General features: G+C 35.5%; 1 protein-coding gene across 1 annotated transcript; it reads left to right on the top strand.

The window, feature by feature from the left end:
- Positions 1–3,282: 3,282 nt before the first annotated feature.
- LOC123549854 (uridine-cytidine kinase 2-like) lies at positions 3,283–33,103 on the top strand. The gene is made up of 7 exons (XM_045338295.2): positions 3,283–3,479; positions 7,734–7,893; positions 9,060–9,156; positions 12,338–12,480; positions 21,730–21,827; positions 24,649–24,697; positions 25,738–33,103. The coding sequence occupies exons 1-7, from the start codon at positions 3,381–3,383 to the stop codon at positions 25,848–25,850; spliced, it is 759 nt and encodes a 252-aa protein (XP_045194230.1). The 5' UTR covers positions 3,283–3,380; the 3' UTR covers positions 25,851–33,103.
- Positions 33,104–56,096: the final 22,993 nt, after the last annotated feature.

The following is a 56,096-nucleotide window of genomic DNA, read 5'->3' as shown; positions in this document are numbered from 1 at the left end:
TGAAATGCGGCAATATGAGGGTACCTGACTTCAGTTGACTTGCATTTCAATGTGCATACTATTCAACACCCCTTTTTCTTTTCGTTTTCTTGAAGCAAATGTATGGATATCTTGTGGAAAATAGGTCTACGACGGAGTGAAAATCTAGAAACTGTAACAAAATTGGTCTGAAGTAGCTGAATTTTATATGAAACAAAGAACAATTTCTTTTAATGGTATATAGCCTCATCAGCTACATGTATTACGGACGCATGAAATCCGATCAATATCACTTTGACGCACTAAAACAGCGATAAAACCTGTTTTGCCGTTATTATTCCGGACCGCGTAATCAGAAAAAAAAATTTTTTTTCGGATATTTTTATGTACGTGCGGGCGGGTGATTTTTATTTTTTTTCTCGGGAATGAAATTATTGATGCGGTAGTTCCGACGAACGACATATCAATTTGGTATGGCCTAAGTTGTTGTTGTTATTCACAGTAAATTTAATTTTTAAATAAAAAAAAAAAAAATGAAGTAGAGCAAGTATATATCTTCTTAATATTTTTAAAGTAGTTCAAAATCTGTTATGATACTTGATCTATAATTTACATTGATATTTTCATCATGTTCATTGCTTTTCGATTACGTTAATATTGCCTGCTGCACAGTAAATGGGCCAATTTTTTAAAAAAAGCATGTAATGCCGGTGCCCTGTTTTTTTTTTAATAAAATGTTTCTAGAACCATTTGTTGATTTTTATTTTTTTGACTTCATTACAAAGTAAATGTATCTGAAAGTGGATCACCAGAAAAAAAATACAGCCAAATTAGTATATGAAAAACACTCAGTTTTAGCTTAATGCGTTAGCATTTGCTTTTTACTCCTTTTTGAAATTGAAAGTTCTATTTTCCAAGTGAACAAAAACATTTAATTTTTTACTGTTAAAAAGAAAATTTTATAACCTACGTTTACATTGATATATATGATAAATTAAGACATATAGTGCAGTATTTTGTATTACTATAACTTTTTAAATAAAAAATGCTCTGCGTAATGCTTGCAAATTTTTAAAAAGCATTAAGTACTAAATTTTTATCACATGAAAGAAATCTAAACATGAACTGAAAACTTTTCTGTCTCAGTAAGTCATACTATATGTAAACACCAAGTAATAACTACTTTTTAAACATTTCGAATAAAATTTTGGTGAAAAATCTATTTCCCTAAATATTTCTGTTTGTGCCCCCCCCCCCCCATTAATTATTTAAATAGAAGAAGCAAAACTTAATTAAACACTGATTCTGATTCAGTTTCACATACTGATTATGAAAAAAGTGAAAAGTTAGTAATATGCTTTGTTTTAAAGAAAATAATTAATAATGTGTAAAAGTTGTCTGTAACATCCGTCCCTGTAACATCCATCTCCCTAAGCATGGCAGCTAATAAATTGTATATCAAATTTTTTATTTCAAAGGCTAAATGAACTTTGTTTAACTTATATTTATAAAACCAGGAGAAAATACATCAAAATGATAACTTTTTTTTTGTGGTCATAATGTCTCATTAAAAAAAATAATTAGCAATTCAAAAACAAATTTAAAAAATACATTTTTAGGGGGTGGGGGAGTTTTTTTTACTAATAATCAAGAAACAAAAAAGAAATTTAAACTACAATCAAATGTCTTCATTATATGCCTATAAAATAAGTGGACGGATGTTACAAAAAAGGGACAGATGTTATTTTTTTATGCCAAAGTATTTTTCAATTAAATTTTTTATACTTAAATAGGTTAAAGCCATGCAAGTATTTCCTATGAATTTGAATATTTTAGTCAATAAATAAGGCAAAAAATTTCAAATTTCTCGAGCAGAAAAAGTTTCATATTAATAGGTGTTAAAAACACCTTATCAATTAGTTATAAAAACACTGAACTTCAGGTGCATGAACTAATAAACAAGTTAATCCCCTCTCATAAAAACTGAGTTCAAAGGACCTTTTTTATTACCTAATTGGATTATCGTTAACAATAAATGGACCCTGACCTTGCTCCTGTAAAAACAATATTAAAATCTTAACGAGTTTTGATTAGACAAATGGGTCATATCTCACCAAAGGAGGGGGAAGAGCTACCTGTCGGTATATATGCAAATTAGAAAAGTGACCAGTGCTTAATTAAATTAAATGCTAAGAGCCTATAAATTCATATGTTTTAAAAAACAGTATTGCTAAAGTTCATTGACCAACAAGCTAAAAGAGAAAAAGAGACGCCAGAGAGAAAAACTGAAATGAAATAAGATATATTGAAATTTGAAAATTAACTTAATTTAGTAATATTTGTAACTGAATATAATATCAGACATATTTCTGTTTTATTTGTTAAGGAGAACCCATATAACAACAAAAATAAGGAATTGACATCTAAACAGCAGAAAACCTCTTCAGAATATAACATTTAATATGTGTATGTAACATCTGTCCCCTTGCTTGACTGCCGTTGTCTTTTCTTTACTTGAATGGCAATATAGACATACTACGGCCTTAAAATATATCATACCGCCGCTTTTCTATGCAGTCTTATAACTCTATTTCTTTCTTTTTTTACGGCAATATGCCTTCTTCAAGGAAACCAATGTAACTAAAACAAATTTTGTGCAAAATCATTTTTTCTCTCTGAATATTGCATACTGCTGAAAATTGTAGGAAACAGAGTTAAAAAATATATATCAAGTGATTTAATTTCCTCCGCGTAGTAGTCAAAAATATTTTTAAAGGCAGTCAATTCTGAAATTTTCGAAATATCTACTTATTTAATTCATGAAAATAATTGAATACAATGAATCTAAATTAAAAAGCACAGTATTGAAATAAATGCGAATTGATTAAGTTATAGTGATGGATAGATTTTTTTTTAATATTGAAAATTTATACTTTTACAACTTCAAATGCATAAAAAAAATGTATTAAAATTATTTAAATCAAAATAATTGGGAATATTATTTCTAATTCAAAAGGTTTTAATTAAGTGTCCTTTATAAAAGAATGACAGTGTCAGTTTTTCACACCTTAACACATTCTATGTTGTCTGCGTTTTCCAATACCCTTCTTTACCTATCTGGTCTGCATAAGAGAAAACCCTTCTTTGTGTATGTGGTCTGCAGTCACTCTATCTGTATGTGGTCTCCAAGCTCAGTGTAGCGATTAAAAATTAGTGGCTTGTGACCTTAATAGCACGTGCGCTGAAAGTGTCGTAAAAAAAAAAAGGTTCCCTAGTTTTTAGGGAGAATTAATTTCTTCTTGTAGATTTTTTTTAATTCCAAAAAACGCCTATTTTTTTTTTAGGGCCACAGCCATTTGACCTTGACTTTTCGCTTTGCGGCTCACAAAAAGTAAACAAACATGGCAGCTGTTCAAGACTTTGGAAATCGAGGGAATGGCATAGATCGCGTCCCAAGACCATTTGTTATCGGTGTTGCTGGTGGCACTGCATCAGGAAAGGTATAATGTAGCCAATCTACCAGTAGTACATGATTGATCAAGGTCAAACCTGAATTATTTTTGCTATGAACACCTACGTTTCGGATACAAATAGTTCGGATAAGAACTGCGGAAACTTGTTAAAATTATCACGGGTCCTGACAGAAATGAGGCAGAACTGATGCAGTCTTGCTGTATGGTCATCATACATAGTTTTAAATATGTATTTATTTATTTCGTTTTATTTGGGAGGAATTAAGATGCAAAATTTGAGCTACTTTAAGGTGATGTCACTTTTTGAATTTCCGGTGAATAACAAAAAACCAAAGAATATTTAGTTCTTTCCAAAAACCGTTATATTATGATTCAACCAAATAGTTTCCTTTGTCTACCAGAAAGGAACAATTCTTATATCTTAATATTGAGATTTGGTACCTTTATAACACAATAAACTAAAACAATAGACATTCATATGTGACGTTGGTGAGCTCAACAAAGCAATTTCAAGCACAAATATTAATGTGGAATGTAAAGTAAGTTACACACTACAATATCCATCCAAGATACTTTCAAAAACAATGCATTTGCAGAATAGAGAGATAAAAATTATTTTGACAGCTCGTGAAAACTAATGACAAATTTTGACCAGGTATATGATGACTCGTGACCTAATTAATTTTTTTCTGTTATTTCTAACTTCCAGTTTGATTTTCATAAAATGGGTATTCTTTATTGTAGCTTACAACTCGTACATTAAAACAATAAAAGAATATATTGTTACCTCACTGTCGTTTTGTCTATCCGTCTCTCGTACAAATTCCTATTGTTTCAGTCATTTGTCAGTAATTGGAGCAACTCACAGTGTTGCAATCATACAAAACACATCCCTTATTTTCACATAGATATTGAGGATTTATCTAATGAGCACATGTATTGGAAACACAATTTCAATACTGACTGTGTATTGTAATAATGCTAAACTGTCTCAGCCGTGACGTGTCCTTAATACAGTGAACTCACCTATTCCGAACCAGTCTGTAAATCGACTCATTTCCAAGTTTTTAAGCAGCCGTCGCGCATACATCAAGAAAAATGTTTTGGTTTTATATCTAATGCATAAAACTAATAATTCATTGCTGGTTAATGTTCAAGTTATTCTTACATAATCCATATTTGCAACATTGTCCAAATGCTATATTTTTTCCTATGTGGAAATCTGACGAATGTAAACAAAAATTTCAGATTCAAGAAGCGCTTGCGTTCTAGTTTTTTAACGAAATGAAATGAAAGGGAGATTAAAAAGAAGGAAATTTTATGCTCTTTCCAGTCATATATCCAACATTAAAAACAACTTGACCATTGAGATGCTTAAGAAGAAATATAGATGGCATACATTGTGCCTATTCCGAATCACACATTTTCAGTACTGTTCTGCCGCATGTTGTTTCAAGATTGCAGAAAAAAATGCCGATTCAATGTGTCCAAAATATTAATTTACGTTATTATTTTTACCCATGGCCAGATGTTAAAGAAAAAGGCGGAGGTATTACTATACCATGTGACTATTTTATTCACACGAAGGACAAGACCGCCTACATGACTGTTTTAAAACAGCATATTTCAATAATGCCAGAGAAGGATGTCATGCCTATCGTTTTAGTCATTTAATCGGCCTTAAATGCGATTGTTTCTATTCCTTACATAAAATAATTTCAGTTTTCGATTCAAGATGATAGTTTTATGTTGTTGTGGATAGTAATAAGAAAACCATTTCAGTTCATTTGTGGTGATTCGGAATAGGCGAGTATGACCCGGATTACGCACAGTACCAGTCTGATCAATTACAGAAATCTGTTACAAACAATGTTTTGTTTCGAATTTCTTGTCGCGTTATTTTGATCGTGACATATTTGTCCAGCATTTAAGATGAAAATTTTATTTAAAATATAAACTTGACGAAGTAAAACAATAAAAAATTAAAAACTGGTTCGGAAAGGGCAAGTTCCCTGTACCTTCTTTAAAGAGCACAGATCAGTATCTAAAAGGTAAAGGTAACTTGTAATTTGTATTGGTCTTGTAGAATCTTCTTGAGTTCTGATATTCGTCTTCTATGTCTATTATTGTATTCTACCCATTTACTAGTACACTTCCGGTGTAAAATGGTTGTAAAAGGTAAACTTTATTTACCGTAGCTTTGTGAAATAATTAACGTACGCTCTGTAGAGCTTTTGAGCGACCCTATTTTAAGAACAGTAAAAACCATTTATACCTTACTCCCAGCAATTAGCTGGTACCCATTTACAGCTGGGTCTACTGAGGCAATCGTGGTTAAGTACCTTGCCCAAGGACACACCGCAATGGGAGTTATAGCCAGGATTCAAACCAGGGGCCTTCACCTCCGTAGGAAAGCATCTTAGCCCTCTCAACCAGTGCTTCCACTATATCTTGTTTTAGCACCACTAGTGACAGTAGCTATTGCAACATTCGGCTATGTGCTTTACAGCTCTACTCTGATTAGTCGGTCATTGATAGAAACATGAACAAAACTTTTGATAAACAATATCATATTTCCAGTTATAATATATTAAATGTTACATTTGTTTTCATAGACATGCCCCACAAAATTTGTTGGGAACAAATATTTGCCAAGTTAGATTGAAGGCAGAGGCTAGGGGTCCTGTAGTGTAGTTCCAATCAGTGACTCTAGTTGCCTCCCCTGAAAGGTCAGTCCACAGAGTCACAAGCAACGGCTCTTTAAAATAGGTGTAATTGAGGTAGGCCTACATCAGTTTTTCAGACATGATTTCTAGCATAATCATGATTTTTTGGCGAAAAGAAAATTGTTTTTGAATAACAAATTTATTCTTGTGCTTGTTTTTGTGTAATACGCTATAATCATGTCATGAACATTTTGCAGTACCTGACGAAAGTCACCCACTGACCTGTATTATCGATTTGTTTTTCTCCAATGGTGACGTAACATCTTTATTATGTCACTGTTGGCGCACTCCATTCGCCGTCATATACTACTGTTGGGTACTAGTTAATCTGGGAACATCCGTCTCAAGCTAATTCTAAGTTTATCAGTGCATTATTATTTGTATTTTTACAAGGATCCAACATCATATTACAAAATTTAAAAGCAAAAACTTGTTTTGAGAAAGATCTTTTTACATCTATTTTCCTGTGCTTGCTCTTTCATGAACACCCAGGATAAAGTTTGGTAGACAAATCAAGTATGACCTTACACTGTGGTAAATGCCATATACTCATGCATATATTTAACAGTTGTTTTTTTATAGCTTAAGTCTTATGCAGAACATGCTAAAGAACGTTTCTGTTCACGAGATAAATGTATTGCCTATGGCAAATTAAAATATTCCTATCGTTTCTACACTCTTGAACTTATAATTTATGTTCGGATGTCAATAACTAATGATAATGCCTGTTTCCGGATGTAGCTGAGTTGGACATAATTATAAGACTGAAATGAAATGAAAGTGATAATTATGTCATGAGTTGGAATAGGGGTCCTTTAACCATGCAGACCTCTAGACGACAACTCGTATAGGGCTGTCTAGAGGTCCGGTAATCAATGTGAATTTACAAAGAGGAGACTATATTTTATATGATCTTTAAAAATGGGAGATAATTTCACTATTATGTTTGCTCTCAATGAGTCTCATATTTTTTTCGTCGTTTTAAATACATTCATGATTGTAAGCAGGTTTTTTTTTCTTCTATAATAGGGGTCGTAGCATTAATATGCCACTTCCCCTCAGAAAATTTCTTTTAAATCATGCAGTTTTCCCCAAAAATTTACTTTAAGTCAGGTTTTTTTATTCCTCTTTGCCCAAATACCGAGCTATTTTTTTTCCCTAGATCACAGACGTGGTAAGTAACAGGAAATTTTAAACAGAAGTATTTATAATTCTTTAATCTCGGGTGAAAAATACAATTGCGAATTGGATAAATAATAAATAGTAATTAAATTTGTATGCCACCGTAATCTACTTTCTACAGTAAGTGGTCATGTAGTGTGTACTGGGTGTCCTGTCCAAACCTGCTGTTGGTGCAGATGCTCAGTACTTGGCATTTCTTGGGATCAGACTTCATCCACCACTTGTGCTTCAAGCACACATTGCACCGGTAAATGTTGAATATCCATAAGCCTTTGCTGAATTTTTTAACAGTTACCGATGGTAATGTTAGTCTTTGGTGAAGCCATCGACTTGCGACTGAATCAGCCTTAATTGAATATTTTATATTTTAAAGTCAACAGTATGTGAGAAGATAATGCAGCAGCTAGGACAGACAGATGTAGATCGCCGGCAGCGACAAGTGGCAATCATTGGACAAGATTCTTTTTATAGGGTACTCAATGATGCAGAGAAAGAGCAGGCAGCTAAAGGACAGTTTAACTTTGATCATCCAGGTTGGTTCTTAGAATATTTGAAAAAAAATAAAGAAGGCTGAGCTAAACCACTTTTTTGGGAGAACATCTTTCACCTTTTTCCAGTACCTTTTCCTTTCATGAGAGAAGTATTTACATTCACCCTATTCTTTTCCATTGAAAACCTTGACATACATTTTATATGAATATTTTATAAGGAAAGGTGCCAAAGTTATGACAATGCTGCCTAGAGATAATGGTCTGTCATTTTGATGACATATGCATAATTAGTCAAGGAGGACGTTCCTTAGATGACATCGCAGTTGTTCCGTCTGGTGAACATAATTGCCGGGAAGATGATTTTAAAGTTAAATGCAACAAAATGTGTGAAATTTATAATATAACCTTGTTTACAAATGGAAAGGAAATATAAAGTAAATATAAGAAAGGAATTAATTGTTTTTGGAGTTTATGCGAAATGAATGACAGAATAGGATAGGGAAATTAAACATTAATCACTAGTGCATTCATGGATTTGCCAATCCCATTCAGTCGTTCAATTTGCATGAACTCAAAAAATATTTCATTTCTTAAATTGTATCCTAAGGTTATTAGAAGGAAATAGGGTGCTGAATACTTAGTGGTGAAACACCAGTTTATAATGGACAGCTACCCTACTAAGGACATCCTGGCTTCTGTCTGCACACCAGCAGTTTCAATCTATGAAAAGATTATACATTGTGAACATGAAACTGTAACATTTTATGCAGAATGCTTACAAATTACAATGAAAAAAATCTTATTAAAGAATCCATTCTGCTCAAAAATGTCCAAAAGAAAATTTAGGATATATTTATTCTTTCCTGTACACCACTGTAGCATTTTCTTTGCCTGAAGTATTGACAATGTTCCTTAAATGAATGCAAAGTAGTAAACAATCACTTGATTACAGTAATTTTTGTATTAGTTGAAATAATTGAGAAAACCAACATAGTGCATTTGCGACCAGCATGGATCCAGACCAGCCTGCGCATCTGTGCAGTCTGGTCAGGATCCATACTGTTCACTTTCAAACGCTATTGCAATTAGAGAAACCGTTAACGAACAGCATGGATCTGCGCAGGCTGGTCTGGATCCATGCTGGTCGCAAATGCACTATGTTGGTTTTCTCATGGTGCGGGTCATATATTGTTCTCATTTTGTTTCAGAGGCTTATGATTTTGACTTCATGTATGAAACTATGCAGAAAGTGGTGCAAGGAAAAACAGTGGAAGTGCCATCCTACGATTATGTTACAAACTCCAGGTAATTTTGTAAATATTTAGTGGTATTTTTTGTAAGTAGGCATTGCTAGGTAAAGATGACCCTTGTTAACTTGTCTAGCCACCGGATCTAATTAAAACATAAAAAAGAGGTAAAGTGTCCATGGAATAATATCACGAGGGCATAGCCCGAGAGAATTATTCTGGTGATGTTTAACTGATTTTGAGTGTATTAAATAAAACACAATTTTGCCATGATACATTATTTTGATTCTAATATGCACTTAATCTAAAAGACTACAACAGAAGATAATATATAGTAGTGCTTTTTCTTGGTTGCAACAAAAACATTGACATTATCACCCGTTAAGATAACATCATTTAAGAAATAATTTATAGCAAAACAGTGCTTTATCACTATTTATACACGATGGGTGGTTATACGTCGGGCATAATAATTTCACGAGGGCGCAGCCCAAGTGAAATTATTTCGGATGACGTATAACTGCCCGAGTGTATAAATAGTGATAAAGCACTGTTTTGCTATAAATTATTTCGATTCTAATATGTTTTTATTGTAAAATTTATATCATATATGTTCCTTTGCGCAAGTATGGCGCCAATAGTAGGTCTTTGTTTATACACGCCTGGGCCGGAAATAGTATTACGTCTTGCGGCAGAATTCAATTCGGGCGAAAATTATTGGGAATTATTCAGCAAAGCTTACATGGCGCTAAATATCACGTTGACGTGACATCAACATAACATCGTTGTGATGATTAAAGCTTTGTTAGTCATATTAGAATTAAGTGTAAGCGTTTTTTAACAGAAACAAGCATATTCGAATTAGACTTAAAATATACCTAAGGTAAAAAAAATTATAGATAATTTACATGATGTTCATGTGTATCAGAAAAAAATCATGGTATTGTGTATACAAAAGATAAACCAACAATTTTAAACTACTAAAAACATGTTTCAATAAATAATATACATTTACAAAAATTGAAAATTCCAGTTTTAGTATAAGCCTAAATACTGGTAGTTTTATAAAAGTTACCATGATGTTTCTTATTCAAGTTTCATTTTACTCAGGTTAGAAATAATTTAGCTTGTACATGCAAAACTACAATGTAGAATTGTGAATTCATGATGTAAACATTTGGACTAAAATCTGTGTTTTATTTATTGCATTAGTTTGGGCTAAGTACAGTTTTGAAGCGAATAAATATAGATTATGAACAAGAAAGTGTGTTGTAATGATTTGGGAAGAAAGTGTAAGGTTGATTGCAATTCATTCTAGTACTGCTATGCTAACTTCAATACTATATGAAAGAACCCAGCCTCAAAATCTAATTCAGTTAATAAAACCACTTTAACATTAGAATTGGTGCTAATGTGAAATAAATGGCATGGGAATAGATTTTGATGTTAAAAGGTACAATACCCCTATATTTAAAAACAAGAGGACCATGATGGTCCTGAATCGCTCACCTCTTCCCACATGACCCAGTTTTGAGTATGACTCCCTTTTTTCTATTATTTGACATAGTGACCTAGTTTTTGAGCTCATGTGACCCAGTTTTGAACTTGACCTAGATATTATCAAGATAAAAATTCTGACCAATTTTCATGAAGATCCATTGAAAAATATGGTCTCTAGAGAGGTCACAAGGTTTTTCTATTATTTGACCTATTGACCTAGTTTTTTAAGGCTCGTGACCCAGTTTCAAACCTGACCTAGATATCATCAAGGTGAACATTCTGACCAATTTTCATGCAGATCCATTCAAGGGTATGGCCTCTAGAGAGGTCACAAGGTTTTTCTATTTCAAGACCTACTGACCTAGTTTTTGATCGCAGTTGACCCAGTTTCAAACTTGACCTAGATATCATCAAGATAAACATTCAGACCAATTTTCATACAGATCCCATGAAAAATATGGCCTCTAGAGAGGTCACAACATTTTTTCATTATTTGACCTACTGACCTACTTTTTGATGGCACGTGACCCACTTTCGAACTTGACCTAGATATCATCAAGATTAACATTCAGACCAATTTTCATACAGTTCCCATGAAAAATATGGCCTCTAGAGAGGTCACAAGGTTTTTCTATTATTTGACCTACTGACCTAGTTTTTGATGGCACGTGACCCACTTTCAAACTTGACCTAGATATCATCAAGATGAACATTCTGACCAATTTTCATGAAGGTCTCATGAAATATATGGCCTCTAGAGAGGTCACAAGGTTTTTTCTATTTTTAGACCTACTGACCTAGTTTTTGATCGCACGTGACCCAGTTTCGAATCTGAACTAGATATCATCAAGATGAACATTCAGACCAACTTTCATACAGATCCCATGAAAATACGGCCTTTAGAGAGGTCACAAGGTTTTTCTATTATTTGACCTACTGACCTAGTTTTTGAAGGCACATGACCCAGTTTCGAACTTGACCTAGATATCATCAAGGTGAACGTTCTGACCAATTTTCATGAAGATCTTGTGAAATATATGGCCTCTAGAGAGGTCACAAGATTTTTCTATTTTTAGACCTACTGACCTAGTTTTTGACCGCACGTGACCCAGTTTCAAACTTGACCTAGATATCATCAAGGTGAACATTCTGACCAATTTTCATGAAGATCTTGTGAAATATATGGCCTCTAGAGAGGTCACAAGGTTTTTCTATTTTTAGACCTACTGACCTAGTTTTTGATGGCACATGACCCAGTTTCGAACTTGACCTAGATATCATCAAGATGAACATTCTGACCAACTTTCATAAAGATCCCATGAAAAATGTGACCTCTAGAGTGGTCACAAGCAAAAGTTTACGGACGGACGGACGCACGGACGGACGGACGGACGGACGGACGGACGACGGACACCGCACGATCACAAAAGCTCACCTTGTCACTTTGTGACAGGTGAGCTAAAAATGACTACTGTGTTTCTATTTCCACCTGTAGTGTTCCTAATTCCACCCGTAGTGTTTCTATTTCCACCCGTAGTGTTTCTATTTCTCTCCGTAGTGTTTCTATTTCCACCCGTAGTGTTTCTATTTCTCTCTGTAGTGTTCCTATTTCCACCCATAGAATTCTTTAGTATGACAATAATTTCAATATCATCAAGTGTTTAAAAAGTAATTGATGCGTAGCCCTGTTAGGTAAGAGGTGAACAGTATGTCTTTTTATGTTTTTTGCTGTTTTACAGGAGAAGTAATAATCTTGCAATTTATCCAGCTGATGTTGTGCTGTTAGAAGGAATTCTTGTATTCTACTGGCCGGAGTTAAGGAACATGTTTCATATGAAGCTGTTTGTAGATACAGACCCTGATACTAGGCTTAGCAGGAGAGGTAATTATAGGTTATTAGCTTTGTATTGGTAAATATGCATGAGTTCTGCAGTGGAAATATTGCGCGACTTTAGGGGCGCAATATTCTTCTGCTAAAGAACGTGTGCATATTTCCCGATTTAAAGATAAATACCTTCTTATTATATACGTACCTACACGTATAAATGTAATGTAAATATTATGAATTTGTTCAATAGCCTGAATAAGATTGACAATACTGAACTAAAAAAAAGCATTAATGCAACAACACAAATTAAATTACGTCACACACCCAATATGAAATTCAGGCGTTAGTGTATGGAAAAATATGATGTTTCCGGTACCATTGTAACTTAATAGGGGATAGAAACAAGTATGTAATAAGTTTACCTATTAAATGTTGTGACCATCACATGTCATAGCAACTAGTTTGATTTTCCTTTCATGATGATTTTAAGAAAAATCTTACGTTCACATTCATTCTCGACTTCCTATTTCTTACGTAAAAACTGTTCACTTCTTGAGAAGTCTAATAGTTCTTGGTAATATATATCTGAATTAAGATTGTTTTAGATACAATTAATAGCACTTATAACAAGCAAAGTTATAAAGAATTTCCAGATATAAGGAACATTTCCAGTGTACCTATTTTCCCCTTGTATGCAGGGATCATCCTAGGTCAAATTTTAGGGAGAAGTGACTTCTCCTTCCACAGAATTTAGGGAGAAATCGAGGAATTTAAGGAGAAGATTCGGCATAGTATTCAGTTTCCCGCCTATATATCCACTTTCAATGGGTCTTGCTATAACTTATAACTATAAACAGTAATTATTTAAGGAAATTGAATATTGCATTATTATTTTCATGAATTTCAAAATAAAGTACAAACTGAGCTATGAAAAAGTCGTCTTTGAATTGTTATCCGAAATTTACACGTCCGAAACTCAGGTAAATTTATCAGGTGCACGTTAGAAACGCTGTGAAAATTTTCATTCATGTTTCGATTCTCGTGCTTTAAAGGTCCAATACTAAGGAAAGTGAACATTTTAATTTCTTTTAAAAAGCACAGAAACTATTTTATTTTATTGGAAAATGAAAGTTGGTATGTAGAAATTCGAAATAAATCCCAGTATATGTACAATTATTTTTAGCTCACCTGTCACAAAGTGACAAGGTGAGCTTTTGTGATCGCGCAGTGTTCGTCGTGCGTGCGTGCGTGCGTCCGTCCGTCCGTAAACTTTTGCTTGTGAGGTCACATTTTTCATGGGATCTTTATGAAAGTTGGTCAGAATGTTTATCTTGATGATATCTAGGTCAAGTTCGAAACTGGGTCACGTGCCATCAAAAACTAGGTCAGTATGTCTAAAAATAGAAAAACCTTGTGACCTCTCTAGAGGCCAAATATTTCACAAGATCTTCATGAAAATTGGTCAGAATGTTCACCTTGATGATATCTAGGTCAAGTTCGAAACTGGGTCACGTGCCGTCAAAAACTAGGTCAGTAGGTCTAAAAATAGAAAAACCTTGTGACCTCTCTAGAGGCCATATATTTCACAAGATCTTCATGAAAATTGGTCAGGATGTTCACCTTGATGATATCTAGGTCAAGTTCGAAACTGGGTCACGTGCCGTCAAAAACTAGGTCTCAGTAGGTCAAATAATAGAAAAACCTTGTGACCTCTCTAAAGGCCATATTTTTCATGGGATCTGTATGAAAGTTGGTCTGAATGTTCATCTTGATGATATCTAGGTCGATTTCAAAACTGGGTCACGTGCGATCAAAAACTAGGTCAGTAGGCCAAAAAATAGAAAAACCTTGTGACCTGTCTAGAGGCCATATATTTCATGAGATCTTCATGAAAATTTGTCAGAATGTTCACCTTGATGATATCTAGGTCAAGTTCGAAAGTGGGTCACATGCCATCAAAAACTAGGTCAGTAGCTCTAAAAATAGAAAAACCTTGTGACCTGTCTAGAGGCCATATATTTTACAAGATCTTCATGAAAATTGGTCAGAACGTTCACCTTGATGATATCTAGGTCAAGTTCGAAACAGGTCACATGCCATCATAATCTAGGTCAGTAGGTCAAATAATAGAAAAACCTTGTGACCTCTCTAAAGGCCATATTTTTCATGGGATCTGTATGAAAGTTGGTCTGAATGTTCATCTTGATGATATCTAGGTCAAGTTCGAAACTGGGTCACTTGCGGTCAAAAACTAGGTCAGTAGTTCTAAAAATAGGTAAACCTTGTGACCTCTCTAGAAGCCATATATTTCACAAGATCTTCATGAAAATTGGTCAGAATGTTCACCTTGATGATATCTAGGTCAAGTTCGAAACTTGGTTACGTGCCGTCAAAAACAAGGTCAGTAGGTCAAATAATAGAAAGACCTTGTGACCTCTCTAAAGGCCATATTTTTCATGGGATCTGTATGAAAGTTGGTCTGAATGTTCATCTTGATGATATCTAGGTTGAGTTCATAACTGGGTCACGTGCGGTAAAAAACTAGGTCAGTAGGTCTAAAAATAGAAAAACCTTGTGACCTCTCTAGAGGCCATATATTTCATGAGATCCTCATGAAAATTGGTCAGAATGTTCACCTTGATGATATCTAGGTCAAGTTCGAAAGTGGGTCAGGTGCCATCAAAAACTAGGTCAGTAGGTCTAAAAATAGAAAAACCTTGTGACCTCTCTAGAGGCCATATATTTTACAAGATCTTCATGAAAATTGGTCAGAATGTTCACCTTGATGATATCTAGGTCAAGTTCGAAACTAGGTCACATGCCATCATAATCTAGGTCAGTAGGTCAAATAATAGAAAAACCTTGTGACCTCTCTAAAGGCCATATTTTTCATGGGATCTGTATGAAAGTTGGTCTGAATGTTCATCTTGATGATATATAGGTCAAGTTCGAAACTGGGTCACGTGCGGTCAAAAACTAGGTCAGTAGGTCTAAAAATAGAAAAACCTTGCGACCTCTCTAGAGGCCATACTTGTGAATTGATCTCCATAAAAATTGGTCTGAATGTTCACCTTGATGATATCTAGGTCAAGTTTGAAACTGGGTCACATGCCTTAAAAAGCTAGGTCAGTAGGTCAAATAATATAAAAACTGTGACCTCTCTAGAGGCCATACTTTTCATGGGATCTGTATGAAAGTTGGTCTGAATGTTCATCTTGATGATATCTAGGTCAAGTTTGAAACTGGGTCAGCTGCGGTTAAAAACTAGGTCAGTAGGTCTAAAATTATTAAAATCTTTTGACCTCTCTAGAGGCCATATTTTTCAATGGATCTTCATGAAAATTGACCTGAATGTTCACCTTGATAATATCTAGGTCAGTTTCAAAACTGGGTCACTTGCGGTCAAAAACTAGGCCAGTAGGTATAAAAATAGAAAAACCTTGTGACCTCTCTAAAGGCCATATTTTTCATGAGATCTTCATGAAAATTAGTGAGAATGTTCACCTTGATGATATCTAGATAAAATTCAAAACAGGGTCACATACCTTCGAAAACTAGGTCAATAGGTCAAATAATAGAAAAACCTTGTGACCTCTCTAGAGACCATATTTTTCAATGGATCTTCATGAAAATTGGTCAGAATTTTTATCTTGATAATATCTAGGTGAAGTTCAAAACTGGGTCACATGAGCTCAGAAACTAGGTCACTATGTCAAATAATAGAAAAAACGAGGTCATACTCAAAACTGGGTCATGTTGGAAGAGGTGAGCGATTTAGGACCATCATGGTCCTCTTGTTCTATGAAGTATGAAGAAAGTTAAAAAGACCTGGGGGGTCATTCTGTCGATTCATTGAAATTTCAACATAATACACATACATTTATTTGAGTTTCAAAGACCTTCTGTAAATTTTGACCTGCCAATCTTCATTATTTAGTGTCTTGCAGAAGTCTATGCACTGGCTATGAAAAAAATTGCCAACTCACTTTCCCTTAGTAATGGACCTTTAATAATGCCCGATTCTTGCATCAACTTGTTCAGATTTATACATTTAATTGATTACATACTTTGTGAAATAAAATGGTTATGGCGAAAAATGGTTATAGTTAATTATTGGATAAATGGAACACATTTTCATGTCCCAATTTCGAAAAATGCTGTCACCAGATATAAGGAACGCTAAAAGTTTATAGTTTATTTATTATGTTAAATGTTGTGTAGCGCTAACAGCGTATGGTTACAGTATAAATTTTAACACTACCATGTGAATAAAGCAGAGATGCATGCGTTAAGGTGATCACACCTGTAAACTGTCCCATTTTAAGACCTTATTCTCAGGGAACTAACATTTTTAAAATCCATCAGCATATAAATGGCGGACCAGGCATATGATTTTAATATTTCACTTCAAAGTTCAATATTGTTACAGAACAGAACAGAATAACTGCTAATTATACAAATGTTGTTCTATGACATGCATTTCCAGCCTTTTCATAATGAGTTATGGAAACTTATTGTCTACATTTTTCAAAGGGAAGAAAAGGCGGTCTTGATCAAATAGCATAATGGAGTTAGCTGATGACGTCAGAGTTACGTTGGCACTTTCATGCGCTTTCATGCACATGAATTAGTATTTGGTAAATGTTAATGATGATAATATATATTTTCTTTTTATCGTATCTGTGAATTAACAAACATGAAATAATTTGTACGGTAGTAGATATATATTTACTCAAGATTATCTTCGAAAGCTACATGTATGTTAATGATAGTCACGATCGTGGTCGCCAAATCTTGGGATTTTATTATTGGTCTAGTTTCGTAACGATGGAAATATCCTAAATAAATGTGCTAATTACGCGTGATTAACAATGGCAAACAGTCCAGTTTACCAAATTTCCTATTGTAAAAATTATAGCAGGTGCTAAAATGGACCATAGCAAAACTATAGGTATATTAATGCCTATTCAGAAAACATGTAGACGAGCAAGGTAAGGGGAGTAACTGCATCATATACATAAAGAAGCACTCTCTAGAAAAGTAGATAGAAATAACCGACAAAAAATAAACACAAATAATAATAATTTACGGCCATTCTTACCGATGTACATTTTGGCTTAGTTTAGGTTTAACGTCGTGTTTCAACACTATTTCAGTCATATACATATAGGCAGTTTACCTTAACATCTCTCCAAGAAAGGACCAGTACAAGAATCGCAACTTTCTCACATAAAGATTCATGTTGGCCCGGAGTGTGAACACATAGCCCTCAAATACTGTTCGCTATTGTGTTCATTATACAAACCTCTGTTACAAGGAACTAGTTTGCTATATGGACATAACGAACCTGGGTTATAAGAAACAATTTTTAGAGGTCCCAAGCTGTTCCTTTTAAGCGAGGTTTACTGTACCCTGGATCAGTCAGTGGATCAGTCAGTTCATTACATAAGTATATAGAAATTTATTCCCTATATGTTATAGCACACTTCAGAGATATATACTGATTTCCCTGGTCCAGAGGAGTTTACTATAACCGAAGTTTACTGTACATTGTATATGATAAAAAACAATTGAGGAAAATGGACTGAACATATACTGCTAGTTCAAGTCTCTTAAAACAGATCTTGAGAGATGGTAGCATTTATTATGTCTCCCCCAGGAGACATATTGTTTTTGCCCTGTCCGTCCGTCCGTACGTCACACTTCCTTTCCGAGCAATAACTGGAGAACCATTTGACCTAGAACCTGCAAACTTCATAGGGTTGTAGGGCTGCTGGAGTAGACGACCCCTATTGTTTTTGGGGTCACTCCATCAAAGGTCAAGGTCACTGGGGCCTGAACATTGAAAACCATTTCCGATCAATAACTAGAGAACCACTTGACCCAGAATGTTGAAACTTCATAGGATGATTGGTCATGAAGAGTAGATGACCCCTATTGATTTTGGGGTCATTCGTCAAAGGTCAAGGTCACTTGGGCCTGAACATTGAAAACCATTTCCGATCAATAACTAGAGAACCACTAGACCCACAATGTTGAAACTTCATAGGATGATTGGTCATGAAGAGTAGATGACCCCTATCGATTTTGGGGTCACTCCGTCAAAGGTCAAGGTCACAGGGGCCTGAACATTGAAAACCATTTCCAATCAATAACTAGAGAACCACCTGACCCAGAATGTTGAAACTTGATAGGATGATTGGTCATAAAGAGTAGACGACCCCTATTGTTTTTTGGGGTCACTCCGTCAAAGGTCAAGGTCACAGTGGCCTGAACATTGAAAACCATTTCTGATCAATAACTAGAGAACCACTTGACCCAGAATGTTGAAACTTCATAGGATGATTGTACATGCAAAGTAGATGACCCCTATCGATTTTGGGGTCACTCCATTAAAGGTCAAGGTCACAGGGGCCTGAACATTGAAAACCATTTCCGGTCAGTAACTTGAGAACCACTTGACCCAGAATGTTAAAACTTCATAGGATGATTGGTCATAAAGAATAGATGACCCCTAACGATTTTGGGGTCACTCTGTGAAAGGTCAAGGTCACAGGGGCCCGAACATTGAAAACCATTTCCGGTCAGTAACTTGAGAACCACTTGACCCAGAATGATGAAACTTCGTAGGATGATTGGCCATGCAGACTAGATGAACCCTAACGATTTTAGGGTCACTTTGTTAAAGGTCAAGGCCACAGGGGCCTGAACATAGAAAACCATTTCCAATCAATAACTTGAGAACCTCTCGACCCAGAATGTTGAAACTGCATAGGATGATTTTTCATGCAGAGTAAATGACCCTTATTGTTTTTAGGGTCACTCCATTAAAGGTCAAGGTCACAGGGGCCTGAACATTGATAACCAGTTCCGATCAATAACTTGAGAACCACTTGACCCAGAATGTTGAAACTTCATGGGATGATTGAACATGCAGAGTAGATGACCCCTATTGATTTTGGGGTCAGTCTAATAAAGGTCAAGGTCACAGTGGCCTGTTCATGTAAAATCATTTTTTGGAAATAACTTGAGAACCACTTGACCTACAATGTTGAAACTAAATAGGATGATTGGACATGCAGAGTAGATGACCCCTATTTATTTTGAGGTCACTTGATCAAAGGTCAATGTCACAGGAGCCTGAACAGTGACTTGAGAACCACTAGGCCATTAGTGTTGAAATTTAGCGGGATGACGGGACATGCCAAGTAGATGATCCCTATTGCAGCCAACCATCAGTGTCTCTTTGACTTTCGCTCCTGACCCCTATTGACGTCGTGCCTATAGGACTTTGCATTGGGGGAGACATGCGCTTTTTTACAAAAGCATTTTCTAGTTAACCCTTATCCAGCTAAATTTCTATAATGAACTTGTCCATCTTTCAATTTGGACAGTACCATTTACTGTTAAAAGGGGTGCTTACCAAAAAGATACTGACTGAATGGCAAACAGTGCAGATCTTGATCAGACTGCATGGATGTGCAGACTGATCACGATCTACACTCGCTGCAAAGGCAGAATCAATTGTGTCCAGCATGGTAAGGGTTAAAACAGATAGCGATTGATAACAGATATTGAAAAGATTGGTTAATCAGTACTGTTTAACCTTTAAAAGGATGTGCAGACTGATCATGATCTACACTTGCCTCAAAGGCAGAACCAGTTATGTCCAGTATGATAAGGGTTAAGGCAGCATGTTTTAAAAAAGCTGTGATTTTTCATGGTGAGCTTTTGTGACAGCTCAATGCCCGTCGTCCGTCGTGGGTCATGCGTATGTCAACAATTTCTAAAAAAATCTTCTTCTTGAAAACCACTGGGCAGAATTACACCAAACTTCACAGGAATGGTCCTTGGGTGGCCCCCTTTCAAAAGTGTTCAAAGAATTGAATTCCATGCAGAACTCTGGTTGCCATGGCAACCGAAAGGAAAAACTTTAAAAATCTTCTTATCCAAAACCACAGGGCCTAGGGCTTTGATATCTGGTGTGTAGCATCATCTAGTGGTCCTCTGCCGACGTTGTTTAAATTATCCCCCTAGGGTCAAATATGGCCCTGCCCCGGGGTCACATGGTTTATATATACTTATATAGGGAAAACTTTGAAAATCTTCTTGTACAAAACCACATGGTCTAGGGCTTTGATATTTGGTATGTAGCATCATCTAGTAGTCCTCTACCAAGATTGTTCAAATTATCCCCCTAGGGTCAAATATGGCCTCGCCCCGGGCTCACATGGTTTATATAAACTTAAATAGGGAAAACTTTGAAAATCTTCTTGTACAAAACCACATGGCCTAGGGCTTTGATATTTGGTATGTAGCATCATCTAGTAGTCCTTTACCAAGATTGTTCAAATTATCCCCCTAGGGTCAAATGTGGCCCTGCCCCGGGGGTCCCGAGGGTCCCAAGTTTTACGTAGACTTATATAGGAAAAAAAGTTTAAAAATCTTCTTGTTTGAAACCACAACACTTAGACCTTTGATATTTGGTTTGTAGCATTGTCTTATGGTCCTCAACCAAAAGTATTCAAATTGTACCCATGGGATGAAAAGAGGCCCTGCCCTGGGGGTCCCAAGTTTTATATAAACTTATATAGGAAAAAGCTTTAAAAATCTTCTTGTCTGAAACCATACGACCTAGGCTTTTGATATTTGGTGTGATGCATTGTCTAGTAGTACTCTACCAAAATTATTCAAATTATGCCCCTGGGGTTAAAAGAGGCCCCGCCCTGGGGTCACTTAGTTATTATGTGAGTTATATAGGAAAAATACTTAAAAAATCATCTGATCCTATTTCCAAGACTGTCTAATTATAATTACCTGATGTCACTTGACTGTGACCTACTGACCTACTTTCTTGGTTTTAAAGATACAGCCTTGAAATTTTAATGACATACACAGTTTTACACACAAATCGTAAAACTAAATTTCATTAGTGTGACCTACTGACTTTCTTAATATTTTATCATCAGTTTGAAATTTGAAACATGTAGCTCATATTACTCAGGTGAGCGATCCAGGGTCATCATGACCCTCTTGTTTTTTTTAAAGCTGTCCTAACTTGTCAAAAAACAAACAAACAGAAAACAAACGAAAATAGGTGTCTAATATGGTATTTCGCTGAATCTGCAGGTCATGTTCAAATTAATTTCGCTGAAATGTTCCTTGTTATACCTTTCTGAGCTGTGGAACTCTTGTTAGCAATATCAGGCTGTCATGACTCTCTTATTTCAAGTAATCTTTTGTTTAATTTACCTTTACCAGTTTTGCTTTTAGTATTTATCTTGTGTATTTCATTTGTTTCAGTTCTGAGAGACACCAAAGAGAGATGCCGTGACTTGGATCAGACTTTAAATCAATACACAAACCTAGTTAAACCAGCATTTGAGGAATTTTGTCTTCCAGTAAGTAAAATTATATTTTATGTGTAAGAAATACATAATATTATTATTATTATTATTATACCAGATTTATAACGCGCCCTTTTCATGATCAATTTCACGTTCAAAGGCGCTTTACATAGTTCAAATGCAGCCACACAGGGCGCATAATCCATCTTCTACTAGTACAGACAGAGCGATCTGACCAGAGGGACAGAGTGAGACAAAGCCCCCATGACAGAGAGATCAGAAATCAGATACAGGCTTAGCCTAGCTCATTGCGAATAGACAGCCTGGTTCTTTAACGTGCCCAGTGTATAGCACTGATACGTGCAAGGATTGCCTGGGTTCCTGACCAGTACACCTCTAGTTGGATGGGAAACACTGAAAGCGTTTCTGAAAATTCCCGAGTAGCTGCCTGGGATCGAACCCCCGACCTCAGGATTGAAAGGCCAGTGTGCAAACCACTGAGCTATCCATCCATTATGTCTGTATGAAACTACTTTTGTGTAGAAAATTACAGTTTAAGAAAGATTTTTCTTCAGGCCCCAAAAAGGGTCACCCCGTTTATTTTCAGAAAATTATATGTACATATTAATGACATCAATTCTTAGCTCATTCAAGGTGTTGAATTCTTCATGAGAGGAAGTCATCCAGCTGGCTTACGGAAGGTCAGTGGTTCTACCCAAGGGCCTACTGGTGATGAAATAATGCACGGAGGGGCACCTGGGGGTCTTCCTCCACCATCAAAGCTGGAAAGTCGCCATATGACCTGTAGTTGTGTCGGTGCAACGTTAAACCCAACAAAATAAATAAAATCAATTTTTAATTATCATATATCGCATATAATCTAAAAAGAATAACACATCAACAAAGATTTACTAACATGAAAACGGGCATGGTGAGAATCTTCAGAATTTAGAAAATGAAGCAGTGTCTAAAGCATGTAAAAATGGAACTTTTTTCCTTAGTTGCCCTTAACATATTTTAGGTAAAGTATGTATCAAATAAAGTATGAAGAGTTTTTAGGGCGTAATGGCTCGTGGAAAATGGTTGATGTGAGCTTGTTGTGAAAACTTTCTACATATCATTGAACCTATTTTACCTTTTATATAGTAATATATGGTGCTTAAACTTGTGGTAATTATAAGTCCTATTCACTTTTAATAAATCTGCGTCTTTATCAGCATTTTGAGAATAAGACAGTTGCAAACTTCTCAAAAAATTCGCTTGAAATTTAACTCAGATTCAATGTACCTTGCTGTGCTTAACAGCTCTCAGAAGGTTGCTTATTTCATGTTATAGAATGTTTAGCAAATTTATTTACTTCTGTCTCTGACACCTAAACCATATAAATAAGTCTGAATTTACTTTAATTAGAATAGAATATTTTGAATATGGAAAGACTGTGGTAGATTGTTTTATATTTGCATACATTTAGCTGACAAACAATGTTCCAGTATTGTACTTGATTAAGTAAGCTATATGTTATGAAGGATATTATTTCCATTTATGTAATTTTTGTACCCCCCCCCCTCCCTCCCCCATGAGTGGTGGGGGCATATAGATTTGCTCTTGTCCGTCCGTCCGTTCGAAATTCGTGACACGCCTAGCTCGAAAAGTATTTGATATAAATTAACAAAACCTTGCATGAATCTTTATCATGATATGAACTTGCGCACCTTCTATTTTTCATCTGGCTCCACCTCCTAATTTTAGAGTTATGACCCCTGAAATAGTCAAAAATGCACCTTTTCACCTTGTGACACGCCTAACTCCAAAAGTATTTGATATAGATTCATGAAACCTTGCATGAGTCTTAATCATGATATGAACTTGTGCACCTCCTATTTTTCATCTGGCTCCGCCCCCTATTTTTAGAGTCATGGCCCCTGAAATAGTCAAAAATGCACCTTTTCACCTTGTGACACGCCTAGCTCCAAAAGTATTTGATATAGATTCATGAAACCTTGCATGAGTCTTAGTCATGATATGAACTTGTGCACCTCCTATTTTTCATCTGGGACCGCCCCCTATTTCTAGAGTTATGGCCCCTGAAATAGTCAAAAATGCATATTTTCACCTTGTGACACATCTAGCTCAAAAAGTATTTGATATAAATTGATAAAACCTTGCATGAATCTTTCTCATGATATGAACTTGCGCACCTCCTATTTTTCATTTGGGTCCGCCCCCAATTTCTAGAGTTATGGCCCCTGAAATAGTCAAAAATGCACATTTTCACCTAATTATGTGCCTCACTCAAAAAGTATTTAATGTAAATTCATGAAACCTTGCTTTGAGTCTTTATCCTAATGTGACCTTGCACACTTGGCATTCTTCTTGAGAATTTTAGCGTTTATTACAGAGTTATGGCCCTTGAAATAGCCAAAATTGTGATTTTTTTTATTTGTGATGCTCATATCTCAAAAAGTATATGGTATAGAATAATGAATCCATTTCATAATTTTTTTGAGGCTATGCCCCATTAAGACTGCAAACATTTGAATGATTTCCCCTTATTTGTGACAAATGTACGAGTGGGGGGAGGGGGGTGGGGGCACACCCTGTGTCCTACAGACACATTCTAGTTACATACAGTTTTATCTTACTATCAGAATTTCAGAAAAAATCTGGGGCCTTGCCAGAAAAATGTACACACTGTACCATATTTTTATGTATATATAAAATTGAAACATGTTTAGAATTGCCCAAAACTCACAGGCTAGGCTATTTCAATGAGGTAATGTTGTGCTAAAATTTTGTTGGAGGGGTAGGGGGCACTTATATTTGCGCTTTTTCTTATGTCTTTCTTAGTGTTTCATAAATACCTCTTTAATTTCAGACCAAAAAGTATGCAGATGTTATTATCCCAAGAGGGGCAGATAATACAGGTAAGTTTAAATACAGATGTTCTACTGAAAACATGTCATTAAAGTCAGACAAGTTTTTGCCTATGTATAGAGTATTGGAACTATGACATACTATTTGGGCTAAATATATATTCTTCGACATCTCAGTTTTAAGTTTTAAGCTCACCTGAGCACAAAATACCTTGGGTGAGTTATTGTGATCTCTCACTGTCTGTCTGGGCCTGTTTGTCATCCATGCACACTTTTCTTCAAACGACATCTCTTAAAACTGTGTGGTGGAAGTTGATGAAACTTGGCCTGGCTGTTCCTTAGGTGGTCTTTTTCCAAAGTTGTTGAAATCGTTCCCCATGGTTGCACCTAGCCAGAGCTAAAACTAGAAAAATCTTTGAGCGATATCGTCTCCTAGATTATCAGTCCGATTTTGAAATAGTTTCACACAAATGGTGTTATGTAACCCTCTACCAAGATTGTTCAAATAATTTAGATTCTTCAAAAAACATGCCCGCCAGGGGGCATGATCACTTTTCCCTTTATGTATATAGTGGAAACTTTTAAACTCTCCTTATATAAAAATATTGGTCTGATTTTAGAATAATTTCACACAAGTGGTCCTTGTTTGACCTTCTACCAAGATTATTGAAATTGTTCTGATTTGTGAAAAAACATGATCACTAGCAGGTGTGGTCATTTTTCCCTTTAATTATGTATATAGTGGAAATTTTAAAATCTTCTTGTATTAAACTGCTGGAAACATGGGTGCATGAGGAGGCCAAATTCTAAAATAATTTTACACAAATGTTTCTTGTGTGACTCTTTAAGAACATTGTACAAATTATTCTGTATCATCAAAATAACATGGCTGCCAGCTAGGGGATGTGGTCACTTTGAGTTTCCCTATATATATGTAGTTCAAGCAAGCAGTGTAACTTGGTTGAGCGGTTTAGGGCCATCATTGCCCTCTGATTATTATACATATGCTATACTGGTATCTAGGAAATAATTGTTTATACTAGCTGCCAAGTCGTTTTAGTAAAACTGTTACTTTGTCAATTCTATTTCAGTTGCAATTGACTTGATAGTTCAACATATACAAGAGCTGCTGCGTCCGCAACCGCGTGAAACACCTAGACGATCACGGCATAATTCTGATTCATTTGTTGGGAGACCACACTAGCAGTATTGTGTACATCTGTAGAAGCTAGAAATATTGACTCTGTCAAAGTGCAATCTTCTTGAAATATTTTGGACAGTCTGATGTAATGTCTATCCAGTACGTGTATTTTTATGACCCTACTGTTAGAAACCTGTGGGGCATATAGTGTTTGCACTGTCATTCGTTGATCACTCTTGCTTACCGGTACTCAACTCCTGCCTCATTTTTTATCCAATTCAAATGAAACTTGATATACATAATCAACATGAAGTGGACATGGGTATATTATTTCTTAAGTTATGCTCAATAATTTAAGACTAAGCTGTATAACAACTATTCTGTACATAATTTACTCAACTCGTGAAGTTGCCATCCAATTCCAGTGGAACTTGGTATCCATGCATATATTACTTGGAATTTCATATCAGATTTTTTCATCTGTTGACTCCTTTTTTTGGCTTTATGTTTTATTCCATCAAGGAATTTCAGGGGGCATGTGTCATAGTGTTGAAATCATTTTTGTTTATGTTACTGTTATTTTGTAGTTTTGTAACATAAGATATAGTAGACACATGATAGACTGGTGTCACTTATCTTCAGATTCAAGCCTTTACTCACCTGTTTAACCATTATCATGCTGGACACGATTGATTCTGCCTTTGCGACCAGTGTAGATCATGATCAGCCTGCACATCCATGCAGTCTTACAAAAATCTGCACTGTTCGCCATTCAGTCAGCACCCTTTTTAACAGCTAATAGTAATGTTCAGATTGAAAAATGGATAAGTTCATTATAGAAATTTAGCAAGGTAAGGGTTAATTTGTTATAAGTCTAATGGCAGTTATTATGTATTTCACAACATGTTACTTTTGATCCTGCAATAAGTTTTAAAGTACCAGAGAGTTTTTCTTGCAGCCTGGTAGATAAATAGTAGACAATATGGAGTACATGCAGTAAAATCTATAAGTAAATCCTAAGATAGAAGTGCCTGTTTGATTAGTTTGTTAATGAGAGGTAATGTTATGCACATGCCCCTTATAACACTGTAAGTGGAACTGAAAATGTTCTATTTCCTTTTGTTACAAAAGTCATACATTAAATAGATTCCAAATGACCAGCAAATACTTCAGCAGTAGTTCTAAGTTTGAGCAGACTTCTTATGACCCTTGTGTTGCAATAAGATAATTCTCGTTGGCAAGGAAATACCTTTTTAAGAATAATATGTACACCCACATTGACAATGACAAACACCTTGTGTAAATAAATAATGGAAATACCCTACTAATTTCTATGTATATATAAATGTCATTTATATAAAATCATACATTGCCTATAAACATAAGTTTGATTTAATCACTTTATTGGTTGGTTCGGGGTAGGGCAGGTGTTTGAATGTAAAAACCTATATATATGAAAACAAAACTAGATTTCTTGCTACATTAATGGAGGAAGGAGATTAATAGCATGCTTTACATCCATCATTGGTGTTATACAAGGCAAAGGACAAAAAATTGTCATTAATAACAGTGTCAGGGGTTGTGCTAGTTATACAGTTTGTAAGAGTGGTTTGGGTGTATTTTTGTGGATATTGCTTCTGTGTCTGAGTCAGTAAATGATCTATTGTATGCAATTTGTATAGAAACCCAATTTTATGTATATATAGACTCATTATGAGATGCTCCATTGTAAGTATTATATCATGTTGATGAACTGATATACTGAGTCATTTTTGTTGTTGTTTTTTGTTGTGTATTTTGTTATTTACTGCCCATTCTATATATGCTGGGTATGATTATTTGTAAGGCAGCTTAGATGACAGTAGCTACTGGTTAGTTGCTTGTTGTTGTTTGCCATTTATACCTTGTAGTGATAAGGTATATTTCTTTTTGTAATTTAAAATGAATATAAACACAATTTTTAACCAATGAGAAATTAAGTTAAAACTTGTATTTATTTACTCTAGGAAGGACTGAGGTGTGGTCATTTGCACCTGTTGATTTTTCGGTTGGTTCTTTGTTAAATTTGATTGGTTTAGGTGAAATATTTTGGCACATAGTAAGATGACAGCCTTTGTTCATTGGTAAATTTTTTGAATAAAATGCTTTCTTATTGAAAGAATGCCCATATGTAGGGGATATAATCTGTAACAAGTAAGAAGGAAACTATCAACACTGGGCTCCAAAAGCCTGTTGTTAATGCAGTAAACAATTCTGAAATTGCATTAAACATTCAAATAGATTGTTAATATTTCATGCAACTTCATGCACAATGAAATGCAAATAGAATGCATTATAGAAACATGTTCCATTACAGATTGAAACAGAATGCATTCAAATACAGATTTAAGTGGGGCACATCCCTGAATGACTTTATACAGTATGTATCCAATTTAATAGACTGCATTCCTGACATCAAGCCATTTGGCTTTGGCACCAAGTCAAGAGATCCATTGTTGTTTATGTAACTTGGGTGCAAGCTGTATTTACAGTTATTTCTTGTAAAGACATTTCTGCAAAGTATTCTAGACTTTTTGTATGACACATTAAGGAAAAGGTAACATAATTATGTAAAGACCATTTTGTGTAAATAAAAATCTCAAATATTATAAAATGCATATTAAATGTTTTTCAGCATTATTTAAGGCTTTGACAGGCAGCTACCTTCTGCAAGCCAGCTGGATGGCTTCTTCAAACAAAATACCTCTATACCTCACCTGAAATAATGCTTAGAGGAACACCTGGGGTCTTCTTCCACCAATAAAAGTTGTAAAGTCAGCAGTTAGCATATAACCTTAAAATACATTGATGTGACGTTACATCTTTCAAAAAAGTTAAACCAACGCCGCCCCCCCCCACTTCCATTGCCCAGGAATTAAGTGGGCATACATATGTTACCTTTTCTTGACATGTAGTACAGTATACCATTTAAGTCGAAATGGTTATCTTAATTAAATTCTTGAGATTCTCATTATTTTAGAGTTTGAATCCAATTATTTTTAAGAAATATTCACTACAATACAGTTATCTATTCACGGTGATGTATGATACCAGTTAAAAGTTAAAATGAACTAACTGTATGGCTAAAACCTGGCGATAAGTCGTTTTGTTGTAATATCAATTTACAAGGTAAATGCAGAAGAGATTTGTCTTGTTTAAATATAATATGTGTGATCTGGTACAAATAACATTACCTTTAAATTTCGGCTGAAGTAGTGGATCTGAATTTATATTATTAGACTTAAAACATTTTGTCATGGTGTCATGTAATCTGATTAAATTCTCGATCTTTTCGTACACTCGTGCGTAGCGTCATTGAGAAGATGATTTTAATCAGATTGGGTGTCATACAGCGTGCATGTATTTGACAATTTTATTTTCACAGTCAGATAAGCTCTCCCAGCAATAATCTAATTTTTAAGTGACTTGATAGGTAGGACTATCTACATGAGGGGCGAAATGAAAATTAAATATGAAGTTGCAGTAAAACTTAAACAGCTTGCTTAAGAATGATCATTTCAAGACTTTAGTATTGTATGTAGTCTTAAATGTTATAAATAAACACTCAGAGTTTTTATACGCCCGAAGGGACGTATTATGTTATACCTCCGGTGTCCGTCTGTCTGTCCGTCCGTCCGTCCGCCCGTTAGCAATTTCGTGTCCGCTCTGTAACTCTTGAACCCCTTGAAGGATTTCAAAGAAACTTGACACAAATGTTCACCACACTGAGACGATGTGCAGAGCGTATGTTTTGGATGTCTCACTTCAAGGTCAAGTTCACACTTAGGGTTCAAATGTCATATGAGTGTGTTTCGTGTCAGCTCTGTAACTCTTGAACTGCTTGAAGGATTTCAAAGAAACTTGGCACAAATGTTCACCACACTGAGACGATGTGCAGAGCGGATGTTTTGGATGTCTCACTTTAAGGTCAAGGTCACAGGGTTCAAAGGTCATATGAGTGTGTTTCGTGTCCGCTCTGTAACTTTTGAACTGCATGAAGGATTTCGAAGAAACTTGGCACAAATGTTCACCACACTGAGACGACGTGCAGAGGGCTTGTTTCGGATGACTAGATTCAAGGTCAAGGTCACACTTAGGAGTCAAAAGGTCATATATGACTTTGCTGTGTCCGCTCTCTTGAACTGCTTGAATGATTTCAAAGGAATTTGGCACAAATGTTCACCACACTGAGGCAACATGCAGAGCGCACGTACTGGATGACTCACCTCAAGGTCAAGGTCACACTTAGGGGTCAAAGGTCATATATGACTGCTTTGTGTATACTGCTCTGCATTGAAGTGCTCTTGTTTATCCCCCCACCAAAGGTGAAGGGGATATTAGAAATGCTCTCCGTCCGTCTGTCCGTCCGTCCGTCCGTGCGTGCGTCCGCAACGATCTTTGTCCGGACCATAACTCCAAAAGTACTTGAGGGATTTTCTTCAAACTTCATACACTGATAGAACACATTGGGAGGAAGTGCAGTGTGCAAGAACAATAACTCTACCTTGCCTATTTTTTGAGTTATTCCCCTTTATCTTATTTTCTTAAAAAATTTTGTCCGGAGCATAACTCCAAAAGTACTGGAGGGATTTTCTTCAAACTTCATACACTGATAGAACACATTGGGAGGAAGTGTAGTGTGCAAGAACAATAACTCTACCTTGCCTATTTTTTGAGTTATTCCCCTTTATCATATTTTCTTAAAACATTTTGTCCGGAGCATAACCCCAAAAGTACTGGAGGGATTTTCTTCAAACTTCATACACTGATAGAACACATTGGGAGGAAGTGCAGTGTGCAAGAACAATAACTCTACCTTGCCTATTTTTTGAGTTATTCCCCTTTATCATATTTTCTTAAAAAAATTTGTCCGGAGCATATCTTCTTCATGCATGGAGGGATTTTGATATATCTTGGCACAAATGTTTACCACCACGAGGCGGAGTGTCATACGCAAGAACCAGGTCCCTAGGTCTAAGGTCAAGGTCACACTTAGAGGTCAAAGGATACAAGAATAAAAACCTTGTCCGGAGCATTTCTTCTTCATGCATTGAGGGATTTTGATATAACTTGGCACAAATGTTCACCACCACGAGACGGAGTGTCATGCGCAAGATCCAGGTCACTAGGCCTAAGGTCAAGGTCACACTTAGAGGCCAAAGGTCAGATACAAGAATGACTTTGTCGGAAGCATTTCTTCTTCATGCATAGAGGGATTTTGATGTAACTTGGCACAATTATACACCATCATGAGACTAAGTGTCATGCGCAGTTCCCTTCTTTAGAATTACTTCCCTTTGTTGTTACTTAAAATAGCTTTTATTGTAACTTTTTCATTACTAGTCGTAGGGAAAAATCGAGACCACTTTTCTGTAGTACAACAAACATGCTAAATCCAATTTTGAGGTGTATTTTGACCAGTCTCTTCCTGATGTTACTCTCCAGTTTTAGGTGTATTTTATTAATTTTATTATATATAAGGTATCTCTACCTAGTAAGGAGTTTTTTTGTGGACTTTAAAAAACAAAAGACTTACAATGATTACTAAACAACCACAAAATTAACATTCCATTTGCAAATACAGCTGCTAGAGTAAAGAAATTTGCTTTGACGGGCATATATTGTGACATTCTGGCACTCTTGTTCCCTGTTAGCTTTCCATTCCTTCTTTTTACAGTAGCCATATAGAAAAACATCATAGCTATACTCTTCATGAAAATTAATAAAATTTAGCAGTAAACCACCTCACTACTGACTTATTCTTTCTTCCACATCTTAAAACCCCTGATGCGGACCACATCCTTCAATTATGATATGCCCGGTGGGGGGATTAGCCATGTCTGACATGGCTCTTGTTTTTATTTGGCAGAACCCTTTTTTGTTCTCTTACAATAATTTTTTTATGAATTACTTCCCTTTTTTATTACTAAAAATAGCTTATTTTGAAACTTTTTTATTATTGGCCGTAGGGAAAAACCGATACCACTTTTCTGTGGTATAACATGGATGGTACATTCAATTTTTAGATGTTTTTTGAAATTACTTTACCTGGTAAGAATTGGGGGGTTTTTTTGGACCTAGAAATTGTTTTTTGATTTCTTCTTTTTGTTGTTCCAGACCTTTTGACTTCAACAGTCAAGTTCTTTAAATTTTGCTCTCATCCTCTGATGTAACCCTTCGGGCGTATATTGCCCCGCTTGGCGGCGCTCTTGTTTTCCATAGTACTGTCTCTGTAACAGGGTTAGGTAAACACATCAGTGATTCTCTGAATGTTAATGACTTGTGTCTTCCGATTGACTAGAATGGATGGATTGCTAATGGAACACTAAAACAGAGCACAAGGAAGCGTTTTGATTGTTTATTTTGTATTTACACAACATTTATTTACAAACATGTTTTGGATTTTTTGTTTTGTGACTATTTTAATCAAAATATCAGATATGTTGCAAATTGTCATATTTTCATTTAGCTCACCTTAGCACAAAGTGTTAAGGTAAGCTGTTGTGACCGCCCTATGCCTGTTGATTTGTGGCACAAGTTTGTTTCAATAGTTTATTATTAACACTTTAGTTTTCATAGTTTAAGCAAATTTTAATGAAATTTTGTCAGAATGTAAGCGGAAATAAAAGTTTGGATAATTGGGGCATTGAGATTTAAAACTAGGTCACTAGGTCAAATCATAGAAAAAATGTTAATACTGTTCGTCACACTCAGAAAACGTGGTTATGTACCTTAATGAAATATAGGTTAGAATGTTTGTCTTTAACAGGCCAGGTTCAAAAGTGGGTCATCTATAGCCAAACTTAGATCACCAGATTAGATCATAAACAAACTGGGTTAACACTGTAGAGGTGAAAATTTTACATGATTTACAGCCAAACTTAGCTCACCAGATTAGATCATAAACAAACTGGGTTAACACTGTAGTGGTGAAAATTTTACATGATTTACCTAAAACATAGAATATTTGCCTTAATGAAATAAAAATAGTGGACACTAGGTCATCTGTGGTAAGCTCTAGGCCAGGTGAGCGATGTAAGACATTCATTACCCTATAGTAACATCAAACTTCTTATTTATCTACGATATGTTGTCACATTTTAGTTATTCAATCATTTGATTGTGTGTTTTAAGACTTAATAGATCTCAATTGTTTTAATGTCTGACAATTTCATTTTTATACTGTATATATAGCATTTGTTTTGATGTGCATGAAGATGAGATCCACTGTGTTCCTTCAGTCAATTTCACTTGACAATAAAGTGAATAAAAACATATATTTTATATTGTAAGAACCTAACCCATGACAAGCAAAAATTAATAGACTGAAATAATTGCAGTGATGTTTACTGCCCGCGACGCTTTGGCAGAGGTACCTCTGACTTATTTATAAAGGGTGCTGGCCTCAAATCACTTGCCCGTTACTGCTGGTTTCGAACCTACTCTTGGGTCGTCGACTTCCTTCATGAAGGAGACGATCGAGCTTGTAGATTGATGTTTCTACACAGGATCTGAGAATAATACTGAAACTCTCTTCATTATTACTGCTTGACATTAACTGTAAAAACAAGAATTAAACACACCATAATGCTTTGGATACACTTTGGTGACTATATGTTTATGCCCCCATACATTTATGTGGGGGCATATAGCGTTGCTGCTGTCCGTACGTCCATCCGTACGTCCCGAAATCTTGCGTGTCCAACTCCTCCCACATTTATTAGCCTGATTTGCTTCAAACTTTCACAGATGGACAACCTTGATGTGTAGATGACCATTAGGGAAGACTATTTTACGCCAGTTATGGCCCTGCTATATGGAATAGAGAGAGAAATCTTGCATGTTCAACACCTCCCACACTATAAGCCTGATTTGCTTAAAACATTTTTCAGATGAACAAGCATGATGTGCAGATGACCATAAAGGAAGGATTTTTTTCTGTGACTATTTTTGCCACAGTTCTGGCCCTTTGCTAGTTTTTGCAATATGGAATATAGAGAAATATTTTGTGTGTCCAACTCCTCCCACACTAATAGCCTGATTTGCTTCAACCTTTCACAGATAAACAAGCTTGATGTGCAGATGACCATAAAGGAAATATTTTTTTCTGTGACTATTTTTACTTCAGTTATGGCCTTTTGATAGTTTTTGCTGTATGGAATATAGAGAAATATTTTGTGTGTCCAACTCCTCCCACACTGTTAGGCTAAGCCTAATTTGCTTCAGACTTCAACAGATGAACAAGCTTGATGTGCACATGGCCATAAAGGAAGGAATTCTTTTCTGTGAATATTTTTACTGCAGGTATGGTCCTTTGATAGTTTTTGCTCTATAGAGGATGGCACAATATGTGGGGGCATCCTTGTCCTATGGATACAATCTCTAGTTGGTATTTACAATTATAACTGTATCTGTAGCTTACAGATTTCACATGTATCAATGGACATAGATCCTGCCAATATTTGTGTGTTTCTAATGTCAAAAGTCATGGATATATTTGGCAATGTGTAAATGAACGAAAAAACAAAAGTCCTACAGGAAAAGCCACATTTGGTGAACGCTACCACGCGTACAACACTCAGTATGGATATAAGTGTTTGTGTGAATATTTAAAAATTAAATGCTATTTTTATGTGTTTATACCGGTACATACCACACAGGGCCTTCTTGCAAATCCATGAATCGCGCTAGCGTATATACCACACTCGGATTTCTTGCAAATCCACAAGTCGCGCTAGCGTATATACCACACTGGGACTTCTTGCAAATCCACGAATCGCGCTAGCGTATATACCACACAGGGACTTCTTGCAAATCCACGAATCGCGCTAGCGTATATACCACACTGGGACTTCTTGCAAATCCACGAATCGCGCTAGCGTATATCGAGGGCTCAGCGCAAAACTATTCTAACTACATATTTTGGCGAAAATGGGATTTTTATATTTTTCACTATGTTTGTACATAATACATATTGTGTAAAAAAAGTTTGGTTATATCTTAACTATTTCCTTTGATTTTAATAAAAATAGAAAATATTCTATCTCAAAATGGTTAAATTTGTATTGCAAAACTATTCCAAGTTGAGTTAGACTAGTTTTGCACTGTAACTTGCAAAAGTCTGTAGTAAGAAATTCATTGCGCAACACTATTCTATCTCATTTTGCACTGAAAAAAAAAGGTTTATGACATAACAACATTCTTGCAAACCTATCAAATTATGTCTAAAGATAACCTTTTACATTAATTTTATTAATTTGAGTATAAAACTGTTTAAAAAATGTATGAAAATAAATAAATACGTAAAATATTGCTATTTTTTCAAAGTAATATTTTTTATCAAAAAGAAACTGGAACAGTGTTCAAATCATATTGAATGCATAATTTATTTGGTACTCAAATACTGTAATACTATGTAGTATATTCTAACATGATTTGTATTTTGTCCCATATAGAAGAAATTTAGAGTGCTAAATCCTTCTTTAGATCACACAAGACGGCCGGACTATTTTGTGGTAGTTATATCATGACCATTAAAATGTAGTACCACACTGTAAATAGGGCACCCCCCCCCCCCACCCCCCCACCACTAAATTAGCATGTTAGAAGCAAAATGATAAATCCTTTGCTGTGTGAGTCTTTGATTGGAGCACAGTTAGTCATTCAGATGCGAGTAATTAGATCACCCGCTCTCATTACTGAATCTCCAGGAAGAGTTGTCATTCTTTACACTCAGATAATCTCCTCTGCAACAGGCTCATGTCAAGATTTTTAGCTCGAGTTTTCGAAGAAAAAAGGTTGGGCTATTGTCGTAACCTGATCGTCAGCGTCTGCATTGGTTAAGTTTTTCGTGCGAGTCAATTTCTTACAGACTATCGAAGTTATTCACTTGAAACTTTGAACTGTTATTCACTATCACAAGGGGAGTCCATAGTGACATAGCACATCACCCTGTACCCTGTATATCTGGAGTGATCTGCCCTTGTTTCTACTTAGTACATACAAATTTGCACTAATTTCTCAAACACTATCAAAGGTATCCCCTTGAAACTTTGAATGGTTGTTTATTAACTCTTTATCCCCTAACTTGACCCTTACCCCACGCTGGATGGAGGTGGGGGGGAGCTTTGCCACGCCCCTCCCCACCCCCAAAAAATTATTTTTTTAACACAATCATATACAAAATATAATGGCATTCTCTTATACTAGTGACTTGACACCCCCATATACTTATGATCCAGCACTGAGAAAAGTCGAGCACACATCCCGCTAGGTGGTGCTCTTGTTGACATAACTGTTAAAAGACACTTTTTGCAAGTTGCAGTTTGAATGTTCCATTATGACCAGGATTCGTACTAGTATCCATTTGATCTCCCATAATAGACTGATAGAAGTAATGTATGCTATACTATATTTACACAAGCAAAAGGTATCTTGCAAGGTTGCACTACATTTAGAAAATCTCAGGATAACTATTTTTAAGTCCTTTTGCTAGATTCAATTATTGAAAACAGTTTTTCAGATGAAGAACAATAATTTCTGTTTCTTTGAATTAAGGGGAGCACTTCTAGTCACCAAGGTGTATTTTTTATACTTGTACACTCTTAATTGTACACTCAATTAAGAATAATATTATTGCTTTTAAACTTTCGATATTTAACAATCATGGCCTTCATGTGTAGGCAAGGGTATAATTCTAACTTGCATTTTAACAAAATTATGCCTCTTTCTTGATTTTGCATTCATTATTTATTTCATAAATGGGATATTAATTGGATTGAAACTTCACACAATCGTGTCTTCTTTATGTTCTAAAAGTAGTTCAACAAACATTGCATTGAAACTTCACATCTTTAAATGGTAACAGAGCCAGGTCCCATAACTCTTGATTTGAATTTGAATAAAATTAAGCATTTTGATAGATTATTGCTTAGATTTCACTGTCAAAGAATGGAGCTCACTGGATTATAGAATAATGTGACTGTAAGAATTACTGACACAGCCTTTTCAATTTTCAAAAGATGCTTCAGTTTCCAAGAGGTATTATATATTGGGATAAATTTCATTTACTTTGAGGACATTATCCAACTTTTTCTTGTAAAAATAATTTTTCATCAACAAAATATAATCATTATAGTATGTGAAGATATATTATACATATAAATAGCAAGTGAAAAGACATAGTATAGCTCTAAGTCTTGCTGGTTGTGTATTTTCAAATTGTATTACTGTAATTTGACAAGTCTAAACCTCAACAGGTCGCTTTAATTGTTTATCTACAGTAGTGCATAAAATTAGTTTTTATGGATCCATGTAAATTTCTTATTAAACTCAAATAATAACTTTACACACTAAAAGATGAGGAGTAAAATAAATTGTATTAAAACATCATCTCTGTTTCTGAAGCAGTCAAAACATTTTATGTAAACACAAAATTCTGCTTCACAAAAAATAATTTTATGATTTCTGGCACTTTTGAGAAAATAACTAGAAGTTATAGACTCAAAAGGAGTCTTACTTTTACTTAAGAAATAATATATCTCATCCAGTGATTTGTTGTTGAATAAATCATTGTTTGGAGTTCAGATGAGAAGGAATTATATCACGAGGATGCAGCCCGAATGATATAATAATACGCATCTGAACGACAAACAATGATTTATTCAAGAGCAAATCACTAAATGAGATATATTTTTCAATTCTAACATGGTACCAAGGATTTTAAAGTACATCCTTGATGACATTCATTAAGTACTTGCCTATTTTCAATTGGTTTATTTTCCAGTGCGCCGCTATGACGCCATGACGTAATAACTGTGACGTCAGAACAGTGATTTGTTGTTTAATAATTCACTGTTTTCTGCCTTCTTTGTTTAATAGAAAAATGAATCGGATCGTGTTAGAATTTATAATAACACACTTGTGTATTTAACTATTTTTACACAAACTGAAATAGGACAAGAAGCAATTTGTCATGTTAATATAATTTTGATAGTGTTTATTGCCTGAACAGTTTGGATTTTTAAAGACAGAGTTATTGTACATATGAGGATACTATTGTTTATATTATTGTTTGATTGATATAACGGTCCTCATGCATCATAATGAAATCAAAAAGGGTGTCAATGATTTAAGTGATTTAAGTGCATGTTGTAGAAAGAGTTTCATTATCGAAACGTTTAAATGAAGAAAAGTCGTAATTATCAAACATGTTTCAGTTACCGTGTGGGATTTATACTCCTGCATGATAATTAAAATGACAACGTCTTAATATAATTGTTTATTTGAACAGTTATGGTCCTCATGCATTGTGGAACTCAAAATAGTTGTCAATGATACAAGTTACAAAAAGGTTTACTGTACTGAAGCATTTTAATGAAGAAAAATCATAGTATCAAACATGCAATCATTTGAATTATTGCAAAGGATTTATAAGTGCATATTGCAATGACATACAAAAAAGATTTTCTGTATTGAAATGTAAGAAAACATTTAGAATAAAAATGCATTTCATCATTTGAAATATTGTGCAGGATTTATAGGGATCGTTCTATTGTTACAGGTATAGGTTTTCAACCCTAATTACAGTTTATGTAAAAATCTGGTACCCCAGGAACAAGAAAGATCCTCATGTACAAAATCTCTTTATCTTTAAAGGGGCATACCCTACTTTTAGCAGATTATATTATGCAAACTTATATTATGGACTAGATAGATGTAAAATAGGAAATAATTACACTTTTAAAGAAGAACATTATTATATTGAAATATTCTGTTTGGGGCAACATATTACATATATTAATGAACTGCGTCCATTTATAATAAATCGCTTCCACCCAAAAAGTGTACAACAACAACGCGATACCAACAAAACATGAGTTGTACATGCTATTGCAGGGATTTTTTTAAGGCTGATTTTGGGGCCAAATATGGGCCCCATCCCAATTGCAAAAATTTGCTTATTTTCCCAATTCTTAGGTTTTAATTTCCCAAAGTTTTAGTAACCGTTGAGTGTCTGAGAGTTTCTCACTGAAGAAATACCAGAAAATTTAGCAGACACTTTCAAAAAAAAAATAAATAAATAAAACAAAAGACTTGTAATACGACATCCAGAAATAAAAGTTGTATGACGATAAAACTTATTTTTGAATTTCCCAACCTTCAGGTTTTACGCACCATTTTTCCCAACTGAATGGGCCCCGGGCCCCAGTTTTGAAACAATAAAAAAATCCCTGTATTGTTGGAATGTTTAGTGGAAATTTTCAGAGTTGTTTTTTGTATTCATGATTAAATACAGGTGCCTATTAAATCAACACCATAAAAAACAAAATTGTGTGGTTTTCGCAGCAAATTCGAGTGCTGCTGTGGCTCCATAAATTCATATTATTATGTGTTGTGTTTGTTATGTACAATGCTAGATGATGTTGGATTTTCTTTTACTTATTCCTTTTAAGTCAAAGCTTCATTTAATCAAGGTTTCTGAAAATAATTAAGTGCACTCAGTTGTAGGGTATGCCCCTTTAAATAAAGCAGTTTCTGGTCATATTGTGTAAGTTGTTGTCTACTAAACTTAACAAATAACATTTATTAGACATTATCTTTGTTAATTTGATCTAAGTATGAAAATCTGACTGAAAAGGAACATCAAAATTAAGCTATATGTTAACTTGGAATAGTTTTGCACTGTGACATCAAATGTATTTTGCTGAGAATATCAGTGCAAAAGTAGTTCAACTTGAGTTAGAATAGTTTTGCACAAACAATTGTGACAAATAAAGTCTATTTTCAGCGCAAAACTATTCCAAGTCAAATTCTGCCTCATAAATCACTTTATAGCACAAGAATATATAAAACAACAACATATATGTATATATTGAATCATCATGTATTTTGATTCCAAAACTAAATTCAAAATATTGAATAAAGAATAAAAGAAAAAGTTTTTTCCTTCTCCTGAAAAGAAGTGCAAAATGTAGTTGGTATAGTTTTGCGCTGAGCCCTCGATATACCACACTGGGACTTCTTGCAAATCCACGAATTGCGCTAGCATATATAATATATACCACACTGGGACTTCTTGCAAATCCACGAATCGCGCTAGCGTATATACTACACTGGGACTTCTTGCAAATCCACGAGTCGCGCTAGCGTATATACCACACAGGGACTTCTTGCAAATCCACGAATCGCGCTAGCGTATATACCACACAGGGACTTCTTGCAAATCCACGAATCGCACTAGCGTATATACCACACTGGGACTTCTTGCAAATCCACGAATCACGCTAGCGTATATACCACACTTGGACTTCTTGCAAATCAACGAATCGCGCTAGCATATATACCACACAGGGACTTCTTGCAAATCCACGAATTGCGCTAGCATATATAATATATACCACACTGGGACTTCTTGCAAATCCAGGAATCGCGCTAGCGTATATACTACACTGGGACTTCTTGCAAATCCATGAATCGCGCTAGTGTATATACCACACAGGGACTTCTTGCAAATCCACGAATCGCGCTAGCGTATATACCACACTGGGACTTCTTGCAAATCCACGAATCGGGACTTCCTGCAAATCCACGAATCGGGCTAGCATATATACCACACAGGGACTTCTTGCAAATCCACGAATCGCGCCAGCATATATACCTAACAGGTACTTCTTGCAAATCCACGAATAGCGTTAGCGTATATACCACACTGGGACTTCTTGCAAATCCACGAATCGGGACTTCTTGCAAATCCACGAATCGCGTTAGTCCTAGTGTAGTTTATACCCGTATAAAGGCACAAAAAGCATTTAATTCTTCTATTTAAGAAATAATATATCTCGTCAAGTATTATTGGAGTTCAGATGCGAAGGAATTAAATCACGAGGGCGCAGCCCGAGTGATATATTAATACGCATATAATGAAAAAACAATGATTTTATTAAAGAGCAAATCACTAGTTGAGATTCTAACACGTTACCAAGGATTTTTAAGTACATCCTTGACGACACCCGTCAAATATTTGCCCGTTTCTGTTAGTTTCATTTTCAAAACGCATCGCCTCCAAACAAAACTACTGAATGGATTTTGATTAATTATGGCCCGGATGTTCTTGGGTGGTCATCTACCAAAGTTGTTCCAATGAATCCGCTTGGCTGCACGTTGGGGCCACCAGAGCTAAAAAATAGAAAAAAAAATTCAAACGACAGCTCCACCTAAACCGGTGGTCCGACTTTGAAGTCCTTACTTAAACTTCTACCAAGATACTTCATTCATTTATTTATTCTAAATTTATGAAATCTGTAGTCTCGACTAATATCAAACCGGGCAATTGAACAGAAAGCATTTGATGTATAGAGCAGTACATACCGATCCTACAATACAGAAGGTACACAACAGATTATCTCTTCACTTCAAGGTTATCAAATGTATAGCAATGATGATGATACTAAAACGTGATTGATATACCTTATCACTGCCATCCACAATAACATCTGTGAACAGATCCTGTAGCAGAATATAACGCAGTAAAGCAACATAACAACAGACTCGGTTTGTTAAGAGTCTTTTCACCAGAGGTAATGGAATGTATATCACCTCTCACGCCCCCTAGCACCGACTCCTACAGTAAAATGGAATGCTCGCCGCGATCCCACTAGAACTACACTGAATCTTATCTACGGGGAGATACTTTACAGGCGCCACTCGACACTAAGACTACTGTTGTGATGATAAAGTCTGTGAGAAGATCCTGGAGCACAGAACGCAACAAAGCAACATAGCAGACTCTGTATGACGATGACTATTAGAGGTAATGAATAGTGTAACATTCTTCAATCCCTACCCCCTCTTCCCCAACCCCCAGCACCGACCAAAGCGGAATTCGAATACAATAAAAATGAATGAATTCCTTGATTTCAAAGGACTCCCCCTCCCCCCCACAACCCACACAAAAAAAAAAAAAAAAAAAAAAATAGATCACTGAGTCCAAGTAAGGAAGTACGGGGAGACCTAAGCTTGACTTTTGTTGTGATTGTTAATAAAATCTATGAAAAGATCTTTTGGAAGCAGATGATAACTGAGGTATTCTTTGTTTTCTATACATCTATTATTATACTGTATTGACGCATGCAGTACACATGTACAATACTGAGCGGGTATTATAGTGAGAGTTATATACTATATACAAGCACTTTTATAATGGCTAGAACAACAAGACAAATATGTTTCGTGTGAATAAACTTTGACCAAAAAATAAATAGATAAGTAAATAAAAAGGACTTCCTGGTGGCGTTCACGCCGCGGGGAAGGTATACGGTAAATTGATATGTGTATTTTAAGGTAAAAAGTCTTAATGGTATATCAACTTACTACAACTGACAACCAGAAAAATATCATATAATATCATGCAAGTATCATAATATTATTTCGAGTTTTTTTTCCTTTTAATTTAATAGAATTTTATACTAATGCACTGGTTTTTTTAAATATTTTGACATTTTGTTAGATGTGACATTGTATATTATCATAAGTGTTTTCTATGTTTGAAATATTAACAAAAACGAATAAAACTATCGATATGATAATTATTATTCACATTTCAATATAAATGGGAATAAGAAATGTCAATAAAGTCATTTATTTTTCTCAAACTTGTACAAATTACTAGAATCCATCCAGAAATGATCTTTTACTATCTTTCTTACGTTTTCCAGAAGACTGGCCCTAGCTCAGCTTTCAGTTTTTGATAGGCAATCTAAATATGTCCGATGCCATTTTGCACAACTATTTTTCAACCCCCTACTGTAACTTCTGGTAATCAAACAAAGTAAAAAAAAAACCCAAAAACGTTTGACTTACTAATAATATCACTAATTGTGGTTTAAGTATTATGAAATAAAATTATTGCACATTTAACCCTTACCATGCTGGACACGATTGGTTCTGCCTTTGCGACCAGTGTACATAATCATCAACCTGCACTTCAGTGCAGTTTGATCATGATCTGTGCTGTGTATCTTTTTGGTCTGGTCAGCATCCCTTTTAACAGTTAAATTAAATGGTATTGTCCAAATTGAAAGATGAACAAGTTCATTATAGAAATTTAGCGATAAATCTTCACATAAATTTATAGAAAATCTGGTACGCAACAATCCCGTCGACTCAGTGCGAAAAGATTGTGTATGGTTCTATAATTCAGATGCTTTCAGATGCTTTTACAATACTCTTACTGGTTTTATTTTATATCCAATAAATCAGAATTTATTCCTCAGGGCTATCAACTTAATTTGTGTGCGGCGTCACACGGTTGCTATTATGGTTGCTGATAAACATCTTTTAATGGCTATTATGTGTTATTGATCTATTTTCTTTCTTTTTGTTTTAAATTATTATAGGATATTACTTTTCATATTGAATTTATTATACGAGTTGTATAAAATAATAAAATGCGAGACTCTGCCGAGCATTTTTATCAATTTTATTCAACGAGTTCAATAAAGTCAACGTGGAAAGTCACAAATGTAATATTCTTTTTATCACATGTTAGTTTTTATATACTGGCTTTACATAACAATTTATGTACAGTTCAACAGTTCTGGAAAACACTATGCACTTCACTTTACAATATAATGAAGCTTTCAAGGTAGATGTAACTATGATTTTGTCTATAAATGTACCTCGCAGGCCCGTAGCCAGAGGTAAAAAGATAGGGAGGCATTTGGTAGGGGGCCCGGGGGCATGCTCCCCTGGATTTTTTTTTCGAGGGTGCCATTTCGTGCGTTTTTCTGCATTTCGAACATGTTTTTGTTACTTTTAAGATACCGATTTCGGAAAAAATAAATGACGTCAAAAAGATTCGCGTACATTTTAGTTAACATAGATCTACAGAAAAATAAGAGTTTTGAAATAGTCAACGTATTTACGATTATTGTCACTCTAAAACGCTAATTTAAAGGCATATGGTCATGTTTGCTTGGTTCTTATATCTTCAGTTGAGTAAATGTATATATGTTCATGTTTAAACTTTTTATCATGGCTGACGTGAAACGAAAATTTGAAAGAAGCAACACAGTTTATGCATATACAAATACAATACAGAAACGTAATACAAAATTAATGTACTTAGTACATAATATATTTTGTCAATCTTCTTAAAATAATATTACATTTTTGAAATTCAGCACTTGGATAAATAGTGCGTATCACATGTCAGATCTAAAAGATCAAATGTTGTCATAAAGTTATACTTATAAGCTAATGAAAATCTAAAATGTCACACATTTATATAAAAAAAAGTATAAACGGGAAGATTCTATACTTACGGACAATTAATAAGTGTATCTGATATAAGTTCTTAACTTTTAAGTGACCATATATTTTTGACAGAAATCTTATAATAAAGTTTTGATATGCTGTACGTAGATCTATAGTCGTGACTTTTTAGAAATGATATGTTCAAAGGCGTGTTAAGAACAAAACCTCATGATTGCAAGACTTCAATCTGTTGTAGTAGTAATGTCAAAATGAATCAATTTAGAAAATATATCAACACACAATCAGATAAGCGCCACGTTTTATTTAGGTATGCATAACATAAAACTTCTTTCCCAAGAACATGAACCAACTGACAGCGACAGTGTAAGTTGGAATATAAACTAACGGGCGCATAGGTTGAGCGAAAACTATGCTATATACATGGCCGTAGCTACTATTGAGGCAACCGAGGCACTTGCACTTGCCTCGGTCATTTTTCTGCCTCATTTGCCTCGGTAGTTTTTTTTATTATCTTTAGTCTGCCTCAGCTGTATGAATTACCAGGCTTTCCGGTAGTGTCTAATCTAGGTTTAGTAATATGTGTCACATCCGATATAGCTCCCTTAGGATATAGCTCCTCGGGGAGCTATATTCGGGGCACCTTTTCGTATATATCTCCGTATATAGCTCCCTTACTTAGACTGGATCTATAAACGGAACACCTGTAGCTTTGTTCCGTATAATTATAGCTCCTCGGGGGTTTTTATGCAACATGGACCACGTGGCTTATTTAGGACATTTCGTTATGTCGCATTTTTAAAGACCAGATAGTGTCAAAGTGGCCTCCGTGACCGAGTGGTTAAGGTCGCTGACTTCAAATCACTTGCCCCTCATCGATGTGGGTTCGAGCCTCACTCGGGGCGTTGAATTCTTTGTGTGAGGAAGCAATCCAGCTGGCTTACGGAAGGTCGGTGGTTCTACCCAGGTGCTCGCCCGTGATGAAATAATGAACGGAGGGGCACCTGGGGTCTTCCTCCACCATTAGAGCTGGAAAAACGCCATATGACCTATCATGTGTCGGTGCGACGTTAAATCCAACAAAAGATAGTGTCAGATATTTCAAACATGATGCCTTAATTCTGATGTAAGGGTCATAACTAGTACTAAACCACTATTTGCCTGTCAACATTTCTGGACAGTCTTGGAAATAACTTCGGGGCAACTACCATATTTCGTCAAGTCCGACAAAATAAACTAAAATCTTCAGGTACACCTAATTAACATTTGTTCCAAATTTGATAATTCTGTCACACACTACAGAAGAAGAGTGTCTGTCACAGTATGATCAAGTATGTATTTGGACTCCAGGTTATATTTGCTAGACCAGATACAAAATTTGAAACCCATGTTTCTAACTTAGATGGCCAGTTATTATTTTCTTGTACAGGTTGGCGATTCTTGGTCTAACTATATCCATTTTCGGGACTGTGTACCTACGCACTCTCGCTCTCTAGCTCATACGTATGAATGCCACGAGAAATAAAATTTATTAATCCCCATCTGTCTCCAAAGTGGTGTGGAAAATCGTATCAAAATGACACTCTGCCAAATATTCATGTTTTTTATTACTCGAACAGTACTGTTATAGTATTTAAATTTTTCCATGTATAAGGAGTCATATTCGGGTTTGTCGTATACAGCTCCTCTGTTCCAAGGAGCTATATACGAAAACGTGTGTCGAATACAGCTCCCCGGGAAGCTATATTCGAAGGGAGCTATATGGGGTGTGACAAATATGTCTTCAGTTTTCATTTCCGAATAGGTATGCTATATGACAACAGCGTAAAAACACGATACGACGTTATAATTATGTGGTATTTGTGAGATATTTCAGTATCATACTTCAGTTGGTGCGCGCATTTCAGATATCTTAATGCAAGTGGTCTCATATTATAGACATAGTACCCAAATTTAAAATTATGAAAAGCAATTGAAAAATTCATGTTTGTTGCTTATATATAATATGCAAGACCAAAAAATCTTGAACTGATCATTTTGAGCATGTTGTTTTAATGTTTTTTAATTTCCATGTAGCCGCTCCTGCAGATAGTCCTACCTATCAAGCTATTGATAATTATTGCGGGAATAACTTCTCTCAATGACGGAAAATTGTATGATATCAGAAAATGTTGTAAGTCTAATAAAATAAATTCAGATCGACTATTTATCTGAAATTTAGATATAATGTTATTCGAACCATATCATATATCATATATCAAAATAAGAAAAACTATTCAATATTTACAATGAAAATTAACATTACATTGAAATGACTTTTCACTAAGCTGTGACATACAGATGTATGGATGAATGCAAGGTAGGATTATTATCTGAGTCATTGAGTGTTGTGGTCTCTCAAGCAAGTTTGACTGTACTTAAAATTAAAAATCTAAGTATAGCACTGAAGGCTATGTCAGGCTGACATATTAAGATATCATTTCATGATTCAGACTCGCAAGTCAAGAAAGGAAATTTTAACAATCTTCAAACGATTTACCAAATATAATACTAAATCAAGTTTTGCAGTCAAAAAAGTTACTCATTAAGTTACACTTGCATCGTAATCTAAACACGCTAAATGAAACAATATATACAATACTGTGGAAAAATGATTTTTAAATGTATAAAGTGTAGTGAATGTCGCAAAGTAAGTTTTTATGCTTTTTTAGTTGTTTGGATCTCATTACATGGTAATATGGGCGTAAGTTGCAGTGTCATTGAATTTGTGAAATAAAATAGGAATAAAAAGCACCTGATAACTCCGTTCGAATAATAGAAACAGATGTCAGCCTCATACTGTAAATGAAATGGTTTAATGGAAGAGATTGCCTGAAGACAGCGTCTTGTAGAAATGTGAAATGCATTTATTATAATAGCTACTTTTATACCACGAAGAGTAGCGAAACAATTTTCCGATTTAAAATTTAAACCTCTTTCGGTCAGCAGTGTGGAGTCTAATTACACGCTTATACACTTACCATTGCTACATTACATACAATGTATTGTTCAAGACTGTAAGATAGTACACGTACTATGTCTACCTTTCACATGTACATGTAATTACAGTGTTAAAACCAAGATGTTGTAAAAGTTGCCAATCGTTAGTTAAAATCTGATATAACTTAAGACCTAAAATTACATTAAAGCTCAATCTCGACCTTTCTCAGCTAGAACTGGGCACTGGCGCCAGATCAGAAAGAAAATGCCTCTGTACATGTTATACCCTACCCCTAGGTATTCTATAAGAACCATGGTCATGAAGGGGAAAATTTACTAACCCGTTTCAATCGCGCATTTCATACTTAAAACACGCAGTTCGGTAAATGTGTACTATGGATATCAAACAAGTTGTAATTTATCTTCCATTGTGTACCGGTCACATTTCTTCAATACATCTTATCTTAGAAAAACAACGCGTAGTTTATAGTTATTTCAGCGTTACACAAAAAACTTGCTTGACCTTCCCTGGTGAAGTTCCGTTCTAGATTACAGTATAGAACAAGTCGAAAGATTTCCTGCGGCCAGAAGTTATACAGACCAAAAACTGTTGATAATAACTTTTGGGTGAATAACGTACTTGTTTTGTTTTTTAATACACCATTACGCTTTAATGTAAAAATATTACTCCATTCTACATGATGTACAAGTAGATATATGAACTATGTATTTCTTAATTCTGAAAGTTATTGTTTTGAGCAAAAATAACTATATTTCCCTTTCATGTATAACATAACTTTTAGCTCAACTGGTCGCATTCCTTGACTATTTGAATACTTTTCTAGAGCTTTCACAAATGTGATTCATGCCTTCACCTGGACTTGCTTGACAACACAGGACCATAATCTAAGAAACTGAAGAGCAATTAATATATAAACCCTTATGCACAACAAGGTATCAATATTGATCATTGCTGAAAGTTTGAATAAATTATATGAAATAATGAATGAGGAATTCAGGTCACAAACATTTCTCTATATATCATATAGAGTGCTAGCTATATTGCAAAAACGGCGTTCCATAAATGCGATAAGCCAATCGCATATCGGTAAAAAGTCACGTGAAATCACCCAGTCCCCATGTGCTATACTACTTGTTGCATTCCAATATACCTTCAGGCCGCAGGTAAAAAGTCGAAACTCCACAGGTTGCTGAACACAACAAAACGAAAATGTTGCAGGCTCGGTTTGATTGAGCCTGTTCATGGACGGTAGTGGAAATGCATGCTACCGTTCACGCCCTCTAGCCCCGAGTTTAGCAGAACTCAACATTTACACATGCTAAAAGTACAAAAAAAAAAACAAAACAATTTACAAAACCATTCTGATTGGCTGTTGTGAAAATGTATGTCAATCGTCATTTTACTACACGTGTTCGCTAAAATGTGAAAATGCAGCATAAATGTGCAAAATGAATAAAATAAACAGAACAGATGCAGACCAATGTACCATTTCAAATTAAAGATCATATACAAGATGAATTTCATTCATCATTTCCAGGTTTAGTGTAAAATTGTAATATTTTTTTAATTCTGTTTTTGTTTGTTTACATTTCGCCAAACATGTGCACACTGCCGTGATCGGATGTTCATTAGGGTCAGTCAAGCAAGGGTTTTCTGTAATGTTGACGAAATCATAAAATATGTTGATAATCTCAGCAATATGGAATATTGAGACAAGGTGATTGGTGCACGATGGAAGATAAATTATCGCTTGTTCAATATACTTGGTACCCATTCACCGAACTGCGCGTTTAAGTTGAGAAATTTACGATTGAAACAGGTTAGTATATTTTCCCGTTCATGACCATGCATGGTTCTTATAGAATACCTATGGGTAGGGCATAACATGTACAGAGGCATTTTCTTTCTGATCTGGCGCGCCAGTGGAACTGGGCTTAATTCTATCAAATATCGAAAGAAGCAATAAAACAGATCAGGCCAGGGTATGAGGCTAGTGCTAATGTCTGCGCATATATTAGTAAACTGTATTTTTGTAGATTTATCAGACCTCAACGTTTCAGTCGTTCAGTTAAGACGTTCCACTTTTTAATGAAATTTATTAGCAAGTGCAGTGAGTGATAAAACACTTCTGTTGCATATGCATATCTGAAACTCTGGGATACGGTCAAAATAAATGTTTTATATTTGCTTAATGCAGATTTTTGTACTCCTAGTCCTACAGCTTAGTAAATATTTCACAACTGTAATTCATTTAATAATTTCTACTGTAGACCTTTATTTCACTGTAAATGTTCATTTTGCTTAAATGTAGATGATACCATACTGGTTAATACCAAGTTTTACCAGTATTACAAGAAATGGATGTCAGGTTAACATAATTTGATATCCTTTCATCGTCGTTTTATGATTCAGACACGCCAGAAAAGAAAATTTAGTATTATTTTCAAAAGATTTATAAGATATAATACTGAATCAAGTTACCGATCAAAAAAGTCAAAATAACAGTATCATATGTTATCAGTTACATTTGCGTCATAATCTAGACGCCGCCAAATGCAAAAAAAGTAACTAAAATACTATGAAATAGATGATGAAACTGCTTTCAAATGTAAATAGCGAAATGCATACCCATAAGGTAAGATTTTTGTTTAGTTGCTTGGATCTCATCACTTGGTAATATGGGCATAAGTTGCAGTGTCATTACATTTGTAAAACAAAATGAGAGAAAATGCTCCTAATAACTGCGTTCAAATAATATAGACAGAAAGAAACAATAATACTGTAGATGTAAGGTAATTCAAAAATAGCAGGAAAAAACAGTGTATTATACCAATGAGAGACGTATTTAGCTACTTTTATTCCAAAGAGCCTGACAGAATAAGTTTCCAGTCAAATTTAGAATTTAAATGATCAATAGCAAAACTCTTTCGGTCAGATGTGTTGAGCCTAATGATAACTTCTTGTTGCACGTTTACCCTTACCATGAATTGCTTCAAAATTGTACTCGTGAGTATTTTATACGAATAAAAATTTATATATTTATCATACTAGAAAAATTATATTCGTGTAGTACACTTTAAGTCTTACAGCTTTAACTACATTTGTATATCCATAGGCCCCATGTGGTTCTGGGACGATATGTGTATTAAAAGAATTGGAACCACTGCCTTACCCTTGCATGATCGTAAGAGGCGACTAATAGGGTCTTAACTCTTGGATTTGCTGTAACTCTTTGATTCAAGCAGGTATGCAAATTTTGATTCCATACCTCATTTTTTTTATTTCAATGTAAATGAGACGTAAAACCAAAGTTTGTAGTCCTGTTTGGCGCCATATAACCTATACTGTGTTGGTGCGCCGTAAAACCGAAAAAAAATATTTTGTTTGTTTGTTTTGGGTTTAACGCCGTTTTTTAACAGTATTTCAGTTATGTAACGGGGCAGTTAACCTAACCAGTGTTCCTGGATTCTGTAGCAGTACAAACCTGTTCGCCGCAAGTAACTGCCAACTTCCCCACATGAATCAGAGGTGGAGGACTAATGATTTCAGACACAATGTCGTATATCAAATAGTCACGGAGAACACACGCCCCGCCCGAGGATCGAACTCGCGACCCCGCGATCCGTAGACCGACGCTCTACCTACTGAGCTAAGCGGGCGGGTTGAAAAAAAAAATATATATATAGTCCCTGTCTAAAACAAATTATGTCAAACATTGTAGATACTAGTTTAAACTTTGATCTGCCCTATTCAGTTTCAAATAAGCTCCAGTAATGTAGTGTCACCCGAAGTGTTGCCCATAAGTATATCGAAACAATGTCTTAGTATTTTTTTATTCGGCACAATAGAATAGTTAGTTTGCGAAGCTTCTTGACTGGCTACTTAATAATTAATACCTTAAGTGACCGCTAAAGCAAAATGTACTGTATACGTCTATCACAGTTCAACATAAATGTCCTTTATATGTGATAAAATAGGCCTGTTAAACCAACCAAATAGCTATTTCTAAACATTCACAAGGACTGCATTTTTCATTCGTGAACCATTCGGATCCCGAATTAGTGTTCGCATCCCTCCCATCGTCATTTCGTTCTTGCGCACTTATAGCCGGAGCAATGATTTACGAAACCTCGGAATCGGGAGGTAGGGGCACTAGAAAAGTTTACATACCTACGTTTTCTAGCTACTTTATGTCTAATTTCCTACAATATAAATCGTTTTTCCCAAACCTAATTTATTTCAAAGTATGGTTAAGATTCAAAATAAATCGATGAATTTGTTGGTGCCAAAAGCAAAATCATTTGAAACTTAATGATTTATCATTATAGTTTCATTTTTATCAAAATATCATTGGAGGAGAACGGCGCAGTTTATTTTCATTTATTTTGAAGAATATTAAGCGTGAAATTCTTGTTGAAGCAGACGATAGGTAGAACATGTGGTATCGTGAGCAATTGATGGAACTCCATTAATCATTAATTAATATGGATTTGAATGTTCAGCATTTCAGCCTAATGAAGTTTGATTTTAATTTCACGCAGCAAACAATTTGTTAAAACGCATTTTGCTCTTATCGGCCTCTGTGACGAGTTATACTGATATCGAGTCTTTGTAGCAACATCCTTGTCATTGTATGAAAGAAGATTTTTTTTTATAGAAAACTAATGTCCTTTTCAGCATGAGAGCAACATTAGACGGAACTTTGATTTTAGGGAAAATTGTTTGAACATTTTTATATTTAATTTTACTCGTATGAGATAAATCAGTAGCTCCATCAAAAAGAATATTATAGACATACACCTCTCAAAAAGTAAGTCCTGTGTTGCTTCCGAGACCTCCATCGCAAGAGAGACAATACAAACGAACCATAAATCGGTATCAGTACCCGGGGTAGATCGCAGAGTGAAAGGGTAATTTTTCTCTTTAATATAAAACAGCGCAACAAAGTGTGTTTTTCATATCATATATCCTATTTTAGGGGGAGCACCCACAAACCCTCCTGTGGAGGAGGGTGGGACACAACCTTCCTAATTAATGCAAATCTACGACAAGGATGCCACTGGGGGCATCAAGCGTTTATTGAACGCAGTTCCTTGTTTCTTATAATCTTGGCAGAAAAACAGGGAGGCCCTCCCTGTGCCTCAGTGTAGCTACGGGCCTGCCTCGTTCTCGTTTATATATACTTTAATTACCCTTTAATCAGGTTTATTTCGTACAGAAAGATATTATGTGTTAATTGTTCTTGATAATATCTATTCTTACATTTAGGAAAACCTGCGTCCATATTGTTTGGTTCAAAGCCACGATCGAAGCTAAGCACTTAATTATGTCTCCCCCACCTCCCCACTGGGGGAGACATATTGTTTTAGCCCTGTCCGTCCGCCCGTCCGTACGTACGTACATCACACTTCATTTCCGATTAATAACGGGAGAATTATTTGACCTAGAACCTTCAAACTTCATAGGGTGGTAGGACTGCTGGAGTAGACGACCCCTATGGTTTTTGGGGTCACTCCATCAAAGGTCAAGGTCACAGTGGCCTGAACATTGAAAACCATGATCAATAGCTTGAGAACCGCTTGACCCGGGATGTTGAAACTTCATAGAATGATTGGTCATGCAGAGTAGATGGCTTTTATTGATCTTGGCTTCACTCTGTTAATAGTCAAGGTCACAGGGTCCTGAACATTGAAAACCATTTCCGATCAATAACTTGAGAACCGCTTGACCCAGAGTGTTGACACTTCACAGAATGATTGGACATGAACAGTACATAATCCCTATTGATTTTGGGGTCACTCTATTAAAGGTCAAGGTCACAGGGGCCTGAACATGGAAAACCGTTTCCGGCCAGTAACTTGAGAACCACTTGACCCAGAATATTGAAACTTCATAGAATGATTGGTCATGTAGAGTAGATGACAATTATCGATTTTGGGGTCACTCTGTTAAAGGTCAAGGTCACTGGGGCCTGAACGTGGAAAACTGTTTCCGATCAATAACCTGAGAACCACTTGACCCAGAATGTTAAAACTTCATAAGGTGATTGGACATGCAGAGAAAATGACACGAATTGATTTTGAGGTCACTCTATTAAAGGTCAAGGTCACAGGGGCCTGAAGATGGAAAATCGTTTCTGGCCAGTAACTTGAAAACCACTTGACCCAGAATGTTGAAACTTCATAGGATGATTGGTCATGTAAAGTAGATGACCATTATCGATTTTGGGGTCACTCTGTTAAAGGTCAAGGTCACTGGGGCCTGAACGTGGGAAAACGTTTCCGATCAATAACTTGAGAAATATTGACCCAGAATGTTGAAACTTCATAGGATGATTGGTCATGTAGAGTAGATGATAATTGTCGATTTTGGGGTCACTCTGTTAAAGGTCAAGGTCACTGGGGCCTGAACGTGGAAAACCGTTTCCGATCAATAACTTGAGAACCACTTGACCCAGAATGTTGAAACTTCATAAGGTGATTGGACATGCAGATTAAATGACCCTAATTGATTTTGAGGGTCACTCTATTAAAGGTCAAGGCCACAGGGGCCTGAACATGGAAAACCGTTTCCGATCAATAACTTGAGAACCAATTGACCCATAATGTTGAAACTTCATAAGGTGATTGGACATGCAGAGAAAATGACACGAATTGATTTTGAGGTCACTCTATTAAAGGTCAAGGTCACAGGGCCTGAGATGAAAATGTTTCTGGCCAGTAACTTGAAAACCACTTGACCCAGAATGTTGAAACTTCATAGGATGATTGGTCATAAAGTAAATGACCATTATCGATTTTGGGTCACTCTTTAAAGGTCAAGGTCACTGGGCCTGAACTGGAAAACGTTTCCGTCAATAACCTGAGAACCACTTGACCCAGAATGTTAAAACTTCATAAAGTGATTGGACATGCAGAGAAAATGGCACAATTGATTTTGAGGTCACTCTATTAAAGGTCAAGGTCACAGGGGCCTGAAGATGGAAAATGGTTTCTGGCCAGTAACTTGAAAACCACTTGACCCAGAATGTTGAAACTTCATAGGATGATTGGTCATGTAAAGTAGATGACCATTATCGATTTTGGGGTCACTCTGTTAAAGGTCAAGGTCACTGGGGCCTGAACGTGGGAAAACGTTTCCGATCAATAACTTGAGAAACACTTGACCCAGAATGTTGAAACTTCATAGGATGATTGGTCATGTAGAGTAGATGACAATTATCGATTTTGGGGTCACTCTGTTAAAGGTCAAGGTCACTGGGGTCTGAACGTGGAAAACTGTTTCCGATCAATAACTTGAGAACCACTTGACCCAGAATGTTGAAACTTCATAAGGTGATTGGACATGCAGAGTAAATGACCCGAATTGATTTTGGGGGTCACTCTATTAAAGGTCAAGGCCACAGGGGCCTGAACATGGAAAACCGTTTCCGATCAATAACTTGAGAACCACTTGACCCATAATGTTGAAACTTCATAGGATGCTTGAACATGCAAAGTAGATGACCTCTGTCGATTTTGGGTCACTCTATTAAAGGTCAAGGTCACAGGGCCATGTAAAGTCATTTCTGGACAGTAACTTGAGAACCACTTGACCCAGAATGTTGAAACTTCATAGGATGATTGGACATACAGAGTACATGACCTTTTATTGATTTTAGGGTCAGTCTATTAAAGGTCAAGGTTACAGCGGACAGAAAATGGAAATCGATTTCTGGCCAATAATTTGAGAACCATTTGACCTAGAATCTTCAAACTTCATAGGCTGATAGGACTTACAGAGTTCATGCATGACCCCTATTGTTTTTGGGGTCACTCCATCAAAGGTCAATGTCACAGGGGGCTGAACAAAGAAAACTCTTTCCAATCTATAACTTGAGAACCACTTGACCCAGAATGTTGAAACTTAATAGGATGATTGGACATGCAGAGTAGATGACCCCTATTGATTTTTGGGTCACTTGATCAAAGGTCAATTTCACAGGAGCCTGAACAATAACTTGAGAACCACTAGGCCAAGAATGTTGAAACTTAGTGGGATGGCTCGACATGCCAAGTAGATGATCCCTATTGCAGCCAACGATCAGTGTCTCTTTGACTTTCAGTCCTGTCCCCTATTGACTTCATGCCTACGCGACTATGCATAGGGGGAGACATGCTCTTTTTTTACAAAAGCATCCTCTAGTTAGAAAATGTAATAGCCATGCTATTAAAAAGTTCAATTTTCTCAGTCAAATATTAAAAACTGTAATCAGGATCATTGTTTCAAAAAAAAACCCAAGCTGTTTGTAATCGGATACCTTTAGAGTGGACGTTTCTATTTCGCTCATATGCACGAGTATAGTTTGAATTCAAAGTAATTCTACTGTATATGTATACTGTCATGGAAGAGCTTCATATTGATATTTTATTAATTATTAAGATTGAAGGAGACAGACCAAATCATTTTAAGAGACAAATTATATAGAGTAAACTATGTAGTAAAAAATGGGTGAGTTTAAGCTCGCAGTTTAATGGTGCATATAATGAGTGATCGTCTTGTGCTCAATGACATTCCATTTGTAAAGGAAGAGTAAGAGATAACTTTACAATTAACTTACAGAATGTAAAAAAATACCTGGAGGCGAATATAATATAATGTATTAATATTTTGCATTAAAAGCCATACCCTTTATCGAAGGTTACTTTAAGTAATGGATTGTTAATGATGTTCGCTGATTCAATCAAATAGCTTTGACAATCTTAGAGTATGTGTAATTTCAACTATTCCATTTCATCTGAGGCAAAAAGCTTGACGAGTATTGACGAGGTTACGTTCGTTTCACCACAACATCAACGGACATATGAGCCGTGCCATGGGAAAACCAACATAGTGGCTTTGCGACCAGCATGGATCCAGACCAGCCTGCGCATCCGCGCAGTCTGGTCAGGACCCATGTTGTTCGCTAACAGTTTCTCTAGTTGCAATAGGCTTTAAAAGCGAACAACATGGATCCT

Source organism: Mercenaria mercenaria, chromosome 15 (genome assembly GCF_021730395.1).
Source record: "Mercenaria mercenaria strain notata chromosome 15, MADL_Memer_1, whole genome shotgun sequence".
Classification (NCBI taxonomy): domain Eukaryota; kingdom Metazoa; phylum Mollusca; class Bivalvia; order Venerida; family Veneridae; genus Mercenaria; species Mercenaria mercenaria.
Note: the sequence above shows the minus strand (reverse complement) of the source record. Positions and strands in the feature narration are given on the sequence as shown.

Bases quoted from the DNA above. Each gene is read 5' to 3' on its own strand.
- LOC123549854 (XM_045338295.2), top strand. From the start codon at position 3,381: ATGGCAGCTGTTCAAGACTTTGGAAATCGAGGGAATGGCATAGATCGC. The intron at 12,481-21,729 runs GTAATTATAGGT...CATTTGTTTCAG, and splicing joins TACTAGGCTTAGCAGGAGAG to TTCTGAGAGACACCAAAGAG. The intron at 24,698-25,737 runs GTAAGTTTAAAT...ATTCTATTTCAG, and splicing joins AAGAGGGGCAGATAATACAG to TTGCAATTGACTTGATAGTT.